General features: G+C 34.7%; 7 protein-coding genes across 7 annotated transcripts; all 7 read left to right on the top strand.

The window, feature by feature from the left end:
* The first annotated feature begins 11,791 nt into the window (after window positions 1-11,791).
* On the top strand, window positions 11,792-12,371 carry LOC131803386 (uncharacterized). The gene is made up of 2 exons (XM_059124631.1): window positions 11,792-11,942; window positions 12,021-12,371. Exons 1-2 carry the CDS (start codon window positions 11,828-11,830, stop codon window positions 12,221-12,223), a joined length of 318 nt encoding a protein of 105 aa, XP_058980614.1. The 5' UTR covers window positions 11,792-11,827; the 3' UTR covers window positions 12,224-12,371.
* A 4,610-nt stretch (window positions 12,372-16,981) lies between these two features.
* Window positions 16,982-22,302, top strand: LOC131803385 (uncharacterized). Its single transcript, XM_059124630.1, has 4 exons — window positions 16,982-17,396; window positions 17,450-17,550; window positions 17,621-17,777; window positions 22,073-22,302. The coding sequence occupies exons 1-4, from the start codon at window positions 17,258-17,260 to the stop codon at window positions 22,219-22,221; spliced, it is 546 nt and encodes a 181-aa protein (XP_058980613.1). The 5' UTR covers window positions 16,982-17,257; the 3' UTR covers window positions 22,222-22,302.
* A 14,758-nt stretch (window positions 22,303-37,060) lies between these two features.
* On the top strand, window positions 37,061-42,420 carry LOC101889666 (uncharacterized). The gene is made up of 5 exons (XM_005191833.4): window positions 37,061-37,350; window positions 41,664-41,729; window positions 41,808-41,908; window positions 41,979-42,135; window positions 42,200-42,420. Exons 1-5 carry the CDS (start codon window positions 37,215-37,217, stop codon window positions 42,337-42,339), a joined length of 600 nt encoding a protein of 199 aa, XP_005191890.1. The 5' UTR covers window positions 37,061-37,214; the 3' UTR covers window positions 42,340-42,420.
* A 6,077-nt stretch (window positions 42,421-48,497) lies between these two features.
* On the top strand, window positions 48,498-53,682 carry LOC101889506 (uncharacterized). Its single transcript, XM_059124625.1, has 4 exons — window positions 48,498-48,699; window positions 48,774-48,874; window positions 49,059-49,215; window positions 53,442-53,682. Exons 1-4 carry the CDS (start codon window positions 48,573-48,575, stop codon window positions 53,570-53,572), a joined length of 516 nt encoding a protein of 171 aa, XP_058980608.1. The 5' UTR covers window positions 48,498-48,572; the 3' UTR covers window positions 53,573-53,682.
* Window positions 53,683-53,854: 172 nt separating this feature from the next.
* Window positions 53,855-58,949, top strand: LOC131803381 (uncharacterized). Its single transcript, XM_059124619.1, has 4 exons — window positions 53,855-53,981; window positions 54,056-54,156; window positions 54,340-54,496; window positions 58,709-58,949. Exons 1-4 carry the CDS (start codon window positions 53,855-53,857, stop codon window positions 58,837-58,839), a joined length of 516 nt encoding a protein of 171 aa, XP_058980602.1. The 3' UTR covers window positions 58,840-58,949.
* A 434-nt stretch (window positions 58,950-59,383) lies between these two features.
* Window positions 59,384-60,101, top strand: LOC131804436 (acanthoscurrin-2-like). Its single transcript, XM_059127295.1, has 2 exons — window positions 59,384-59,465; window positions 59,584-60,101. Exons 1-2 carry the CDS (start codon window positions 59,384-59,386, stop codon window positions 60,099-60,101), a joined length of 600 nt encoding a protein of 199 aa, XP_058983278.1.
* A 469-nt stretch (window positions 60,102-60,570) lies between these two features.
* Window positions 60,571-63,640, top strand: LOC105261970 (uncharacterized). The gene is made up of 4 exons (XM_011295182.3): window positions 60,571-60,862; window positions 60,926-61,026; window positions 62,833-62,989; window positions 63,500-63,640. Exons 1-4 carry the CDS (start codon window positions 60,724-60,726, stop codon window positions 63,622-63,624), a joined length of 522 nt encoding a protein of 173 aa, XP_011293484.1. The 5' UTR covers window positions 60,571-60,723; the 3' UTR covers window positions 63,625-63,640.
* The last annotated feature ends 8,449 nt before the right edge of the window (window positions 63,641-72,089 follow it).

Raw genomic sequence — 72,089 nt, 5'->3', positions numbered from 1 at the left:
TTTTAAAAATACCGAATATAGCCGTTATGTTGGGGTCTATACGACGTGGATATACATAGGCATTGTTTGTCATAAGCCATTACCATATTCAAATTCGAAACTGGAAGTAAACGGTGACTAATGTAGCTAAAATAATCAAAATATCGTATATAAGGAGGTGCCATTAAATTGGAGCTGTGCGAAGACCTGGTCCTGCATAGACAATTTTCTGTCACAGGCTGTAGCATCCATTACGAACTTCAAATATCACATCTCAAACAATTTCGGTGAATAAAGTCGCTAAAATCATCAAAATACCGAATATAGGGAGGTACCGTTATATGGGGGCTATACGAAGACGTGGACCTGCACAGACAATTTTCTGTCTTAGGGTGTAGTATTCATTACGAACTTCAAATACCAATTTTGAAACAATTCCGGTGAATAATGTCGCTAAAATCATCAAAATACCGAATATAGGGAGGTACCGTTATATGGGGGCTATACGAAGGCATGGACTTGCACAGACAATTTTCTATCTTAGGGTGTAGTATCCATTTGGAACTTCAAATACCAAATTTTAAATTACTTCCGGGAAAAAGGTCGCTAAATTAATCAAAATACCGAATATCGGGAGGTACCGTTATATGGAGGCTATACGAAGACATGGTCTTGCACAGACAATTTTCTTGCACAGACAATTTGGAACTTCAAATACCAATTTTGAAACAACTCCGGTGAATAATGTCGCTAAAATCATCAAAATACCGGCTATTTTCTGTCACAGGCTGTAGTACCTACCAGAAACTTCAAATAAGAAATTTCAAAAAATTTCGGTGAAAATTGTACCTAAAATCGTTAAAATATCGAATATTGGGAGGTACCGTTAGATGGGGGCTATGCGAAGACTGAACCTGCACAGACAATTTTCTCTCATAGGCAGTAGCCATTACGAATTCTATATACGAAATTTGAAACAACTCCGAATAATATCCCTAAAATCATCAAAATACCGAATATCGGGGGGTATCATTGTAAGGGTGCGATATCGTGGACCTATATGAACACTTCACTTCCACAGGTTAAAGTGCTCAGAAAGAACTCCTTGTGTTAATTTTAAGACAATTCCATTGATAAATATGGATAAAATCGTCAAAATACCGAATATCATGGGGTACGGTCTTCGAACTTGACTTGCCTGCAGACAAAAGACTGATCTGTGCACAATTTTAGCTTCCTATCTTTTATTCATTATACCCTACAACACTATGTGTTGGGGTATTATAAGTTTGATTGGGCCAGAATTTATGTAACACCTCGAAATATTGGTTTCCCATATAGGAAAGTATATATGGATCTTCCTACCTCGCCGAGCTGAGTCGATCTAGCTATGTATGTCCGTCCGTCCGTCTGTCCGTCTGTCCACGTTAATTTGTAATCACGCTACAGGTCGCAATTATGGTCCGATCTTCACGAAATTTGGAATGTAGGTGGGGTTAAGGTCAGAATAGAATCCTATTTCTTTTGAAGATGATCGCATAATATTTAGGGGTTTAAATGGACTAAAAACTAAAAAAATTCTGCTCTACAGGTCGCAATTATAGACCAATCGACGCGGAGCTAGAGTTTAGGTCGGGGAAAAAGCCTACCAATTTGGGTGGTCATCGGATAATATTTAGCGGATAAAATAGACCATATATTTTGTGTTGAAAAAATTCAAAATTTTTCATTAAACCGCGAATATTTTAAATCCCGGCGAAATCACAAAGCCATGACAAGGTTACTTCTGATCTTTACATTGATGTTAACATCCAACAAATCGGATATATAGCAAAATATGTGCGATATATATGTCTATCAAAGAAGATATGCTTGAAAGATCTCTTATATGTCGAGAACGGCTGAACTGATTTCGACAGTTCTCATTAATTCAAAATGGCCTCTTGGCAGGAAAGAAAAAACGTCTAAAAAATTGCATAAAAATATCTCTCTAAAGATTGATTTTGTAATATTTTTTCAATTTCGTCATATTTTTGGCATATTTTCATTTTGAATTAAACATTTGGTAATATTTCTACAGCTAACAAAACTAAGTAGTTAGGATAGCAGGATATCATATACAGATCGCATTTATTGCCCGATCCTTACGAAATTTTGCATGGGGTTAAGATGAGGGTCAGAATAGAAGCCTACTCTCTTTGGAGATAATCGCCATATATTTAGGGGTTGAAATGGACAAAAAACTGCAAAATTGTCAGCAGGTCGTAATTATCGCCCGATCCTCACGCGAATTTGAATGGAGGTTACCGGACATTGCAAAAGCCAAATAGTTTGGATGGCCATCCAAAAATATTCAATGTGTGAAATAGTTTGCCAACTTTTGCAGACAAAATACGAAAATATCCATTCCAGTGACTTTTTGGAGAACTCACAAATACAGGAAAGACTGACTATTGCGTTAAAGAACATAGTCAAATGTCTGTATCTCATATAGATGCGTTTTAGTCAAAAACCAATAATAAATGTTAATCTTTTGCCACTTCTGAGAGATTATGGGTCTTTGGGAAATATTGGTTCCAGATCTAGGAAGACCATTTACGTGCAACATCTACCTATAAATTGGAAATGAGCAAATTAGTTTAAGTTGCTATTATACGAAAATTAGAGAACGAAACCTGATGGTTTTCTTTTATTATTTGTCACAAATCTTGTGGAATTCTTTCGAATATCTGGCCTATATAAACTGTATCATTTATTATAGTGTTGTAGGGTATTCAGCGGTCGGCCCTGCTCGACTGTAGCCTTTGCTTACTTGTTTTGACTCTAGCGTGATTACATCAGACGAGTAGACGGACGGAAAGGGCTAAATTAATATTCCCTCCATACTACGTATGGTCGTGCAAATTCCCCCCGCATCCACACTTTTGGGCTTATGTCTTCGGCAATATTATAGCTAAAATTACGATCAATATTTTGTTCGGAAATTTTAACTCTCAGGCGAGTCAATCAAAAGTGTATTTTTGGTCCTTTTTTAAAATGCGGTTAAAAACACTATTTAAGCAGGATCGTAGAAGGTCAAAAATTGTGCTCTATTTGTAAATAGCGTTTCTACATAACAAGGACTAAAAATGGAAAACATGATCCAAACGTAAAAAATACTATAAATCGGAGTTATCCTTACATTGGAAATACTTGCCTCCTCTATTTTAGTTACTTTGCGATGTTAGCTTCCATAACGCCGTTGTGGCTCCTAATTTTAGTTCAACTCTACTGAGCTTTTCCTGTTATTGTAGGGAGAATGGGTATCTCAGAACTGGTATATACTATAAAAAGACATTTTTTGAAAGTCTATAGTAAAAAAGACTTCAGAATACCAACATCACAAACGCGAACCAAATTACATTGTTTAAGGTTCTAGGTAATTTTGTTTGTGGTGGTCCGTTTTTTTATTAGATTAAAAAACCAGAAATTTCTATCGTTTGTTTTTAATCAATTGTTGTCCTTATGACCTTTGACGAATATTGAATTGTTTCAAAGTCATTAAGGACACACAATTAGAATAGTTACTATACACATTATTTGTACAAAGAATTCCTCAAACAAAAACCCCACACTTATTTGTAGAAATATGAATAAAGTGGTGAGAACATAAAACATTTGTACATTTTCTATTTGTCAATGTCCTTTCGTGATGTCACAACATACATACCCACCACCACCAATGGAAAAAATGACACAAAGACTGGTCAACCACTTGTGGATTCAAACAAAAGCATAATATAGAACAAATATTTTCTTTGGATTAACAACAAAAACAATTGTTAGAGAGAAGAAGAAGAGAGAAAACAACAACTACGGACAACCTAAAAGTCAAAGTAACAAAAAATGGTCCTTTAGAATTCCAGTTATTTGGCGTCATAGATTTGTTTGGTTGTCGGGACTGTTTGTCCAACAAACCAACAATGGGGGAGTTTGGTTTTGAAATGAAACTAAGAATAACAACAACAACACCGACGAAAAAGGATATAAATATAAAATGTGTTATTTTAGCTGGAGAAGAGTGCGTACGTGCGCACGTGTGTGTGTGTGAGCGTGCGGGAGAGTGTGTGTAGGTCAGGATTCCTTGGAGTGTCAATGGGAGAAATGAAAAAGAGGTCAACAAGCTTCTTCGCTTTTCGATTGGCAAAATTTTTACTTTGGTTGGTGGTTCAGGTTCAGGGGGCTTATTCCACTGATAACATTCTTCTTAGTTAGCATTTTCCATTCGACCGATTGGCGCCATTGATTTATGTACGCGTCGCTGCTTTTGCTGTCTGTTTCTTTATTTTTTGAAAATTTCGTGATTTGAAACGAAGGAATTTTATTTTTCGGAATGCCAGGAATTGTGTTGCTCGCTGTCGCTGATGTAATTCCCGTTTTGGGGAATACCATCGACATTTAGTTGTCAAAAGGACGTGGAACGCGGTGGTTAAACGAATTCCAACAAAAAAATATTTGAATATTGAAAAATAAAACAAGAACTAGTCTAGCTTCCCAACAGGTATAGCTTTTGAGTGATTGGATAAAATTAATATTTATTTGAAAAATTAAATTAAAAAATAAAAATTTATATAAAATTGAAATATGAGAGCATTAGAAAGAACCCTTTTGAGGAAATTTTATATAAGTGAGTACTCTCAATGAGGAGTGGGAAATTGTGAAGTCAATATCATTAGAACTGCATGTGTTTTTTTATTAGAAATCGGATAATAAGCCTTAAAAAAAATTGGAAATATGAAATATTTAACAACGTATCGGGCCCGATGAGAAATCAATATTCGATAGTGAAAAAATATTAAAATGTATTGTAACGAATTAAATTACTGTTTTAGGAAATAAGTAGTTAGTTCGCCTGAATGCCCTCCACCATTTGGAACAAAGGTGAAAATTTTCAAAAAAAAAAAAAAAAAAAAAACAAATAAATAAATAAATATTTTATTAGATAAATATATTTTGACTTCTGTTATGATTATTCAAATTACTGACCCTCTATGGAGTAGATTCCGAAGGAATGGAATAATAATGTACATTTCGTATCGGACCAAAATAAATATGATATAAATATTTCGACGTGCTAGGTTTGGAATATGTGTAATGTAGTCGACCCAAGTATTCCATGTTCATACCTCAGTATTTTATTAATATTCAAGTATTTAAGTATTGAAAATTGTGCTCCTTTGTGGGCGAGGTATCAAAAGGGAATCGCAGATATATATCATCTTCACAACCGATCTTGTGATTGCAAAAATGTTTGTCTTGAACCCTATGTGGGGATGTACCAGAAGAAATGATCAGATCTCTACCATCTTTATAACATATATTGTGCTGATGGAAATATATTGTACCAAGTCTGAATGGAATCGGATCTTAATATCGCGTTTTAAGAGCATCTTGGATATTTAAAATTTTGACCTTTTGTGGTGGCGTATCGGAAGGAGTGGGAATAGACATACCAACTTCAAATCCGATTTAGTGCTAGTAGAAATAATAGGATTTGTGAAATACAAAGATATTTGGATGCAAATTTCAGATTTTATAATTGTTCTGTTTATTCAAAACTTTGACCATTTGTGGTGGAGGTACCAGAAGGAATGGTCCGATCGCTACAATCTTTATAACAGAACTTGTGTTGATCGAAATATTGATATGTGCCAAGTCTGAATGAAATCGGATATTAATTTGGCATTTTATGAGCTTCATGGGTATTCCAAATTTCGACCCTTTGTGGGGGAGGTACCAGAAGGAGTTAACCGATATATTCCATATTAACACCAGTAGTGGAATTCTCTAACTCATTTTTTGAGTTACCGACAAAAGTCAGTAAAATGAAAACGCTTATAATTTCGGTAATTAACGAAATTTATCGGTAAGTTAGCGACGAAATCAAAGTAGTCGCTAAGACCTACCGATAGATACCAGTGTTTTCAACCTTTACTTATTTTTTATATCAAAATTCTGGGGGAGGTACTTGATGAAGTGGACCGATATTGTCCATTTTCGCACCCGAACTAGCACTAACGTAAATATTAATACTTGCAAAATTGGAGCAAAATCGGATTATGGTTTCTCTTTCTATGCTGATAATATTTTTTTGAAAATTTTAACCTTTTGTGGCGGAGGTACCAGAAGGTGTGAGCCGAAATCAGGCTGTTACATCACATTTTATAAGAGTTATAATTATTCAAAATTTTGACTCTTGTTGGGGGAGGTACTTGATGGAGTAGACCGATATTGTCCATTTTTTGCACCTGTCCTAGCACTGATAGAAATATTATATTTTGCAAAGTTGGAGCAATATCGGATCATCCTTTCTCTTTCTGTGCAATAAAATATTTTCTTTGAAAATTTCAACATTTTGTGGGGGAGATACCAGAAGGAGTGGACCGATATCAGTCACATGTTGTGGTACCTATTACGAGATGCAAATACCAGATTTGAAACAATGTCGGTGAATAATGTCGCTAAAATCATGAAAATACCAAATATAGGGATATACCGATATATGGTTTCTATACGAAGACCTGAACCTGAATAGACAATTTTCTGTCATAGACTGTAGTGCCCATTGAGAACTTCAAATACGAAATTTGAAACAATTCCAGTGAATAATGTCGCTGAAATTATCAAGACATCGGACTTATATAGTCCATTTTCAACACGTTTGAGTAAAATTTCGTTAACCAACTTCAATTCGTTTTTAAGCTAGAGTGATATCCACAGACGGACGTTAAATCGACATAGAATTTTATGCTTATCATAGATTTTATGCTTATGTACTCTATGCGTATATATACTTTGCGGGGTATAATCGGCTAAAGCTAGAATCAATCAATTTTATAAGAGAGTCAACCTTGGACGCAGGCGTGTGACAAATTTGGACTAAAAATATACAAAAACCAGTAAAGACAGTCTTAAAGTCGGGCGGGCCGACTTTATGATACCCAACACCACTTTGCTAATTTAGTAGAGCTCCACATAACAAACGTTTTAATGGGTGAACTCAACATACACGCAATAATTATGATCATAATTATAATTATAACGGACAATATATGCCGAAGCATTTTATATCTTTTAAATTCGGACTTGTATTGCCCGTTTGGTGCACAATTAATTTGAAATCGCATAAAGATATATATGGGAGCTATATCCAAATCGGAACCGATTTCAATAAAATTTGGCAAAGATATTTCTGAGTTGTATTTGATATATTTCCCTGAATATCTTTGTTACGGAGTGCATATTACGGCTGTGGGTAACAAATATAACAAATCGAATGAACAGTTTATATGGAAGCTATAGCTATATGTGAACCGATCTTCACCAAATTTGACATACTAGCTTCTAGACTCAATTCGACAAATTTAGACGTTTGGTGCACAATAAAACGTAAATCGGTCGAAGTTTAATAAAGGAGCTATATCCAAATCTGAATCGATTATCTCCAATTTCAATAGGGTTCGTCCTAGGGCCAAACAAATGAATTGTGCAAAATTTCATCTGGATATGGCAATAAATGCGAACTGTACTTTGTTTAAAAAATACATGGACAGACGGACGGACATGCATAAATCGACTCAGAATGTGATTCTATGCAAATCATCAAATGGAACTATGGGTCTATCTCGTTTCCTTTTGCCTGTTACAAACAACTGCACAAAGACATAATACCCTGACCACCTTGTGGTGTAGGGTATAAATAATAAAATATACTAAAAATTGAGAACTTGTATTGGATAAACGGAATAAGGTAGAATTCTGAAATTTGGAATGAGAGTCACTGAGGGAGTACAGGTAAGATGCACCAAAGGGATTTTAGGTTACGAAAAGTTCTAAAATATGAAAGATGTTATGTGAACGGATAGAGCTAAAATCTTGAAATTTAGTATGAAAATCAATATTCGGAAGCATGTTTGAAATATGAAGATGGTTTTGGAAATGTGCACTAGGGTACTGTACTAAAAAGTACAAAATTCGAAACAATTTGGCTTATTGTGAATCGAAGAAGCTAGAATTTTTAAATTTTGTATTGGGGTCCCAGTTGGGTGCACGTTTGTGAGTTGGCTTTGGAAATGTGTACTGCAAGTGCACGAAAAGTACTAAATTTGGTACTATTCGGTATTGGGTGAACAGGTAGTCCTTGAAATTAAAAAATTTTTAATTAATTTTTATACCCTACAACACTATGTGTTGGGGGTATTATAAGTTTGATTGGGCCAACAATTATGTAACACCTCGAAATATTGGTTTCCCACATAGGAAAGTGTATATGGATCTTCCTATCTGGCAGAGATGAGTCGATCTAGCTATGTATGTCCGTCCGTTCGTCTGTCCATGTTAATTTGTAATCAAGCTACAGGTCGCAATTGTGAACCGATCCTCACGAAATTGAAAATGGAGGTGGGGTTATGGTCAGAATAGAACCATATTATTTTTAGAGTTGATCGCATGATATTTAGAGGTTAAAATGGACCAAAAACAGAAAAATTTCCTGATTTTTCAGTTGCTCTATAGGCTACAATTATGAACCAATCGACGCGAAAATTTATATGGAGTTAGAGTTTAGGAGTGGACAGAAACCTTCCAATTTGGAAGCAGCTAAAATAGACCCTAACTTTTATGTAAGAAAATAGGGAAAATTTCCACTAAACCGCGAATTTTTTGAACCCCAGCCATATCACAAATATATTAAAAGATCACTTCTGACCGTTACAGTGACGCTAATAGCCAAGAAATCGGATATATAGCAAAAGAGGTACAACATATATGTAAAAGAATTGATTTTATTTATTCTGCTTATAAATCAAGAACCGCTGGGCCGATTTTCACAATTCCCATCAATTCGGAATGGTCTTTTGTCAGAAAAGCAAAAAGTCTAAGAAAATCGCGGAAAAATATACCAATAAAAAAGTGAATATTTTTTGTTCCATTTTTTTCAATTCTTGTCATATTTTTTATCGCATGCGATTTTTTCAATTTGACTTGCAATTTTGAATTGTAAATTTTCTAAATATTTACACCCTTCAACACTACGTTTTGAGGGTATTATATGCATGTGGCAATTATCGTCCGATCCTCACGAAATTTGGCATGGGGGTGGAGGTAGGGTCAGAATTAAAGCCTATTGTTCTTAAGATGTACATCTAGAGCGTCAAATGGACTAAAAAAAATATTTTTTTTCTAATTTTGTAGTCGCTCTATAGGTCACATTTTAAACTAATCGACACGGAATCTCTCATCGGAAGAGAGTTAAGGACAGGGAAGAAGTGTAGTATATTGGATGACCATTGGATTACATTTAGCTGTAAAATGGACCACAACTTTCACAACTTTTGCCAAATTCTACGGGCCAAAAAACTAAGGGTAACCTCTGGGCGGGGCTCTTTGAGATTATTTCAAAAACGATATCTTCCAAAATGGATGGAGGGGAGTTCGAACATATTGTAGTGTTGTAGGGTATCACATGGTCGGCCCCGTACGACAATAGCCTTTGCTTACTTGTTATTATTTGGGGTTGGTTTCGGAAATTTGTACTATAATTGTACGAGAAGTACCATATTTGGTATTAGGTGAAGGGATAGCGCTGGAATCTCGAAATTTGATATGGATGTCACTGTTGATGTCTGTGGTTGTGAGAAGAAGCTGGTTTTGGATATGCGTACTATAATTGTATTAAATTTGGGAATGAGGATGCTGAAATCCTAAAATTTGATATTAAGATCACTGCTGGTATCTGAGGTTGAAATATGAAGATTGTTTCGAAAATCTGTACTATAATTGTTTGAAAAGTAAGCTGGCTTTGGAAATGCCATGGAAATTGTACTAAATTTGGTGAAAAATAAAATTTAGATGAAATCACAGGGCTGAAATCCTGAAATTGGAAATTTAAGGTTACTCTTGATTATTATTATTTTAGAGAGAAATTATTTTAAACATGTGTAATTTGACTGTACACATGTTTACTGACTGAAATGAAAGTAAATTTGGTATTGGGTGAAGGGTAAAGGGATAGAGTTGAAATCCCAAAATTTGATATGGATGTCGTCGTTTTAACATGCAGGTGTTGATGGAAATTCTGAAATTTGGTATAGAGGTCACTGTTGTTGTATAGTAAGGAGAGAAGTAGGGGGTTTTGGACATGCGCAGTATAACTGTACGAAATGTGTGGTAGTCAATTTGGGATTGGGTCTCAGGATAGGGCTGGAATTTTGAAATTTGATATCATGGTAATTGTTGGTATATACTTTTGACAGAAGCAGGTGGATTCGGCAAATATTGCAAAATAAACTCGGGATAAAGCCATTGAAATTCCAAAAAGTACAAGAACTTACACCCCAACAGAAAAATAATAGACTCAAAAGAGCTAAAGAGTTTCTGCGCTTAGCCGAATTTAGTTATCTCCGATGTCCAATAGTTTGTAAACAAACAAAATTACCGTGTTTACTTGTCAAAGAGGTCAGCAGGAAATGTGCACCTTCGGTTGACAACCAGAACTCAAGCGCTGGTCATGGTGATAGTGTGGGCCGCCATAACAGCCGATTGTCGCTCTCAGCTCGTATTAATCTACCATGGCGACAGAACAAATGTCGAATATTATCGCGAAAATATTCTTGCGAAAATAGCCTTGGGCACGCATACATTTTGGCCGCAGACCTTGGACATTCCAACAGCACTCAGCACCATCGCACTCAGCACGCGCCACCCAAGATTGGTTACAAAATGAGGTTCCTCGCTTCATTTCCAGCGCACAATGGCCGCCAAAATCTCCGGATACCAATCCGTTGGACTATTGTGTCTGGAGTATTTTAGATCACCTCAAGCAAGCGCTTCGCCGGGAATGGGCCAAAATAACGCAGAGCAATATTCGGGCAGCGTGTGACGGTTTCATTGGCCGTTTGAAGGCCATAATTCATGCCAAAGGTTACCAATTCAAACAAATCTAAACTTATTCTAAAATTTGATGCTATTTCTGACAGTTTTATACCCTCCACCATAGTATGGAGCCTATATTAAGTTTGTCATTCCGTTTGTAAATATACATTTTAAACCTCACAAAGTATATATATTCTTGATCAGCATAAAATTCTATGTCGACTTAGCGATCAATCAAAAATCAATTTCGGAACAGTTGGTCACGAACACAACACAATTCGAAATTCCGAAATTGTAATTCCAACGGACATCACATATGTAGTCGTCATTTGTATTTATGCCTTTGGGTCAAAATATGAGGAGGCACACAATTCCCAATATAAGAAAAAATATTATAAAGACAAGGTGCGGTTATAAAATTTTCCGAATCACAAAACCAGCTACGCCCTACTATAGCCCCTATTTATTAATATTGTTTACGTCCATTATATGTTATTGTTTTATTTAATGTTCGTTATATTTCAGAATTTAAACCATGACTGCGGTGAAAATGAGAAGAACGATTGCTAGCTGGATTAATTTGATTATAGGATGGTTTCACTTTTTGTTTTCGATTGCGCTGTCCATGGGTCTGCTGTACTATTTGATATTCTATTATGAGAGACCACATGATAATCGTATGTTGTAATATTCCAAAAAAATATATAAACCAAATATAAATCTCACTTACCTCCTTCAGCAAAAATTGCCGCATTTGGACTACCGGTGCTTTTGGCTATATTTTTATTCAGTTTCTCCAGTTTTATCTTCGATATACTTCTGATAGCTGGTATTCTTGCTGTAAGTAGACATTACCAAAATTTATAAATGTTATAAAATTGATTCCTATTTTCAGAGACGAGTTAATTTAATATCCGCCTTTGTTATTGGCAACTATATGGTCTTGGGTTTCCTGATGTCTTGCGCTGTGTTCTTCTTTGCCGAGGATTATGTACACAAGGATACAACAGTGGGAAATTTAATAAATCCTCTAATGCATGGCTTGACATTGGGTAATTAATGCTACATTCTTTCGTTATAATTCCGTATTTTAAGAATATATTGCGCATTTTCTCACAAATCCATTGCAGTTACCATGATTTATTTATTCTACCCCGTCTATCTGTTGGTCCAACAGACACGCCTACCACCCTCCAATGATCATGAAATTTTGGATGAGACTGATGTTTTAGCCCGACCTGATGCATCTTCGAAAACTACGAAACCTGTTAAACACACCAAACCCTCTAAGCCTGCCCGAACGAATGGTAATGCTGAGCCAGTCAATTGTTAGAATTTGAAAATTTAAATTTCAAATCAAAAATTGTTAAAACGAACCAACCAACGAATAGTTTTTTATTAACTTTTGTGAAACGAATGCTTTTATTGTTATTGTTAGGGCTGCAAATAAGCCAAAAACTACGACCAAAACAATTATTTATATATAAATATTAAACACAAAAAAAAAAAAATAAAAAAAACAAAGCAAACATATTTTTGAAGAAAATTTATTAAATAAATGTAATTGTTGACAAAATTTTGAAATACCATATACATATGTTAATATTTTATTTAATGTTGGAAAATTGAAATCATTGTAGAATCAAGTAGGTAAAGTTATGCAATCATATGTTTACAATTTTTACATTTTTTATACCTACACCACAAGGTGGTCAGGGTATTATGTCTTTGTGCATTTGTTTGTAACAGGCAAAAGGAAACGAGATAGACCCATAGGACGAACCCTATTGAACTTGGAGATAATCGGTCAAAATTTAGATATAGCTCCCATATATATCTTCGTCCGATTTGCCTTTTATTGGGCACCAAACGTGTAATATTAGCCCGAATAGTATGGAATTTTGCATATACAACCAAATTGCATATACAACCAATTTGATCGAAATCGGTTCAGATGTAGCTATAGCTACCATATATATTGTTCATACGATTTGTTATTTTTGTCCTCCGCAGCCGTAATATGCACTCTGTAACAACAATATTTGAGGAATATATCAAATGCTGTTCAAAAATACATTTGCTAAATTTTATCGAGATCGGTTCAGATTTGGATATAGCTCCCATATATAACTTCGTCCGATTTACCTTTTTTTGTGCACCAAAGGTCTAATATATTGGATGGAATTTGGCACTTACGACCGAATTGAGTCTAGAAGCTAATATGTCAAATTTGGTGAAAATCGGTTCAGATATAGCTATAGCACGTATATACTGTTCATCCGAATTGTTATATTCGTTCCCCACAGCCGTAATATGCACTCCGTAACAACGATATTCAGGAAAATACAGCTCAGAAATATCTTTGTGAAATTTTATCGAGATCGGTTCTGATTTAGATATTGCTCCCATATATATCTTTATTCGATTTCCAGTGAATTGTGCACAAAATGGGTAATACAAGTCCGAATTTAAAAGATACAAATGCTTCGGCATATTCAGTCCTTTGAACTTTATTTTATAATCATAGCGTGTATGAACTTTTAATTGTTATGCGGAGCTCTACTAAATTAGCAAAGTGGTGTAGGGTATCATAAAGTCGGTCCCGCCCGACTTTAAGACTTTCTTTACTGGTTTTTAATTTTATTGAATGAAAGCAAAAAATTCGGAAATAGCATCAAATTTTAAAATAATTCTTAATTTGTTCGATTTGGTCAAATTAGGCACGATTTATGGCCTTCAAGCGGCCAATGAAACCGTCACACGCTGCCCGAATATTGCTCCACGGTATTTAGGTCCATTCCCGGCGAAGCGCTTACTTGAGGTGATCGACACTTTGGTATTTTTTAGTGCCAACCTTGCTTTCCACAATACTCCAGACACAATAGTCCAACGGATTGGAATCCGGAGATCTTGGTGGTCATTGTGCGCTGGAAATGAAGCGAGGAACCTCATTTTGTAACCATTCTTGGGTGGCGCGTGCTGAGTTCGATATTGCTGAGTCCTGTTGGAATGTCCAAGGCATTTATTCTGATGCCACGGTCGATTAATACGAGCGGAGAGCGACCATTGGCTGTTATGGCGGCCCACACCATCACCATAGCTAGCGCTTGAGTTCCGGTGGCCAACCGAAGGTGCACATTTTCAGCTGACCTCATAGGCAAGTTAACACGATCATTTTGTTTGTTTATAAACTGCTGGACAACGAATGTTTTCTCATCGGAGAATACCAAATTCGGCGGTGGTGACTACCACTTTCGGCTAAGCGAAGCAAATCTTCAGCTCATTCGAGTTTATTATACCCTACAACACTATGTGTTGGGGGTATTATAAGTTTGATTGGGCCAAAAATTATGTAACACCTCGAAATATTGATTTCCCACATAGGAAAGTATATATGGATCTTCCTATCTCGCCGAGCTGAGTCGATCTAGCTATGTATGTCCGTCCGTCCGTCTGTCCGTCTGTCCGTCTGTCCATGTTAATTTGTAATCACTCTACAGGTCGCAATTATGGCCCGATCTTCACGAAACTTAAAATGTAGGTGGGGTTAAGGTCAGAATAGAACCCTATTTCTTTTGGAGAGGATTGTATAATATTTAGGGGTTGAAATGGACCAAAAACTGAAAAATTTGCTGATTTTGCAGTTGCTCTACAGGTCACAATTATAGACCAATCGACGCGGAATTTCGCATGTAGCTAGAGTTTAGGGCGGGGAAGAAGCCTACCAATTTGGGTGGTCATTGGATAATATTTAGCGGGTAAAATAGACCATATCTTTTTTGTTGAAAAAAATTCAACATTTTTCATTAAACCGCGAATATTTTAAATCCCGGCGAAATCACAAAGACATGACAAGGTTACTTCTGATCTTTACATTGATGTTAAGATCCAACAAATCGGATATATAGCAAAATATGTGCGATATATATGTCTATCAAAAAAGATATGCTTTAAAGATCTCATATATTTCGAGAACGGCTGAACTGATTTCGACAGTTCTCATTAATTCAGAATGGCCTCTTGGCAGGAAAGAAAAAACGTCTAAAAAAATCGCATAAAAATATCTCTGTAAAGATGAAAATATTGATTTTGTAATATTTTCTCATATTTTTTCAATTTTGTCATATTTTTGGCATATTTTCATTTTGAATTAAACATTTGGTAATATTTCTACAGCTAACAAAACTAAGTAGTTGAGATATCAGGATATCATATACAGATCGCATTAATGGCCCGATCCTTACGAAATTTTGCATGGGGATAAAATGAGGGTCAGAATAGAAGCCTACTCTTTTTGGAGATGATCGCCATATATTTGGGGGTTGAAATGGACCGAAACTGCAAAATTGTCAGCAGGTCGTAATTATCGCCCGGTCCTCACGCACATTTGAATGGGGGTTACCGGACATTGCAAAAGCCAAGCAGTTTTGGATGGCCATCCAAAAATATTCAATGTGTGAAGAAGTTTGCCAACTTTTGTAGACAAAATAGGGAAATGTCCATTCCAGTGACTTTTTGGAGAATTCACAAATACAGGAAAGACGCCCTTCTGACTATTTCGTTTACGCTGATTTCGTTGAAGAATATAGTCAAATGTCTGTATCTCATATAGATGCGTTTCAGTCAAAAACCAATAATAAATGTTAATCTTTTGCCATTTCTGAGAGATTATAGGTCTTTGGGAAATATTGGTTCCAGATCTAGAAAGACCATTTACGTGCAACATCTAACAATAAATTGGAAATAAACAAATTATTTTAAGTTGCTTTTATTCGAAAATTAGAGAACGAAACGTGATGGTTTTCTTTTATTATTTGTCACAATATCTTGTGGAATTCTTTCGAGTATCTCGCCTATATAAACTGTATCGTTTATTATAGTGTTGTAGGGTATTTAACGGTCGGCCCCGCTCGACTGTAGCCTTTGCTTACTTGTTTTCTTTCGAGTTTATTTTCTTTCAGTTGCGGTGTAAGTTCTTGCACTTTTTGGAATATCAATGGCTTTACCCCGAGCTCATTTTTCAATATTTTCCGAATGGAATAATGCGATATATTCAGCTCACGAGCCATTTTATGGCCACTGCGACGCGGGTCGCTTCTTTACTTTTCGAGTCATTTCTGCTGATGTTGCGGTTATTCCTTCCACTTCCTTGACGTCGGGCTACGCTACCAGCGTCACGGTAACGAGCGATGGTATGAGACACAAAAGATTTATTCTCATATAAATGCTGGAGTGCTCTAACGATAGCCACTTGTGGTTTTCCAGCCAAATATAAAGTAATCACACTATCCCGCTTGAATTCGATCATGAATATTTTTTTTTTTTCTGGAAAATTCTCACCAAAATGATATTGTACGCTTGTAGACAATATAATCAGCTGTCATTGGAATAATTTTAATAGCTGTCGGACAAGTGGCTTAGAAATGACAGCATTTTGAAGTTGGTTGCAGTTTTTTCTCGCCCTGTCTAATAATAATTCTCAAAATCCCCAAAAATTGACTATATTGAGATTTTATCAGAGAGACAGACTTGCGATAGATGCTAAACACGCATATTTTATGGCAATCTAAAGTACTCAATTCAATCTGAATGACAAGGTTAACAAACCCTAAACTTAATGGCGATACAGCATAAATAACTATAACAAACATAAGATCTCTGTACCTCTGTGGTGTTATGTTGGCAAAACAACTTAAAAAAAAATCAACTTAAGAACATTTACTATTCCTAAACTTTCCTATTTCATTGAAAAGTTAGTCATTCGACTTTCCATAAAAGTTCTCATAATTAATAATAATATAATTTATGCTAAATGAGGAAAACGCTCGTATCTATAGCGCTTGTGGTTCCCAATGCCACACACATTTTCAATGTCATTGCGTTTGAAAATTTCAAACAAATAATGAAACTAAAACTATTAAAGTAACTTGATACGAAAGTTGAATTGCGTTCTAGGACATAGCAAACCACAACAACAATTATAAATTATTCCGCTCTTCGCTCCGTTCTGTATGAAGTCATGTCGTTTTGTTAAAACTTATTAGTCTACATTCATACTCACACGCATAACCGAGAGTAAAGGTCCTTTGAAAATGAAACCAAACAAAAAAATATATTGTAACGATGTCACAGATTCGGAGGATGACTCCGTTTGTTTTTGTGTATTCCAATAGCTGGCGCCAAAGGATTATTTGATTGTCTGCTGCTCTCTGAACTTGTTGTGCAGACACAGACATGGACACAGACACAGACGATAGCATCCTTTCATTGCGGCATAGAAGAAAAAACTATTTTAGTCTTTACCAAGAGCGGCTGGTGTTAACAGTTTACGAGTTGAAAATATTTTGTAAAGAAATAAAATTTAAAAATGTGTTGCCCAAATATGAGAACGCTTAGCCTTATTGTTGGCTGGATACATTTAATATTGGCTGTTATTTTAGCCATTTCCACGTTGATATATCTGTGCACCTATAACAATCAAACCTATGAGGATACCATTATCGAAGGTAAGTATCGTGGAATTTAATATTACATATATTTTGAATATTTCCTTTTGCAGAGAAAATTTCCAATACCGGCCTACCCACGTTGGTATTTCTTTTCTTATTTAGTGTGGCCAGTGTAATATTTGATGTAATGCTGCTGAAAGGAATTTCAGAGGTAGTTCGGGACAAATTTATTTATTTTTAAATTGATTAATTTAATTTATTTTATTATTTTCATATCCCAGGAACGACACAAGCTGATGTCACCATTTGTTTTTGGCAATTATGTGGCCTTGGGAATCCAAACATGCCTAACAGTTTACAATGTTTTTAAAGACCTCATTGATTCAGCAACGTTTGGGGATTTAATGATTCACTTGATATTGAATTCGGTGACCTTGGGTAAGTAAAACGCAACAGTGTGAAATTATTTTTCTTTTAGTGATATTGAAGATTTGTAGTACAAATTTATAACTCTTAGCAAATATTTATGGGTCAAAATGTACTACAACAAACAAGTTAAACCAGTAGGAAATGTCACTAGTCGGGTGGGCCGACTATATGATATACATATTTAGTAGAGCTCCCGTAACAAAGGAATTTATTTGAAGTAAATTACACCACATATCATCATATGACTTTAGAGCAGTCATAATTTGTTTTCAGAGGGAACTAATGTTTGGGAGGCATATCCAATTCTGAATCGGTTCTTACTACATTTGACGGAGATATTTTTTTATCCTTTATACTAAATAACATTGCTGTCGAGCATGCATGATATCACTTCGAGAAATATTATATTAAAAAACAAGTAAGCGAAGGATATAGCCGTGCGGGGTCGACCATGTGATACCCTACAACACTATAATTTTTTAGAAGCCCCCTTATATCCAAACCCCTTTTGGAAGATTTCGCTTTTGAAATTATGACGTAGAGCATTGCCCAGATATTACCCTTAGCTTTTTAAACAGGGGCATTTGCCCAATATTTACGCAACGCGTTGTGTTGTTAGTTGTTGTGGTCCATTTTACAGCTAAGTATAATCCAATGGACACCCAAAATGCTAAACTTCCTCCTGTCCTTAATTTTCTTCGCAGGTAAAATTCCATGTCGGTTTGTTTCAATTGCGTGATCAGGAAAATGTTTCAATTTTTGGTTCATTTGAACCCCTAAATAGTTTGCGATCACCAAAAACAATAGCCATATATTCTGACCATAACCCCAGCTCCATTTTCAATTTCGTGAGGATCGGCCCATAATTGCGACCTGTAGCGTAATTACAAATTAACATTGACAAACAGAGAGACGGACGAACGGATATACATAGTTAGATCGACTCAGCTCGACGAGATAGGAAGATCCATGTATACTTTCCTATGTGGAAAACCAATATTTCGAGGTGTTACATAACTTTTGGCCCAATAAAGCTTATAATACTGTAGTGCTGTAGGGTATAAATATATATTCCACCAAATGAAAACGTACGTCCTGAAATTCAATCCATTTGGGCTGATATTAGCAATGAACCTGGAATAGGATTAAAGATATATATGGGAGCTATATTCCAATCTTAGCAGATTTCGATAAAATTTGGCAAAGGTATTTCCGAGCTTTACAAGATATCTGGTACCAAATATCGTTCTTGTGGAGTGCATATTACGAATGTGAGGGATTTATAATAGAGCTATATTCAAATCTGAATAGATCTGGATACAATTTGCCATATATCTGATATCTGGTACCAAATATCATTCTTGTGGGGTACAATATTTGTTTGCCCTAAGGACAAACCCTATTGAAATTGGTGTGAATCGGCTCAAATTTAGATATAGTTCACATATATTTTCAACCGATTTTGGGTTAAATCTGCACCACATTGCTAATATCAATCCGAATGACCTTAATTTTGGCACATTCGACCGAATTCATCGTAGAAACAAATACTTCAAACTTGGCGAAAATCGGTTCAGAAATAGCTATAGCTCTCATATATATGTTTCATTCGATTTTATTCTGCAGTCGCTCACATGCGTAATATGCACTACACAAGAATGATATTTGGTACCAAATATCAGGTACAGCCCAAAAAAGATTTGGATATATTTCTTATATACGATTATCCGATTTCAGGTTTATTGGGCACCAAATGCCTAATGTCAGCCCAAACTTAGTGAAATGTGGCACTTTCGACCAAATTCCTTTTAGTACTTTAAGTTGGTGAAAATCAGTTCAGATATACCTATAGCTCTCATATATATGTTTCATTCGATTTGGTGATGAAGACGTTTAAATGCGTAATATGCAATCCACAACAATGATATTTGATACCAGACATCAGATACAGCTCGAAAATACCTCTGTGAAATGTTATCGAGATCGGTTCAGATTTTTATTTATCTTTGATATACATCTTAATCCGATTTTACGGTTACTGTCCACCATGTATGTAATATCAGCCCAAATTGGTGGAACTAATTCCGGTGTATCTATTGTTCTAATAAATATTTTTTTAATATAATTCTTATCGAAGCTTTAATAATTACAATTCAAGATAGAAGGAAAAATAAAGAAAAAACAATGAACTGTTAAAAGCACTTTAGAAATCTGATTTGGTGGGGGACTCTTCTCACCGAATCGACCTTAAAATGCGTTTTCGTAATCAGGACAAAATTCTCCACATGGTACTGCGTTGCTTTTTTGGTGTACCCTGCACCAAATAGTGCTAATGGTATTATGTCTTTGTAACATGGAAAAGGAAGCGAGATAGACCCATAGTTACATTTGAGGATCATCACAGAATCACTTTTTCAGTCAATTTATATATGTCAGCCCGTCCGTCCGTCCGTCCATGTATTCTTGTGAACAAAATTCAAGTCACATTTATTATCCGATGGAGATGAAATTTTGCAAACAATATTTGAAATTGGATCAGATTTCGATATAACTCCCATATATCTTCAACCGATATCGGGTTTATTGTGCACCAAATGGCCAATATCTGTCAAAAAGTCCTGAATTTTGGTACATCCGACCGAATTCAGCCTAGAAGCAAGTACATCAAATTTGGAGAAAATCTGTTCAGATAAAGCTATAGCTCCCATATAAATGTTTCATCCGATTTGTTGTGTGTTTGAGTCCCTCACAACAATGATATTTGGTTCCAGCTATCTTATGGAGCTCGGAAATATCTTTGCCAAATTTTATCTAGATCGGCTAAGATTTGGATATAGCTCCCATATAAATCTTTAATCCGATTTCAGGTTTATTGTGCAAATAATGGTTATATCATTCCAAATGGAGTGAATTTCAGGACATACGTTTTCATTTGGTGGAATATATATTTATACCCTACAGCACTATGTGTTGGGTGTATTATAAGTTTTATTGGGCCAAAAGTTATGTAACACCTCGAAATATTGGTTTCCCACATAGGAAAGTATACATAGATCTTTCTATCTCGTCGAGCTGAGTCGATCTAACTATGTATGTCCGTGCGTCCGTCTCTCTTTTTGTCAATGTTAATTTGTAATTACGCTCCAGGTCGTAATTAATCGACCATATTTTTATACCCTCCACCATATCATGGGGTATATTAAGTTTGTCATTCCGTTTGAAACACCTCGAAATATACATTTCAGACCCCACCAAGTATATATATTCTTGATCAGCATAAAATTCTATGTCGAATTAGAGATATCTGTCCGTCATCCGAAATCACGCTAGCTGAAGTAGAAATGAAATAGATTGATAAAATTGTACTCAAATGTATATTATCTCTGCAGGACTTCTGAAAATGGGCCATGTAGGTCCACGTTTTGATATAGCCTCCATATAAGGGTACCACCCGATATTCGGCAATTTTAGCGACATTATTCACCGGAACTAATTCAAATTTGGTATTTGAAGTTCGAAAAGGATACTACAGCCTAAGGCAGAAAATTGTCGGTACAGGTCCACGTCTTCCTATAGTCCCCATATAAAGGTACCTCCCGATATTCGATATTTTGATGATTTTAGCGACATTATTAACCGGAATTGTTTCAAATTACGTGTTTGAAATTCGTAATGGATGCTGCAGCCTAAGGCAAAAAATTGTCTGTGCAGGTTCATATTTTGGTATAGCCCCCATATAAGAGAATCTCCGTATATTGAAGATTCTACCTACATTATTCACAGTTTTTTTTTTATGTTTCGCATTTGAAGATTGTAAAGGCTTATAACAAAGGTTGTCTATGCAGGTCAACGTCGTCGTTTAGACCCTAATAGAGTTTTAATGGATTCTATTGTTTTTTTTTTCTCTTTTTTTTTTGAAAATTGCCAAATTCTTTCAAATGGTATTCAAAGTTCGGCCCGGCCGAACTTACAGCTTTTTCTCTTGTTTTAATATAATCCTTCTCCCAGGGATATTATGCACTCTATAGCAAACTATAACAGCTATAAGGCCAAATGTTGATACTACTTGAAATAAATTGTTTTCTTACGGGAGCTCTACTAAATATGAAGAGAGGTGTAAGGTATCATATAGCCCCCGCCCGACTTTTTACCTTTCCTTACAAGTTTTTCCTTACCCAGTTTACAATACAAACTGATTTTTAAGACAATTATGTATAAGGATACATTTTATTATTTTCAATTTCAACTCATTGAAATGGTATGGCATGGCAATTTTGATCTATATTCTACCGTAATCTTTTTAGGTATTATGATATTTTTCTTCTACCCCATCTACCAAGTCTATCAGCAGATACGCTGGAACAGTGAAAATCCCGTGCAGCCACAATATGACAACGCCGAAGCTGGAGTGAAGCCGATCGAGTCGGCAAACAATGGCATTTATGTTAATTAAATATTTAATTTTTATTAACTCGTTCAATAATGTTTGTCTACAATTTACTTTTTTTTCTATAAATAATTGTTATTTATTAAAACATATATATCACAAATAGTATTTATATATTATTAAAATTCCAATGAAAACGATTAAATGTACTATATGTTGAGGTCATCTAAGGTTTCTTTGAAATTTTACCAAAAATATATATACGTATATGAAATAATACAAAACAAGTGGAAAGTTACCCAAATATTAATTTGATTTTATAAATGTTTAATCCAATATGAGTATATATAAATTTGTTAAATAAAAATATATTGACAATAATTATACACATCACAAAAAGTTGTTTTGCCTGTTGCAGAGATTATAATGATTTAAAAAGTTATTTGTGTTAAAGTGGTTTTGGAATAAATCTCAATGAATTACATATAATTTAAGGACAATGTCCATAAAAATTTTATTTGATTTGAAGAGCGATTATATAACTAAATTTTGAGATTACACACTTAGTTAAGTTTAGCCTCGTTTTAATCTATATTTCTAAAATAGTTCTGAAATAATTGACTGACTGATCGAAAATCAAAGCCAAAACCAACGGCTAAACCTAGAATCTTGAAATCATGTCAATGCGTGTGATAAGGCTGGGGTTTTGGAAATTCGTGCTAAAAGGATATGAAAATTACTAAAATGTACTAAAAATTTTATACTTTGTATTGGACAAACCGAATGAGCTCCAATTCTGTAATTTGGAATGGGGGTCACTGATGGAGTATAGGATAGATGTCCCAAAGAGTTTTTGGAAATTTAAACTATAAGTTACGAGGAGTTCTAAAATGATACTAAACTTTTAAAATGGTACCATTTGGTATTATGTAAACAGATAAAAACTTGGTATTTAGTATGAGAATCAAGGTTCAAAAGTAAATTTAATATATGAATGTTGTTTTGGAATTTTATACTAATTTCTTGAACTGTACAAAATGTTACTAAATTTGAAACAATTTGGTTTAGTGAAACGGATGAAACTGAAATTTTGTATTGGGGAGCCTGGGGTTTTGGGAATGTGCACAAGAAAAACAGGGTTGCCCATATTCGACGGACCCATCTGGCAACGCCATAACTTTTGACAGAGATGTCACATCGCTTAATGACATACCGCGTTTGAAGCGTCGGTCCAAGCAGATTTTTACTAGGAACCAATACACCCTACGCGAGCGCTCTGAAATAGTTGAAATTTACAAGAAGTCAATTGTGAAAACTCAACGTGCTTTTAAAACATTAAAAAATGTGAGAAGTGCGCCTCCTAAGAACACCATTAAGCGTGTATACGAAAAATTTTCGACTGTTAAGGCTCTTTCTAATCCGAAGAGGCCATATAAAAGTCGACCAAGGCGATCGGCCGAGAATATCGCTGCCGTACGAGCCAGTGTTGAGAGGTCCCCAACAACATCCCAAAAACGCAGTTCTCAGCAGTTGGGCATGGCTCGGTCCACTTTACAACGGATTGTTCGCATTGATTTGCATTTGTTCCCGTACAAAATTCAATTGACGCAAAGAATGTTGCCTGCGGACAAGCCTCGTCGATTGGAATGGGCCCAAAGGTCCGTCGAATATGGGCAACCCTGTACACGAAATGTACTAAACAGTACCGTATTTTTTAAATTGGGTGAACAGAAAGTGTAATGCAAAATTAGTAGTGTGTACTTTAAGTGTACGAAAAGTACTGAATGGTACTATACTTGGTACTGGGTGAAAGGATGGACTAGAATCCCAAAAAAAAACATTAAATTGAATTCGAAAATTCGATCTTTGTTAAGAGAAGGAGATGGTTTTGGAGTATAACTGTACAAAAAGTAAGGAAATACATGTTGGATTGGGTCTTAGGATAAAGCTGGAATTCTGAAATGTGATATGGAGACCACTGCAAACATTTTGTAAAAAAAAAACAAGTCAAAAAGCTGTAAGTTCGGCCGGGCCGAACTTTACCCTCCACCATTTGAAACAAATTTGGCAATTTAAAAAAAAAAAAATCCGTTAAAAATTCTGTTTAAATTTTAAAAATACGGAATGTAGCCGTTATATTAAGGTCTATACGACGACGTGGATCTGCATAGGCAACTTTTGTCACAAGTCATTACAATATTCAAATGCGAAACTTGAAAAAAATCGGTGAATAATATAGCTAAAATCATCAAAATACCGAATATAGGGAGGTACTATACCAAAACGAGGACCTACACAGACACTTTTCTGTCATAGTAGTATCCATTACGAACTTCAAATGCCAAATTTGAAACAATTCCGATGAATAATGTCACTAAAATTATCAAAATACCGAATATTGGGAGGTACCGTTATATGGGGCTGTACGAAGACGTAGACCTGTTTAGACATTTTTCTGTCATAGGCTGTAGTATGCATTACGGACTTTAAATACCAAATTTGAAACAATTCTAGTGAAAAATGTCGCAACAATCATCAAAACACCGAATATCTAGGGTAACCGTTGTATGGGAGCAATACCAAAACGTGGTACGATATAATTTTCAATACCAACCATCCTAGGAACAACAGAAACTACTGAGCCAAGTTTTAAAGCTCTGCGTCTCATAATGTTTGCAGACGGACAGATAAAAAGACGGACATTGTTAAATCGACTTAGAATTTTATGCTGATCATGAATATACATATTTTATGGTTTCTACGACGAATATTGAGGCATGTTACAAACGGATCAGAGTTAATAAACCACCTTTTCAAGAAGGAGGGTATAAAAATACAAATTTCATATTGAGTGACGGGAGAACATGCTATTTAGATAAAACTTATTTGCGAAAATTGACATTATCATCACTCCCCATCTAATAATAGCTTTGGTAAAATGAATACCCTCCACCTTTTGGAACGAATTTGGCAATTTTCAAAAAAATAAAATCCGTTGAAAACTATGTTAAAATCTTAAAAATACCAAATTAGGGTCTTAACGATGACATGGACCTGTATAGGCAACTTTTGTCATAAGCCATTACAATATTAAAATGCTAAACTTAAAAAAAAACGTCGGTGAATAATGTAGCTAAAATCTTCAATATACGGAGATACTATTATATGGGGGCTATACCAAAATGTGGACCTGCACAGACAATTTTCTGCATTAGGCTGCAGTATCCATTACGAACTTCAAATACCAAATTTAAAACCATTCCGGTGAATAATGTCGCTAAAATCATCAAAATGTCGCATATCGGGAGGTACTGTTATATGGGGGCTATACGAAGGCGTGGACCTACATGGCCTATTTGCATGTATGTCCTGCAGACATAATACGCATTTGAGTAAAATTTTATCAACCTACTTCATTTCATTCCAAAGCTAGAGTGATTTCCACAGACGGATAGACAAAGCTAAATCGACATAGAATTTTATGCTGATCAAATATCTCAAATATATATTTCGAGGTGTTACAAACGGAATACCAAACTAAATATACCTTTCATACTATGGTGGAGGGTATAAAAATAGGAGTATCCGAAACATGGAACATCGAAACATCTGGATAAAATTTAGGTTAGGTTCAAAATGGACTACGTTTGCCCTCTCCTTCGTGTACCTCTTCCACAAAGTGTCAACATTTTGAATAATAATCCTCGTAATATGTGAAATCAAATTTAGCACACCCCACACAGAAACACCCTATAACATTCACATCTTTATTTGTTCCATTTGCAGCCTAAAATTGTGAAAACCATTAAAATATCTATGCATGAATAAAGAATGAGTCATAGCCGGCTTTTTTGTTATCTTTTAAAAAAGTCAATGAACGAATATAAACATTAAAACCTCTAGCAAGAGTATTCTCTCTGTGTCACTTAAATAGCACAAGGCATATTGCCGTTGTCACTTCTCTTCGAAGAAAATGTAAATTTTGTTAGTATTACAACAGAGAGTATTCAAAGAGAATACAAATTGAAAATAACAATGGAGAAAACTGAAAATCCAACATAATGTGGTATGGTATTATTGGGCGAGTATTCAAACTATTGTGGAATACGCAATAGAAATGTGGGTGGCCCCCCTGTGACATCATGTACTAAAACAGTGGGGGAATTTAAATAAACCAAATTGAACGGAAGTAAATGTCAACGAAATTTAAAAATAAATTAAAGTTTTAATTGAAAAATTTTGAAAGAAATGAAATGCTGCTACGGAAATTAATTTATTTTGGGTTAAATTAATTAACCGCAAATTTTTTACTTCAATTCATAGCGTAGGAACCTATTTGTGTGTTAAGAATTATGTAGTTTTATGAAAAGCAAAACAAATTTTAAAGATCACCTCAAAAAACTTTCAAAAACTTTCATTAATAACACTATCAGCCTGTTACACGATATCGAAAGAACACGTTCGCACAACTTTTACACGACAAACAGCTGATTTCCGTTCCACTAAAATCCATCAGAATGAAAATTTGCACGAAAATCAAAGCGAACGAAAACGTAAGCGTTTCAGTGTAATTTTGCGTTCCACTATCTTTTTTCTTTCGTACGCATGCGAACACAAATGTCAAAATCAGTCACTTGTGTGTTTGCTGTCGAATGATAAAAATTAAGGAAAATTGTTTTAACATAAACATTGCGTGATTGAAAACGGAAAGAAAAATGTAAGTAAAAATAATAAGCTGCGGGCACTAGTTGAGTATATGGAGGAGAATCCTGAGTTCGCCAGAGGAGTGCCAATTTTTGGAAGCAGCAGGCAATCCCTTGAAGACCACTGGAAGAAATTAGTTTTTAAATTAAAAACCATGGGTCCTCCACAAACCTAGAAAAATTCATTTTTTATTATTTCAAAAATGTAAAAATACAATCATACTTACTGGTTGTTAGGTACTTCATAAAAAATAGGGCTACAGAAATATTCATTTTTTTTTTTTTTTTTTTAAGAACACAAATAGTTTGAACACAATCCCTAGAAATTTTATTTTGTTTGTTTATTTACAATTTGTTTGTTTACAACTGAACTGTCAGTTGAGGCAGAGCCACTGCTGCTTTTTCGCGTTTAAATTAGACATTTGGCGCTTTTTTGCCTTATTTCGCGATTAATTTTTCCAAAAAATATTTAGCAACACTGAATCACGTAAGGCTATGCGAAAGAAAGAGCGAAAGTTAGTGGAACGCATTTTTATACGAAAGTGAGTGAGTAGCCTTCGTTCGCACAAATTTTCTTTCGAGATCGTGGAACAGGCTGTATATTTTACTCCATTTATTTTAGGATCCTTTACGTACGTGGATTCCGCTGAATCCCCTTTTGATTTTATATGCATTTAAAATTGTTATACGAATATTTTTGTTGGTTTAAAAAAATGTAAATGAAACAAATTAAAAAATTTAAAATAAGTTATTATAATACTTTAATGCGTAAACAAACAACTAGCTCGGTCTACCAACGCGTGAACATGCCAGGTACATCTGACCATGAGAAAAGCAGAAATATGCCAAATCTAGTCCGCATACACGTAAGGTTTGTCCTTCGGATTTATTAATTTCATAGCAAATGCCAAACGTGCAGAATACTATCAGCTTTGGAAATTGAGTGGTATTTCTGTTGCAATAAGTGTATTCGAGGTAGCAACATACCGCCCCATTATAATCGTATCCTCAATTAAATTGTTGTGTATTTTTTTACTGTTAGCGGTGTGGATCAATGCTTCTTTATAAAATCATATCCCAATCTGAACCAATTTCAATATAATTTGAAAAATTTACTTTTTCACCAAATTCCGTCACTCCTTCCAATTTCATTAAAATTGGAGGTACATACCGTGTTTGGTGATCAACCAAATTTTAACCGATTTAAATATAATTTGACATATTTATTTTCTGATCAAATCCTGTCACACATTTCAAATTTCATTGGAATAGAAAATACATATCGTGTTTGGTGCATCATATAAACGAAATCGGTCGAATATATATATGGGAGCTCTATCCAAATATGTACCGATTCAAAAATAGTTTGGCTAGTTTACGGACATACGTATCGTGTTTGGTGCATCAGATATGTGAAATCGGAAATCAAATACATGAAATCGGCCGAAAATATATAATAAACCGATTTTAATAAAATTTGGAAAATTTTTTTTTTGTTCCAAACTCCGTTACACATTCCAAATTTGGAAACTGTATTTGTAATCGACCAAATATTATAAACTAGCTGGCCCGGTCCGCGTTGCCGGCCCGTAGTTTTAGTCTTTAATGCAAATTTTGCATAGCATAATATTTCACAAATGTAGCTCATAAAGGTGAACAAATTTTAATATAAATATTGATTCGACTAAATAGAAATAAATAACTATGGAAGGAGGGCAAAATAATTTCTGAATAGTCAAAGTTAATTACGCTTTTACACCCATTACCATAGCACCTCAAATTGCGCATTAGAGTCCCCAAAAAGTCTATGTTCTTGTTCATGGTAAAATTCAATAACGATTAAACAATACCCGCGTTGTTATCCGCCAATCGGTAAACATCACTATAGATCGGCGGGCCTGGGGACTATATGGTGACTGTACCAAAATATTTACGTATGTTGACATTTTTCTGTAAGATGGTTCTCTACTCACAAAGTAGCCTAAATACAGCAAATAATGGCCAAATCAGTTGAAAAACGTGGCCAAGACCACGGTCACAGCTGTCAGGTCAGGGATACATTTATATAAGGGTTATACCAAAACGTGGCCCAACCAATATTCTCTTGGGGGTTACAAATTCAATAGAAAACAACATTTTTTTTTCTGACCACCAATTAGATGTGAAAGTGGACTTGGGAATACGCCAATGTGGGGACTTTACTTAAATAAATTCCTATGTGGCAATTATCTGTATGATGGTTCCCTACCCCAGAGTAGCATAAATACAACCTTTAGCCAAGTCAATTAATGAATGTGGTCAAGACCAAAATGGGCCCTACTCTGAAAATTTCAAACTTTATGCGAAGAGGTTCTCTACCTCCTTAGAAACAAAAATGCCATATAATGGCTAAAATATTAAAAAAGTGACCAAGACACCAAAAATAGCTTAAATCATACGATGGTTATATAAATATGAAATCGGGTTGTCCCTTATCCGTGAGTTATGATCGATATCATGACCTATCTTGAATGTTTGGGAAGAATTTCTGGAAGGATAGAAATCTTTATCTTACTAAAAGTCCCATTCGCTCTACTATTTTCCACCCTTTATATTTGGTATTTTTCTGATTGTACATTGGACGGATTATTGTGACAGGAAAGAAGTAGTTCCACGCTTTGAAATGATCCCCATTAGGCTTTTTCGGCAATTTTTGTTTGTTCAAATGTGTTCGCATCTTCCAGCTGAACCACGATGTCGGCCCTGGAGTTGAAAGGTAGATGTCAGTTGACATCGTATTTCCCACTTATTTCATTTTTTGGTGAAAATTTGTATATAGTGAAAAATTATTCTTTATTTTGTTCGCAAAAAATTTACTGAATTCAATTAGATAATACAAATTAAAAAAAAAATTGACAAAAGAAGAATAACACATTGAAAATTCTTCAACTTGTTCGCTGATTTTTTTACAGCAAATGTTTAAAGATCCTTATATAGTTTGTCAATAGAATGTACTTCTATTTTAAAATTCGATTCCATTAAATTATTTCGACATCATCTATTCCGTTTCGCCACCACATAATTCGGTACTACGCTTCCATGTAACTCGCCATCAATTTCATTTCTCAAGAAATCAAGTCAATTAAATAAATTGGTATTAATATTTGAATTCAAAAAAAAAATATATATATAAAAAACACTACAAATGTACATTAGAAAAAAGTAAGTAAAAATGGAAAAAAATCATGCAAAATAAAACATTACTATTGTACATTTCAAAAGTCAAAATGAAAATGTTAAAATATCACATTTTTACGCGATTTTTTTGGATATTATCCTTTTCGGAGAGGAGAAAATTCCGAATTTGTTTGAATCGTTAAAATCAGTCCAGCGGTTCTTAAGTTATAAGCGTAGTAACTAACACAACTTTCTTTTATATATATAGATATTTTTGAGGTACCTCCGATTCTGATGCCATATCCCCAGTTCCAAGTGGAATTTTAGAAATTATATAGGGTAAGTGCTCCTAAGTTCGGTATGTCCCAGCTGTTTTGAAATTTAAACTTAAATAACTAAGATTAGGAATGACTAAATAATGAAATAATTGCAAAAAAACGTCAACAGTGTTCTCTGCTCTCTTTCTGTAAAAAACAATGAGCTCCGATCATTTATTACGAGATAATAACGGTTTTCGTCAGTGAGTGTCTTCCAACGTGTGTGATAGTACTTGTTTGTAAAGAAAAAAATAGTGGTGGCGTCAACTTAATAATCGGTTTAAGTAAAATAAATTTAATACTTTTGGAATCAGAAATATTTTATGATAGTAAATAACAGTCTAAAGATCATTTTATAACTTAAAACATACAAATCAAGCATTTTTCTGTTATATTATATTATTATTTTATTATATTATATTATTTAATGCCGACATTAGGAACAGATAAAAAGAGATTTGCCAGTAGTCGGCAGGGGGTGCCGATTACTAGAAAAATATCATTTTTGACTAATTTCACCAAAACTTGAGAAAAGTATTAAAAAATAATCCAAAAACTACTCAAATAAGAAAATATTTTTAAGTTGGCAGATGCTTTTATTACTGCTTTTTGACCAACTTTTCTAAATTAAGTAGGCTTTATAAATCAGCTATTTGAAGCTTTAGATAGCGGTGGCGTTTTTAAAAAAATTGGCTATCTTAAGGAAAGAGATCAATTCACAAATTCTAAAAATATGAAAGGTACTTTTTTCTTTTTTTATTTAATGTCATTTTTATTTTAATTGAAAATCCATACTTTACTGAAAGTAACAGTACTATTATTGATTTTCTACCAATGGTTGGTTTAGAATGATAATTAAATAAAACACTATTTAAAAACGAAATTAATTTCAAATTCTGGATTAAACTTTGAATTAGTAATATAGCATTGCTTTATGCTATCTATATCTATAAATGAGGACAATGTTGGTATGTTTGTTTGTAATTTATGGACTCGAAAACCGCTGAACAGATTTTCCTGAAAATTTGCATGTATACTGCAACATCGCCTGAAAGTAACATAGACTATATACATTATTGAAATTCCACTTGGAACTGGAGATATAGCATCAGAATCGGAGGCACCCCCCTAAAATTTAGATTTTGTATGCACATATCTATTGATCGATTACAGATACAGTCTCCAAATTTGGGATGCGTAACGGAATTTAGAACAAAAATAAATTTGCAATCGGTTCAGATTTGAATATAGCTCCCATATATATTTCCGGCCGATTTCAAGCATTTGATGCACCAAACACGCTATGTATCCCAAATTTCAATAAAATTTTAAACTTGTGATGGATTTTATCTAAAAAATTGATTTCCCAAATTATATTGAAATCGGCTCAGATTTAGATATAGCTTCCATATATTTTCGACCGATTTCGTTAATTTGATGCCTCAAACACGATATGTATGTTCGATTCCAAAGAAATTTGGAATATGTAACGGGATATTGATTAGCTCTCATATATATTTTTCGCCGATTTCACATATTTGATGCACCCAAAGCGAGAGAGACGAAATCTGGCACCAGAAAAAAAATTGCCAGATTATATTGAAATCGGTTGAGGTTTGGGTATAGCTAACATATATATTTCGGCCGACTTCATATATGTTATGCCATGTATGGTGCCAGATTTTGTCTCTTTCGCTTTGGGTGCATCAAATATGTGAAATCGGCTGTATATATATATATATACTAGCTGGCCCGGTCCGCGTTGCCGGCCCGTAGTTTTAGTCTTTAATGCAAATTTTGCATAGCATAATATTTCACAAATGTAGCTCATAAAGGTGAACAAATTTTAATATAAATATTGATTCGACTAAATAGAAATAAATAACTATGGAAGGAGGGCAAAATAATTTCTGAATAGTCAAAGTTAATTACGCTTTTACACCCATTACCATAGCACCTCAAATTGCGCATTAGAGTCCCCAAAAAGTCTATGTTCTTGTTCATGGTAAAATTCAATAACGATTAAACAATACCCGCGTTGTTATCCGCCAATCGGTAAACATCACTATAGATCGGCGGGCCTGGGGACTATATGGTGACTGTACCAAAATATTTACGTATGTTGACATTTTTCTGTAAGATGGTTCTCTACTCACAAAGTAGCCTAAATACAGCAAATAATGGCCAAATCAGTTGAAAAACGTGGCCAAGACCACGGTCACAGCTGTCAGGTCAGGGATACATTTATATAAGGGTTATACCAAAACGTGGCCCAACCAATATTCTCTTGGGGGTTACAAATTCAATAGAAAACAACATTTTTTTTCTGACCACCAATTAGATGTGAAAGTGGACTTGGGAATACGCCAATGTGGGGACTTTACTTAAATAAATTCCTATGTGGCAATTATCTGTATGATGGTTCCCTACCCCAGAGTAGCATAAATACAACCTTTAGCCAAGTCAATTAATGAATGTGGTCAAGACCAAAATGGGCCCTACTCTGAAAATTTCAAACTTTATGCGAAGAGGTTCTCTACCTCCTTAGAAACAAAAATGCCATATAATGGCTAAAATATTAAAAAAGTGACCAAGACACCAAAAATAGCTTAAATCATACGATGGTTATATAAATATGAAATCGGGTTGTCCCTTATCCGTGAGTTATGATCGATATCATGACCTATCTTGAATGTTTGGGAAGAATTTCTGGAAGGATAGAAATCTTTATCTTACTAAAAGTCCCATTCGCTCTACTATTTTCCACCCTTTATATTTGGTATTTTTCTGATTGTACATTGGACGGATTATTGTGACAGGAAAGAAGTAGTTCCACGCTTTGAAATGATCCCCATTAGGCTTTTTCGGCAATTTTTGTTTGTTCAAATGTGTTCGCATCTTCCAGCTGAACCACGATGTCGGCCCTGGAGTTGAAAGGTAGATGTCAGTTGACATCGTATTTCCCACTTATTTCATTTTTTGGTGAAAATTTGTATATAGTGAAAAATTATTCTTTATTTTGTTCGCAAAAAATTTACTGAATTCAATTAGATAATACAAATTGAAAAAAAAATTGACAAAAGAAGAATAACACATTGAAAATTCTTCAACTTGTTCGCTGATTTTTTTACAGCAAATGTTTAAAGATCCTTATATAGTTTGTCAATAGAATGTACTTCTATTTTAAAATTCGATTCCATTAAATTATTTCGACATCATCTATTCCGTTTCGTCACCACATAATTCGGTACTACGCTTCCATGTAACTCGCCATCAATTTCATTTCTCAAGAAATCAAGTCAATTAAATAAATTGGTATTAATATTTGAATTCAAAAAAAAAATATATATATAAAAAACACTACAAATGTACATTAGAAAAAAGTAAGTAAAAATGGAAAAAAATCATGCAAAATAAAACATTACTATTGTACATTTCAAAAGTCAAAATGAAAATGTTAAAATATCACATTTTTACGCGATTTTTTTGGATATTATCCTTTTCGGAGAGGAGAAAATTCCGAATTTGTTTGAATCGTTAAAATCAGTCCAGCGGTTCTTAAGTTATAAGCGTAGTAACTAACACAACTTTCTTTTATATATATAGATATATTCGTAAATAAAATTTTGAATGCATATTAAATCAAAAGGGGTAGCGAAGCGCTCCGGGTTCAGCTAGTTCTATATAATATAGGTTTTTAACACTCAATTAAAGCCTATGGCTGAAAAGTAAGATCAGCCTATTCAAATTATCTAAAACCGACGGTGGGTGATTATCTATTATAGTTTTTGCCATGAATGTTTATTTCTGTTTAGAAATTACTATGGAGTTATTTTACTTATAATAAAAATTGTGCCGCTTACATATTTCAGATCTGTGTTCTTATAGGCTTTAAAAAATATGCATTAAAGACTAAAAGTACGGGCCGGAAACGCGGACCGCGCCAGCTAGTTGTAAATAACTTTAAGACATTTTTGTACAAGTTTTCGTTCTTCAATGAGGAATGGTATTTAAAGCAACTAACATTACAACATTTTCATTATATTATTTCCACGTGCTATAGAATCAAGTTTTGGAACCGGCCGAAAGCTTCTTAAGGTAAGGTCACATTGAGCAAATATTTGACACAAATATGTTTTATCATATTTTCCCAAAAAAATGTTGTTTTCATACAGAGTAGATTTTGTGTTCACATTGCTCACATTTATTTGACAAATTTTGTTTTTATTCTGTACGCACTGTACGCATTCGTGTGGTTGGTTTAATGTCCAATAAAGTAAACTGAGTGCGAAACTTTGTCACAATCGCATTAATTGTTTGCTCACTTGGTCGATTATGTAGACCATAAATCGGACATAAAGCGCGAAACACATTTCGAACCGAACACTGATTTTGGTAATAAAATTCAATGATTTCCAAGCGTTGCTCGTTAGTAAGTCTATTCATGATGAAATGTCAAAGCATACTGAGCATCTTTCTCTTTGACACCATGTCTGAAATCCCACGTGATCTGTCAAATACTAATGCATGAAAATCCTAACCTCAAAAAAATCACCCTTTATAATGAAGCATGGACATTTTTATACCCCATATCGAGTGTTCAGAGATTTTTCAAAAAGTACTGGTACAAAAATACAATTTTACTTGTATTGCTCCGGAACCGGTTCCAACAGCCCCATCATACGACCCATTTTGTTAACCTCTAAACTCGCCTTATGCCACGAATACTTACAATTACTTTCTGAATCAATTTCTATTAATAGGTTTAAAATTGTGTCTTTCGTCTGAGCCTCTATATTTCGTCCTACAAACTTCATGACATTAAAAAATCTCCATTTAGGTGGTTCAATTGCGCCTTGTCCCGACTTTGTTTTGGACCTGGCCTGTATCGTCAAGTTTGTCCACTTTGCGGTGAGATCTGCAGGGGTATATTTATCATCAAATTGTTCGGAAATGTGCCGCCATGCGTTGTCGCGGAGTATTTTGTTGTGGTATCCATCACATCCCGCATTCCACAGACAATTTTGTTCCTCCACTAGAGCAATGAGTTTAAAAATATCTTCCTCTGCCCACTCCTTTGCAACCTTTGGCTTTCCCCGAGATTTCTTCTGCTGCACTTCATATTCCATTTCCATTTTATTTATTCGTTTTTTTAGAATTACTTCTCACTTTAACTTTCAATTATTCCTTTTTGTAGGTAAACGTTTATCTGCACAGCTGTTTTACATGTCAATGTTGTCAATGTCGTATTTGAAATAAAAACGCTTTTAGCGATCAACGTCTCTTGGGATTTTAATATGCAACTTTTCAGTGGTAAATCGAATAATTTTGGTTTTAATTGGTAACATTCCATTTGTAATTCGAGAAATAATTTGTAATTCAAATTATTGCGTTTATAATTCGAATATGTCTAGTTGAATTGAATTTCAATCCAGTTGTAAATTGAGAATTCTATTTGTAATTCGAATAATTCCATTTGCAGTTCGAATAAAACTAAATAGAATTGCAGTTGGAATTCTCAATTTAAAAAAGGAAATTATTTGAATTACAGACATATTTCTCAACTTACAAATAAAATGTTACGAATTAAAACTAAAATAATTCGCTTTACAACTGAATGTATGTTGTTTTTATCTGCAATGCATTTGCGGTATTAATATAATAATATAATGTGTAAATATCAAATTGCTTGAGAAAAGTGATTCTCAGATTTAAATATAAAAAGCTGACAACAGTGATGCAACAGCTGTTATTTCTCACTGTTTTCTCATACAAAACCATTGCAAGGTCAATAAATATTTACTCTAAATAGAGGAAAATATTTGATTACAGGTGTTCACATTGTGGCCACATTGATCAAAATTTTCTTTGCAGGCAAATAACTTTGTTTTCTCGAAATCAGCTGTTTTTGTGTTTGCCCTACAAAAATATTTTGTGGTCAGATTGTGGCAAAGAAATATTTGAACTTTTTCGTCAAATATTTGCCCAATGTGACCTTACCTTTAGAAGAATTATCAATTTTGAGGGTGCGAAGAATATGTGGCGACATAAATCACTTTTAACACCTTTCTATGACGGAGTTCGATAGTTTTCATTCTTTGTATTGATTGGTTGTTTGGTTAACTATTTTTGTTAAACGCTTAAATTGGTCATCGGACATTTATTCAAAGAAGACCCAAAAGTACGTGCGAACATAATGACAAATAGCAAATTCTTAAATCATTATGCGATTGCTCGAACACTGACCATGATTATTAAAGTTTTATAATCTATATATATTTTTTTATTTAAAATTTAAAGTTGAGATATTTATTTCAAGAAAATAAAACAAAATAGTAAGACGAGACATATTGACGTCAAATTTTCAAATCCAAACCTTTTCGATTCAATAATGTGTTCATATCTACATATTTACAGGCGACAACACCCATACACACATCTTGCCGGTAGTAATAATAAAATTCAACTCGCGCCCAATATCATCATTTATAGCTACAAAACACTTTTAATTAGAAATTATGATTAAGGCCCAACTATGACTAAATAAAAACATTAAAAAAATAAAGAAAATGTTGTTTGTGGATTGTGGCATCCCCAAATATGGCGCCCAACTAACACGTCATATTTATTGCTGGAAGAATTTTTTCGTTTTAAATTTTTAACAATTGAATTTTTTTCTCTTGCTCAAAGAGACATGCCAGTTAGTCTGTTAACAATGGTGATCGATGGTGTTTGAATGAAGCTAAAGACAATAATTGAATTTAAAACGAAAAGAAGAACACAATTTTCAACTCGCTTGACAAGTAGTACAAACCGCCGAGAAAAAAGTGAAAAGAAAGACAAATAAAGCAATTTTAAAAATATTTTTGTAAAAATATATAAAATGGGATTTTGGAATGTAAAGTTGTTTGGCACAGCAGTTGCTGGTCTCATAACTGCTTTCTGCACGGCTGGTATTTTGAGATGGGGAGTTCTAGTCTATAAATGTAACGAATCCAAATCCTGGCAAACATTCTCAGGTAAGTGATTTCATGATGAATCGATGACCCAATTTGAATTATTTGTTGGAAAGATTAAGTGTATGTACTGCAGAGATGGTCAATTTTAAGGTATTTTAGGTTTTTAACTGTCGAAAAGTTGTAAGCGTCGAAAACGTCATATACCTGTATAAAACGTCATAAAATTCTATTGTATTGTGATATCCCACATAATACATCCCAAGTTGGTTGATAAACTCTTATAAACTTATTAATTGGAGAGGCGGCTGAGTATCACACTCGCGTTAAAAAAATAAATTGTTAAAATTATAAACCAAAATGTGTTATTTAAATAAATGTTAACAAGAAACTGAGTTTTGTTTTTATAACTGACAATATTTTGAAAATTGAAAATTTTTAACATCGACGCCTGAAATCTTAAATATGAAGCGATATTTTTTTGCAATTTTTTTTTTTTTTCATTTGATATTTGTCACCTTTGTTAAAGTTTTCATTTCAGATTTTTATAGAACAAGAATTCAGCACCTGTATATTGTTGTTGCAAATTAGCCAGGCATAAGACTATTTATTGTTTGTCGCTCTAGTTTTACTCCCTGCTACCAAACAAAAGGCTGTATGGAGCAATTTCTCAGATGACAGATATACGAGAATTAACTATTATGCTTGATTAATATTCGTCACCGTGTGTCTGCCAAAAACTTATATTATTTGTCAAGACTTACGATTTTGTTGACGTATGTATGTTACGTCGAAACAAGTATACGTCACGGTTTCTGACACACCATCTACGATACACTATAAGCTCATATTTGGAGTGGTATTATCAATGAATTTTAGTACAATATTTTCATTGGCGATGCAGATAGCCACTCATACCTTAAATTAATTAAAGTATCGGTCACAATTATAGTTTCAATCGGGTAGCAATAAACAGACCTCAATTAAAGATCGAATCCAAAAAACTCCGATTAAAAACAGTAAAGGAAGGTACTTAATCGGGCTGACCGACTTTATGATACACTACACCACTATGCATATGTAGTAGAGCTACCCGTAATAAATAAACGTTTATATATGGAATTTATGTGAATCAGATCAAAACAACCGAATGGTTTTTGAATGCTTATTATGGCTTAAGGCCTCTTACAATTTGAAGTCGAATGGAACATACAAATGGAAGACATATTCTACTCTGAATCGATTTTCGCTACATTTGAAGGGGACATTTGTGTCTGAACCGATTTTCACCATAATCCATCGTATTTGAGCTGATATTAGACTTTTTAAGCACAGTAAATGTGAAATCGGCTGAAGATATATGGAAGTTATATCCAAATCTGAACTAATTTTTGTAAAGTTAAGCCGAGATATTTTTATGCTGTATCCGATAGCTGGTACCACATATCGTAGTTGTAGAGTGCATTTTAGGGGTTTGGGTATATTAACTTTGTCAATCCGTTTGTTACACCTCGAAATATACACTTTAGACCCTACAAAGTATGCGAATTCTTGATCAGCATACAATTCTATGTCGATTTAGCGATGTCCGTCTGTCTGTGGAAATCACCCTGGCTTCCGAAAGAAACGAAGTAGGTTCATAAAATTTTACTCAAATGTATATTATGTGTGCAGGACTTTTGGTATTGAAAATGGGCCATGTAGGCCCACGTCTTCGTATAGCCCGCTATTCGGAGTTTTAATGACTTTAGCGACTTTATTCATCGGAATTGTATCAAATTTGGTACTTGAAGTTCTGTGCAGCTCCACGTCTCCTGATTTTCGGTATTTTGATGATTTTAGCGATATTATTCACCGAAATTGTTATAAAGTGATGTTTGAAGCGCCTTATGAATTCTACAGCCTATGACAGAAATTAGTCTGTGTAGGTTCACGTTTTGGTATAGCTCCCATATAATAGTACCTCCCTTTATTCGGTATTTTGATGATTTTATCGACATTATTCACCGGAATTGTGTCAAATTTGGATTTTGAAGTTCGTATTGGATGCTACAGCCTATGACAGAAAATTGTCTGTGCAGGTCCAAGTCTTCGTATAGCCCCCATATAACGGTAACTCCCTATATTCGGCATTTTGATGATTTTAGCTATATTATTCACCGACTTTCTTAAGTTTCGCATTTGAATATTGTGATGGCTTATGACAAAATTATGCAGGTCCATGTTCAATAGAAAACTCAATATTAAATTTGAGGACTCCAGCCCCATTCCCTCAACCAATACCAAATTTAGTACCAACTAGTACTTTTTGTACAAGTATAGATTGCTTTTTCAAACCATCGTCAAATCTAAGTAATCTAAATATCAAATTACGCTATTTTATTTCTATCCCTTCTTCCAATACTAAATATAGTACCATTCAGTACTTTTTTTTTACAATTATAGTATACATTTACGAAACTACTCCCATATGTCTAGAGTACACATGAACAGTGACCCTAATGCCTAATTTAAGATTCGAAGCACTATCTGTTCACCCAATACTACATTGTACCAAATATAGTTCTATTGAGTACTTTTCGCGCACATGTAGCACACGTTCCCAAAATCCCCTTTTTATTACAAACCTACCATCAACAGCTACTCCAATACAAAATTTCAAAATTTCGGCTTTATCCGTTCATCCTAAACCACACTGTTCCAAATTTAGTACCATTTAGTACAGTTCGCACACTTAGTACACCTTTCCGAACCGTCTTCGTATATCAATCTTACTTTCCAGCATTGATTCTCATGCCAAATTTCACTTAAGAACTTTTCGTAACTTTAAAGTTCGAATTTCCATAAAACCAATACAAAGTATTAATTTTTTTGTACACTATTGAATTTTCAAAGAGGCTGCCTTATGACATGCCTATGCCCCAAGGCTGACCCTCACGCTATATTCTAATTCCAGTTTTGGAAAATCGTACTACATGTGAGGGAAATATGGTATGTGATGGCTGAATGTATAAATATTACCATACCTCAATTTTAAGTCGTGAGAAATGTTTAAAGTTTTAAACACCATTTACAGTCATTAACACTACAGGGTAAGATGAAAAAACTGCAACCAACTTCAGACTGCTGTCATTACTAAGCCACTCGTCCGACAGCTGTTAATATCATTCCAGTGGCAGCTCATTATATTGTATTGTAGAATTTTCCACAAGCGTGGGAGTTCAAGCGTGATAGTGTGATTTATTTATATTTGGCTGGAAAACCTCAAGTGGCTATCGTTAGAGCACTCCAGAATTTAAATGTGCATAAATCTTTTGTGTCTCGTACCATCGCTCGTTACCATGATACTGGTAGCTTAGCCCGACGTCGAGGAATTGATCGAAACCCGCGTCGCAGTGGGCGAATATGGCTCGTGAGCTGAACATATCACAATATTCCATTCGGCAAATATTGAAAAATGAGATCGATCGAAAAATGAGTTGCTTCGGTTGGCCGAAAGTGGTGAACTGCCGAATTTGGTTTTCTCCCGTAAGAAGCAGCATCGGCAGTTTGTAAACAAACAAAACGATCGTGTTTACTTGCCAAAGAGGTCAGCTAAAAATGTGCACCTTCGGTTGGCCACCAGAACTCAAGAGGGCATTGTGATAACAGCCGATGGTCGCTCTCCGCTCGTGTTAATCGACCGCGGCAGAATAAATGCGGAATATTATCGCGAAATATTCTGGAGGGTGTATAAAAGCCTTGGACACGGAAAGATCTTAGCCGTAGATCTTCGACATTCCCACAGGATTCAGCACCATCGCATTCAACACGTACCACCCAAGAATAGTTACAAAATGAGGTTCCTCGCTTCATTTCCAGAGCAAAATAGCCACCAAAATCTCCGGATACAAACCGTCGGACTATTGTGTCTGAAGTATTTTGGAAAGCAATGTTGGCACTAAAAAATACCAAATTATCGATCACCTCAAGCAAGCGCTTCGCCGGAAATGGGTCTTTTGGCCGCAGAGCAACATTTACTGGCCGTTTGAAGGCCATAATTCGTGACAAGGTGAACAATTCGAACAATGTAAATTTACTCTAAAATTTGATGCTATTTCCGACATTTTTTGCTTTCATTCAATAACATTTAAAAAAAATTTAAAAATTATGACGTTTGAATTTGTTCCAGTTTTTTTTATCTCACCCTGTACTCTGAGAGTTAACGAAACAAAACTCATATAAATTACTTTTCAAAGTATGACCTTTAGAAATCGTCTACACCAAAATCAAATTTGGGCATAAATTTCCGCCCATTTACTTCATCTAGCTCATCTAAGAGGAATAGTTTTTTTAGTTTGTAGTTGTAATCTTAAAATTTAATTTTGTATTTACAGACTGGGTTTTTAACGTTTACAATATAGCTCTGGGTGGTGGATGGTTTATTAATCGAAGAAAAAATGGTAAGCTCAAGATTCTCTTAATTTCATCATAATGATTACTCAATTTGATTTTAATAAACTAACTTGTTCAAATTTCAGAAGATAATTCGGAATTAATAGCCCCACTCTCCTTTGCATTTGCTTTGTTAACTTCAATTGGTTTGATTGCTTCGCTGATGTTTATTTGTGGATTGCGTCGGGTAAGTAGTGGTGGACAATCACACATACGCAATTTTAAAAATTATTACCATATTTCTCATCTACGTTTAGAATCGCCTGAAATTAGTAGCTCCATTAGTCTACTTGACTGCTGCCGGCATAGTTTTCACAGCCATCACAGCTTTGTGCTCGTATACCGCGAATTTAATGATTGTCCCAACTGTTGTCCATGCTGCTTTAGAATTTCTAATACATTGTGTGATCATAGGTAATTATTCGAAAATTTTTAATCGGAATGTATAATAATTAAATTTTTTGTTCCATATTTTTAGGCTTGGAAATAATTGTATTCTCACCTTTGTATTTGGTATATCGACAAATGCGTATTCCCAATCTACACCACGATCATTATTTGTTGAGAACGAATGAGCCTGTTTTGAAATCGACATCGGTCTACCGTGGATCCATTTAAGCTAGTTTTATTTCTAACATTATTGTAGAATTAAAATTTAGTGTAAAATTATATTTTTCATTGAAAATATATAAACGAATTTTGAACTATTGTACAAGAAAACCAGCATTGAATGGTAACGCATAATATCTAATAACGCAGAAAAAATATTAAACTTTTAATACGCCACTCCACCATTTTGGAGGAACTTTAAAAATTTCCAAAAAAAATCCATCGAAAAAACCGATCAAAAGAAAACCCGCTTATAGGGGCTTTACGAAGTAATTATTCTCATAGCCAGTAGTACCCATTACGAACTTGAAATACGGAATTTGAAACAATTCCGGCAAAAAAATCAGTAATATCGTCAAAACCCCAAATAACGGAAGGTGACGTTATATGTGGGCTAAATGAAGACGTGGGCCTACATAGGACCGTAGGTGGTAGCACCCATTAAAAGCTACAAATACGAAATTTGAAACAATTCCATTGAAAAATGAGGCTAACATTGTGAAAAAATCGAATATCGGGAATCATCAAAATACGTATTTTTTTGTCATGGGCTGTAATGCCCATTACGAACTTTAACACGAAATTTGAAACAATTCCGTTAAAAAATGTGGCTAAAATAATGAAAATACCAAATATAGGGGGTTCCGTTGTATGGGGATATACGATATCGTAGACCAATACAGTCCATCATCGAACTTGGGGATCGTAGTTTTCGAAGCTTCCTACCTTAATTCGTTTTGCCTCTATGTAGCGTAGTTACAAAAGACGGACGGACAGGGCTAAATTAGAATTTTACGCTGATCATGAATATATATACTTTGTTATGTCTATTATTATTATTTCGTTGAGTTACAAACGGAATGACGAACATATTACACCCTCCATACTATGTATGGCGGAGGGTATACAAAATGAGGGAGGGGACTACAGAAAACAAATTATTTATTGATTTGTTACTAGCTGGCCCGGTCCGCGTTGCCGGCCCGTACTTTTGGTCTTTAATGCATATTTTTATACCCTACAACACTAATTTTGATTGGGCCAAAAATTATGTAACACCTCGAAATATTCGTTTCCCACATAGGAAAGTATATATGGATCTTCCTATCTCGCTGAGATGAGTCGATCTAGCTTTGTATGTCCGTCTATCCATGTTAATTTGTAATCAAGCTACAGATCGCAATTATGAACCGATCCTCACGAAATTGAAATTGGAAGTGGGGTTATGGTCAAAATAGAACCCTATTGTTTTTGGTGATCATTGCACGATATTTAGGGGTCGAAATGGACCAATATATATGAGCTACAATTATGAACCAATCGAAGCGAGAATTTACATGGAGTTAGAGATTAGGAACGGGCAGAATTATTAATAATTAGCGAGTAAAATAGACGCTAACTTTTATGTAAGAAAATAGAAAAATGTTCACTAAACCGCGAATATTTTCAATCCCAGCCAAATCACAAATACATTAAAAGATCACTTCTGACCATTACTGTGATGCTAATAGCCAAGAAATCGGATATGTAGCAAAATAGGTACAATATATATGTAAAATAATTGAATTGAATTTATTCTGCTTATAAATCAAGAACCGCTGGGCCGATTTTCACAATTCCCATCAATTCGGAATGGTCTCTTGCCAGAAAACGATAAATTATAAGAAAATAGCGGAAAAATATACCAATAAAAAAATGAATATCTTTTCTCGAATTTTGTCGAATTTTTGTCATATTTTTTATCGCTTGTGATTTTTTTCAATTTGACTTACAATTTTGAATTGTAAATTTTCTAAATTTTTACACCATCCAACACTACATTTTGAGGGTATTATATGCATATCGCAATTATCGTCCGATCCTCACGAAATTTTACATGGGGGTAGGGTTAGGGTCAGAATTAAAGCCTATTGTTCTTAAGATGTACATTTAGAGGTGCAAATGGACTAAAAAAATTATTTTTTCTATTTTTGTAGTCGCTTCATAGGCCACAATTGAAAACTAATCCACACGGAATTTCGCATCAGAAGAGAGTTAAGGACAGGGAAGAAGTCTAGCATTTCGATGACCATTGGATAATATATAGCTGTAAAATGGACCACAACTTTCGTGTGAAATTGCTTTGAATACTTACAAAGCTACGGAGTGCGTAAATATTGGCCAAATTCTCCGGGCCAAGAAATTAAGGGTAACCTCTGGGCGGGGCTCTTTGGCATTATTTCAAAAACGAAATCTTCCTAAATGGATTTGGATATAAGGGGACTTCGAACATATTGTAGTGTTGTAGGGTATCACATGGTCGACCCCCGCACGAATATAGCCTTTGCTTACTTGCCTTTTTTTAAATTCGAGAAATTTCTAAACTAATATCGATAATTAGTTTTCTTTGGTTCGGAGTAGTATTATTAATGACCGTCTATCTATAAGAACCGTATAGGTCCATACATTTTTTAAGGATCGATTTTTAAACCCAACAACACTGTGTTGGGGGTATTATAAGTTTGATTGTTCCAAAAATTATATAACACCTCAAAGTATTGATCTAAGACATAGGAAACTATATATGTATCTTACTATATCGTCGAGCTAAGTCGATCTAGCTATGAATGTCCTTTCGTCCTGTTTTGGGGGTATTATAATTTTAATTGGCCCAAAAATAATATAACAACTGGAAATATTGGTCTAAGACATAGAAAACTATATATGTATTTTTCTATCTCGTAGAGTTAAGTCGAACAAGCTATGTATGTCCATCCGGCCGTCTGTCCATGTTAATTTGTAATCACGCTGCAGGTCAATATTATTGCCAATCCTCTCGATATTGAGCACGAAGGTGGGGTTAGTGACAGTTGTTTTCGGAGATTATCGCAAAATACATGCTCTACATGCTCTACGAGGCCACAAATATAGACCAATCGAATCAAATCGGAATTTTGCTCGGGTTAGAGTTTAGACGCTTTCCAATTTGTACGGTCATCGGACAATATTTAGCAGATAAAATAGATCATAACTTAAAACGGTTAAATAGACCATAACTTATTAAAAATATACGTAAATTTCCAAAAAAAACCGCGAATATTTTTAATCCCAACGAAATCGCAGTAACATTAAAAGGTCACAACTAACCATTACAGTGATGCTGATAGCGAAGATATCGGATATATAAAATCTACAGGGTGAGATGAAAAAATTGCAACCAACTTCAGACAGCTGTCATTTCTAAGCCACTCGTCCGACAGCTGTTAAAATTATTCCAGTAACAGCTCATTATATTGTTTACAAGCGAACAAAATCATTTTGGTAAGAATTTTCCAGAAAAAAAGTTATTCGTGATGGAATTCAAGCGTGATAGTGTTTCTTTATATTTGGCTGGAATACCACAAGTGGCTATTGTTCGAGCACTCCAGCATTTAAATGTGAATAAATCTTTTGCGTCTCGTAACATCGCTCGTTACCGGTTACCGTGATACTGGTAGCGTAGCCCGACGTCAATGAAGTGGACAGAAGAAAACAGCAACATCAGAAAAATGGCTCGTGAGCTGAACATATCGCAATATTCCATTCCGCAAATATTGAAAAATGAGCTCGGGATAAAGCCATTAAAATTGCAAAAAGTGCAAGAACTTACACCTCAACAGAACGAAAATAGACTTAAAAGAGCTAAAGAGTTGCTTGTCTTGCCCGAAAGTGTTTGGTTTTCTCCAATTAGAAAACATTTGTTGTCCAGCAGTTGTAAACAAACAAAATGATCGTGTTTACTAGCCAAAGAGGTCAGCTGAAAATGTGCACCTTCGGTTGGCCACCAGAACTCAAGCACCGGCCATTGTGATGGTGTGGGCTGCCATAACAGCCGATGGTCGCTCTCCGCTCCTATTAATCGACCGTGGCATCAGAATAAATGCCGAATGTTATCGCGAAAATATTCTGGAGGGTGTATTAAAGCCTTGGGCATGCAAACATTTTGGCCTCTGACCTTGGACATTCTCTTGAACAGGACTCTGCACGCGCCACCCATGGTTACAAAATGAGGTTTCTCGCTTCATTTCCAGCGCACAATAGCCACCAAAATCTCCGGATAGCAATCCGTTGGACTATTGTGTCTGGAGTGGTTCGGAAAGCAAAGTTGGCACTAAAAAATATCAAAGTTTCGTTCACCTCAAGCAAGTGCTTCGCCGGGAATGGGCCAAAGTACCACAAAGCAGCATTCGGGCAGAGTGTGACGGTTTCATATGCCGTTTGAAGGCTATAATTCGCGCCAAAGGTGACCAATTCGAACAAATCTAAAATTATTTTAAAATTTGATGCTGTTTCCGACATTTTTTGCTTTCATTTAATAAAATTTAAGAAAAAAATGTAAAATTTATGGCGTTTGACTTTGTTGCAGTTTTTTCATCTCACCCTGTATGATATTCAAAGTAGGTAGAATATTTGGAAAAGGCTCTATTTTTGAATACTTTGAGGGTCAGAGTCATATATGTCAACTGAAAAGACTTGTACTTTTATATATTTTGACATGCCTTAAATATTAGATTTTGTAAGACAATTGATTTCCCAATGATTTAAGTTTTCACATGACGAAGGTTACAAAGTCTGGCCGTTTTCATTAACCCATAGCTGGCCAATAATCTATTTCATACGTTTAAAGCATTCTGAGATATTTCAAACTAACTTAAGAAATCAGAATGTTTGAAATTGAACATCGACCACTATCTTACTTGTTCCTAAAGGCTTCATAAGACCTCGTGTCCCCTCTCATTGATATTTCAGGTTTGTCTCGAGATAAATAGTGATAGATAGGGCATATATTAGCCCCTGGCAGACAAGTAATGTATTATTTTTATACCCTCCACCATAGTATGGAGGGTATATTAAGTTTGTCACTCCGTTTGTAACACCTCGACATATACATTTTAGACCCCACAAAGTATATATGTTCTTGATTAGCATACAATTCTATGACTTTGGAAATTACTCTAGCTTCCGAACGAATTATGTCAGCAGAACTTTTGGTACTGAAAATGGACCATGTAGGTATAGCCCCCATATAACGGTATCTCCCGATATTCGATACTTTGTTTATTTTAGCGACATTATTCACCGGAATTCTTTCCAGTTTGGTATTTGATGTTCATAGTGGGTGCTACAGCCTATGAGATTGTCTGTGGGGGTCCACGTCTTCGTATAGCCCCCATATAACGGTAACTCCCGATATATGGCATTTTGATGATTTTAGCGGCATTATTTACCGGAATTGTTTCAAATTTGGTATTTAAAGTTCGTAATGGATACTACAGCCTAAGACAGAAAATTGTCTATGCAGGTCCATGTCTTCGTATAGCCCCCATATAACGGTACCTTCCGATATTCAGTATTTTCATGATTTTAGCTACATAATTCACCGTTTTTTGTTAAGATTCGCATTTGAATATTGTAATGGCTTATGAAAAAGTTACCTTTGCAGGTCCATGTCGCCGTATAGGCACTAACATAACAGCTACATTCGGTATTTTTAAGATTTTAAAAGAATTTTTAACGGTTTTTATTGTTTTTGAGAATTGCTAAATTCGTTGCAAATTGCCGAAAAGCCGAACTTACAGCTTTTTTACTTGTTTAATAACCATTAATTATGTATGGTAAAGTGGATGTAATTTCAGTTAATTTATGAATTGCAAATTGTTTACAATTTCTTTTTGTCGAAGCCATGGATTTTTTGCATAGTTTTCAAACTTTCGTGGTTTAACCTATAGGAGAAAGAGGGTGTGTTGTTATTATCAGAATGCGCATCTAATTTCAATAAATTTATCTTTAACATTGTCTTTTGCAAAAAAAAAGCAAACAACGAATACGACAAATATTTTTGGCAGTTAATGTTGGTTAAAGGAGTGGTAAAGAACAAAGGACATAGAGAGAAAACATATAAAAAATAATCAACATCTCACACCCACTGCGAGCAGGGCTGGTCACAAAGCTTTAAGGAGCCTCGGTGTGTGTTTGATTTGTTTCCTTGTTATAGTTGTTAATTCAAGGGGCCCTCAGATACGCAAAATGAAAATTCCAATACGCCAAACTTTTTTCTCCTCCATTTTGTATCATCGTTATTAAGATATTTTATAGCGCCATGGTTAAATTTAATAGAAATCAAAGTTTAGTCTGTTTGTGGATTTGGCTAAAAACGGTTGTCGTCATTGCGTTGAGAATCAAGGAAAATTAGAGCGGAAAATAAAAGGAAAACCTTGTCAACAATGAATCGCAAATTACGTTTTTGGAATGCCCGGGTTTTGAGTTATTTTGTGGCCTCCCTGAGCGGTGTAGCTTTTTTGGTGGCTGGCATATTAATTTTATTAAATCGTTGGCAAAACAAAAAAGGAGGTTGGTGATGTTTTTCTAATTTCCTGAAAAATGTGATACCCTAATTTAATTCTGTATGTTTTTTTTTTCTCCAGAGATGACCGACAGATCTATGCTGCAGGCAATATTTGCTATACACATATTTAGTGCTGTGGCATTTTGTTTATCCTTGGTTTTCCTGAAGGGACTATACCAGGTGAGTGCTTTGTTTTTATGAGCACAAAAATCGAATGCTTCTTCTCACATATTATTAGAATATATTATGTTTCATCTTTCAACCCTGCATAGGAAGATGAAGCATTCGATTTTTGTTTATCCTAAGTTCACCTGGGTGGAAAATGAAAATTCCCAATTTTCCTTAATTGTATTTTTTTTTTCAGAATCGTATTGCTCTGATGAGACCCTATGTGTATCTACTCTCGGCTTGCCTATTGTTTGCTTTCATAACCATTATTTGCATTTACACGGCCGATTTGGTGAAGGAGCCAGCATATTTCAATGCCATATTATTTAACTTCTATTACTGCTTGGGATTAGGTATGTAATAAATAACTAAATAGAACAGCTTATATTTAAAACGTGTCCATTCATGCCACCAAAGTTCGAATAAAATAATAAGGTTTGTGTAATTTGCGTCATTTAACATGGTATTTCAACTAATATTTTTATACCTTCCATCATAGCATGGTGGGCATGTTAAGTTTGTAACACTTCGAGTTATACATTTTCGAACCCCACAAAGTATTCCTAATCAGCATAAAATTCTATTTCGATTTACCGATGTCCATCCATCAGTCTGCCAGTCTGTGGACATCAATCTAGCTCCCTAATAAAATGAAGTTGTTTGATAAAATCGTAGACAGATGTGTTTCGTTTGCAGGACTTTTGGTATAAGCCCCACGTTTTGCTATAAGCCCCATATAACAGCACGGACAAATTTAAGTTTTTGTTTTGGGTATTTCTATCGGAATTTAAAATTGAATTTGTTGTAAATTGGGAATATGTGCTTCCAGTATGTAGTAACACCCTTGCAGAGAACTATACAAATAGGTATAAGTTTTGGTATTGACATCATATAACACCAGATATTCGGTATTTTGAAGATTTTTTTAATAGTTTCACCGGAATTGTGGTATTTGCAATTCCTTTGACAGAAAATTTCCCATAAATAGAGACGTCTGCAGTCACGTCAAGTTCGAAGACAAGCCATATCGTCCAACATTTTCGATATTTTCACGATTTTAGCAACACTTTCTAAGTGAATAGTTTAAAATTCGGTATTTTCTAATGGGTTCTACCTCATGTGGGACACTATTGTCCATAACTAACTTTTTTAACAGAATTATCTTAAACTTGGTGGTTTTTGGTTCACTATAGCCTCCATATGACAAGTATTTAGTATTTTTATACCCTCTACCATACACAGTATGGAGGGTATATTAAGTTCGTCATTCCGTTTGTAACTCATCGAAATAATCATTTTAGACCCAACAAAGTATATATATTCTTGATTAGAGTAACATTCTAAGACGATTTAGCCCTGTCCGTCCGTCTGTCACGCTACAGTCTAAACGAATTAAGATAGGAAGCTAAAATTATCGGTCCAAGATATCGTATAGCCCCCATATAACGATACCCTAAATATTCGGTATTTTGATGATTTTACCCACATTTTTCAACGGAATTGTCTGAAAATGTGGGTACTTTATCCCTTGGAAAAGAATTATCTATATAGGTTCACGATATCGTGTATTCCCCATATAACGGTACCCACCGATATTCGGTATTTTGATTATTTTAGCCACATTTTTTAACGGAATTGTCTGAAATTTTACACAAGGAGTTCTATGTGAGTACTTTACTCCCTTAAGGAGAGTTGTCTATATAGATCCACGATATCGTATATCCCCCAAATAACGGTACCCTCCGATATTCGGTATTTTGATAATTTCAGCCACATTTTTCATTGAATTGTCTGAAATTCCACACAAGGGGTTCTTTGTGAGCACTTTACCCCCTGACAGAGAGTTCTCTATATAGGTTAACGATATCGTATAGCCCCCATATAACGGTACTCCAGATATTCGGTATTTTGATGATTTTAGCTATATTTTCCAATTGTATTGTCTGAAAATCCACAAAAGGAGTTCTTTGTGAGCACTTTAATCCCTGAAAGGGATTTGTCGATATAGGTCCACAATATCGTATATCCCCCATATAACGGTACCCCCGATATTCGGGATTTTCATTATTTTAGCCACATTTCCCAATAGAATTATCTGAAAATCCACACAAGGAGTTTCTTGAGAGTACTTTACCCCCAGACATAGGTTTGTCTACATAGGTCCACATTATCGTATACCCCCCCCCCCCCCCCATAAAGCGGCACCTTCCGATGTTAGGTATTTTTAAGATTTTAACAGAATTTTCAATGGATTTTATTTTTTTGAAAATTTTCTAATTCGTTCCAAATGGTGGAGGGTATTCAAAATTCGGCCCGGTCGAACTTACTAATTTTTTACTTGATTTTATTTTTAAATGTAAGTGTTTCCTATTTAGTATTTGATTTTCTCCAAACTACGTATTTACGTACGTAAATATTCCGTGTAGATCCACGGTTGTCTTTTTTAAATTTTTAGCCAAATTTTCTAACAGAATTGTTTCGTATAGTGATCTCTTCCTGTGTATTTCTATATAGGTCAAAATCTTTCTGTTGCTAATATCTTTTATATGTTCGACATTTTTATGATTTAACGCACATGTTTATGTAAGTTCTGAAATTTGGATGGTACGTTTTTAATTTCAGAAGCGACGCATAAACCTCGAACACAAGAATTTCGTCATTTATAAACGAATTTTTATAACAGTTACTTTCCAAATGTTCAGGGTAAAATTCTAAATCGACGCTATTTTTCGAAAGAATTGAGATAGAAGACTAAAATTTCCCACACATTTGTATTTTGTAGGGAGACTAAATTCGTAAATGGCCATGTCGGTCCACGTTTTCGTACCTTCTTATACTCGGTATTTTAACGATATAGATCGGTATTTTAACGATTTTAATCACATTTTCTAACGGAATTGTTTAAAATTCGGTACTTAGGTTTCGTAATGCGTTCTAAATTCTGTGACAGTTCATTCAACTTCGAACATTTGGTAGTTTTGTAAGTTTAGCAACATTTTTAAAAGTTATTTTTTAATTTGTTATCTGACACTTTGACCAACAGGTACCATCGACCTTACGGCATTTTTAAGACTTTGACTAACCAATTTCACTAGCAAAAATTGAAGTGGACCCAATATTCAATTTTATTTGTAATAGTTTTTTTACCTCAAAATTCAGCGAAACTTAACTTACTTGTTATACCCTCCATAATATATGTAGTAGGGAGGGTATATTAAGTTCGTCATTCCACTTGTACCTCATCGAAATAATAATTTTTAGAAGAATTAGGAAGCTTACATTTTGCACCTGTCAGTCTTTTGTGTGCAGGCAGGTCATGTTCGAAGTTGGGCTATATCGGTCCAATATATCGTATAGCACTCATATAACGGTATCCCCCCCCCCCCCCCCCCCATATTCGGTATTTTGATGATTTTAGCCACATTTTTCAATGGAATTGTCTGAAATTCTACACAATTCTCCACAATATCGTATATACCCCACATAACGATACCTCCCGATATTCGATATTTTGAAGATTTCAGCTACATTTTTCAATGGAATGGTCTCAAAATTCGCACATTCTGAGAACTTTTTCCCCCTTGGAAGAGAATTGTCTACATAGGTCCACGATATCGTGTACCTCCCACATAACGGTATTTTGATGTTTTTAGCGGCATTTTTGACCGGATTTTTTTCAAATTTCGTATTTGAAGCTTGTAATGAGTACAACAATCAATGACCGATAATTGTCTATGTAGGTCGACGTTATCATTTAGCCCTTTATTCGGTATTTTGATGATTTTAGCGACATTTTTGACCGGAATTGTTTCAAATTTCGTATTAAAAGTTTGAAGCTCGTAATGAGTACTACTATGACGAAAAACTGTGTATGAACATTCACTTCTTCGTATAGCTCCTATTTATCGGTTTTCATTTAAGTGCTATTTTTGGATTTTTTATTTGACGTAGAAAAATGTGGCTAAAATAATCAAAATACCGAATATTGGGAGGTGCCGTTATATGTGGGATATACGAAAACTTGGACCTATACATGCAATGTTCCGCCACTATAGCAAAAACCCAATAAGAAATTCAAATATCAAATTTTATGCGAATCCGTGGATAATGGACAAAAATCATCAAAATACCGAATATCGGGATGTACCGTTATATGGGACCTAGAAAACGTGGAAATATACATGCAATGTTCCTTCACCGGAGCTAGAACCCATTATGATCTACAAATACCAATTTTTCGATAAATCCGTGGAAAAATGTGGCAAAAATCATGAAAATACCCTATATCGGGAGGTACCGTTATATGGGGCTATACGATAATATGGATCTATACATACAATGTTCCGCCACCGGAGCTAGAGCCCATTATGATCTACAAATACCAATTTTTATACAAATCCGTGGAAAAAATGAATACAATGTTGCGTCACCAGAATGATAAAAATTTCCAGCCCTTTAAATCCCTACGAAAAATATCAGATATTATGGACTCTTCTGAAATAATAAAATCCAGAAAATTTTAAATTAATTTATTATAATAACTCTAAATTATTGTTTTAATTTCTTTTACATATTCTAGGCCTTCTCATCTTATTTCTATTGCCAATATTTTTGGTTTACCGGCAAATGTCGAAATCAATCGAAATAATCGAGAAGTTGGATGAAGCCACTGTTGCAGAAATCAAGCCAACTATAACAACACTATATTAATGGGAGGTGACAACAAGCTATAGCTATATTGGAAAATACCGAACATTACTGTTTAAAAACCATTCATCAATTATAATAATATATTTAAATTATTTCAGATATATAATCAATAAAGCAATAACAATGTTTTTATGAAAAAAATGAATTTTATGTGGCCAATTTTTCGAAAACAAGGGTAATTTTTATGTTGGAAACAGAAGAAAGTTGCTCATCAAAATGCTCACTGTCTCATCAAAAATGTATTGAATTCAATTTTTCTATTACCTAAAAACCTTGTCAACAATGAATCGCAAATTACGTTTTTGGAATGCCCGGGTTTTGAGTTATTTTGTGGCCTCCCTGAGCGGTGTAGCTTTTTTGGTGGCTGGCATATTAATTTTATTAAATCGTTGGCAAAACAAAAAAGGAGGTTGGTGATGTTTTTCTAATTTCCTGAAAAATGTGATACCCTAATTTAATTCTGTATGTTTTTTTTTTCTCCAGAGATGACCGACAGATCTATGCTGCAGGCAATATTTGCTATACACATATTTAGTGCTGTGGCATTTTGTTTATCCTTGGTTTTCCTGAAGGGACTATACCAGGTGAGTGCTTTGTTTTTATGAGCACAAAAATCGAATGCTTCTTCTCACATATTATTAGAATATATTATGTTTCATCTTTCAACCCTGCATAGGAAGATGAAGCATTCGATTTTTGTTTATCCTAAGTTCACCTGGGTGGAAAATGAAAATTCCCAATTTTCCTTAATTGTATTTTTTTTTCAGAATCGTATTGCTCTGATGAGACCCTATGTGTATCTACTCTCGGCTTGCCTATTGTTTGCTTTCATAACCATTATTTGCATTTACACGGCCGATTTGGTGAAGGAGCCAGCATATTTCAATGCCATATTATTTAACTTCTATTACTGCTTGGGATTAGGTATGTAATAAATAACTAAATAGAACAGCTTATATTTAAAACGTGTCCATTCATGCCACCAAAGTTCGAATAAAATAATAAGGTTTGTGTAATTTGCGTCATTTAACATGGTATTTCAACTAATATTTTTATACCTTCCATCATAGCATGGTGGGCATGTTAAGTTTGTAACACTTCGAGTTATACATTTTCGAACCCCACAAAGTATTCCTAATCAGCATAAAATTCTATTTCGATTTACCGATGTCCATCCATCAGTCTGCCAGTCTGTGGACATCAATCTAGCTCCCTAATAAAATGAAGTTGTTTGATAAAATCGTAGACAGATGTGTTTCGTTTGCAGGACTTTTGGTATAAGCCCCACGTTTTGCTATAAGCCCCATATAACAGCACGGACAAATTTAAGTTTTTGTTTTGGGTATTTCTATCGGAATTTAAAATTGAATTTGTTGTAAATTGGGAATATGTGCTTCCAGTATGTAGTAACACCCTTGCAGAGAACTATACAAATAGGTATAAGTTTTGGTATTGACATCATATAACACCAGATATTCGGTATTTTGAAGATTTTTTTAATAGTTTCACCGGAATTGTGGTATTTGCAATTCCTTTGACAGAAAATTTCCCATAAATAGAGACGTCTGCAGTCACGTCAAGTTCGAAGACAAGCCATATCGTCCAACATTTTCGATATTTTCACGATTTTAGCAACACTTTCTAAGTGAATAGTTTAAAATTCGGTATTTTCTAATGGGTTCTACCTCATGTGGGACACTATTGTCCATAACTAACTTTTTTAACAGAATTATCTTAAACTTGGTGGTTTTTGGTTCACTATAGCCTCCATATGACAAGTATTTAGTATTTTTATACCCTCTACCATACACAGTATGGAGGGTATATTAAGTTCGTCATTCCGTTTGTAACTCATCGAAATAATCATTTTAGACCCAACAAAGTATATATATTCTTGATTAGAGTAACATTCTAAGACGATTTAGCCCTGTCCGTCCGTCTGTCACGCTACAGTCTAAACGAATTAAGATAGGAAGCTAAAATTATCGGTCCAAGATATCGTATAGCCCCCATATAACGATACCCTAAATATTCGGTATTTTGATGATTTTACCCACATTTTTCAACGGAATTGTCTGAAAATGTGGGTACTTTATCCCTTGGAAAAGAATTATCTATATAGGTTCACGATATCGTGTATTCCCCATATAACGGTACCCACCGATATTCGGTATTTTGATTATTTTAGCCACATTTTTTAACGGAATTGTCTGAAATTTTACACAAGGAGTTCTATGTGAGTACTTTACTCCCTTAAGGAGAGTTGTCTATATAGATCCACGATATCGTATATCCCCCATATAACGGTACCCTCCGATATTCGGTATTTTGATAATTTCAGCCACATTTTTCATTGAATTGTCTGAAATTCCACACAAGGGGTTCTTTGTGAGCACTTTACCCCCTGACAGAGAGTTCTCTATATAGGTTAACGATATCGTATAGCCCCCATATAACGGTACTCCAGATATTCGGTATTTTGATGATTTTAGCTATATTTTCCAATTGTATTGTCTGAAAATCCACAAAAGGAGTTCTTTGTGAGCACTTTAATCCCTGAAAGGGATTTGTCGATATAGGTCCACAATATCGTATATCCCCCATATAACGGTACCCCCGATATTCGGGATTTTCATTATTTTAGCCACATTTCCCAATAGAATTATCTGAAAATCCACACAAGGAGTTTCTTGAGAGTACTTTACCCCCAGACATAGGTTTGTCTACATAGGTCCACATTATCGTATACCCCCCCCCCATAAAGCGGCACCTTCCGATGTTAGGTATTTTTAAGATTTTAACAGAATTTTCAATGGTTTTTATTTTTTTGAAAATTTTCTAATTCGTTCCAAATGGTGGAGGGTATTCAAAATTCGGCCCGGTCGAACTTACTAATTTTTTACTTGATTTTATTTTTAAATGTAAGTGTTTCCTATTTAGTATTTGATTTTCTCCAAACTACGTATTTACGTACGTAAATATTCCGTGTAGATCCACGGTTGTCTTTTTTAAATTTTTAGCCAAATTTTCTAACAGAATTGTTTCGTATAGTGATCTCTTCCTGTGTATTTCTATATAGGTCAAAATCTTTCTGTTGCTAATATCTTTTATATGTTCGACATTTTTATGATTTAACGCACATGTTTATGTAAGTTCTGAAATTTGGATGGTACGTTTTTAATTTCAGAAGCGACGCATAAACCTCGAACACAAGAATTTCGTCATTTATAAACGAATTTTTATAACAGTTACTTTCCAAATGTTCAGGGTAAAATTCTAAATCGACGCTATTTTTCGAAAGAATTGAGATAGAAGACTAAAATTTCCCACACATTTGTATTTTGTAGGGAGACTAAATTCGTAAATGGCCATGTCGGTCCACGTTTTCGTACCTTCTTATACTCGGTATTTTAACGATATAGATCGGTATTTTAACGATTTTAATCACATTTTCTAACGGAATTGTTTAAAATTCGGTACTTAGGTTTCGTAATGCGTTCTAAATTCTGTGACAGTTCATTCAACTTCGAACATTTGGTAGTTTTGTAAGTTTAGCAACATTTTTAAAAGTTATTTTTTAATTTGTTATCTGACACTTTGACCAACAGGTACCATCGACCTTACGGCATTTTTAAGACTTTGACTAACCAATTTCACTAGCAAAAATTGAAGTGGACCCAATATTCAATTTTATTTGTAATAGTTTTTTTACCTCAAAATTCAGCGAAACTTAACTTACTTGTTATACCCTCCATAATATATGTAGTAGGGAGGGTATATTAAGTTCGTCATTCCACTTGTACCTCATCGAAATAATAATTTTTAGAAGAATTAGGAAGCTTACATTTTGCACCTGTCAGTCTTTTGTGTGCAGGCAGGTCATGTTCGAAGTTGGGCTATATCGGTCCAATATATCGTATAGCACTCATATAACGGTATCCCCCCCCCCATATTCGGTATTTTGATGATTTTAGCCACATTTTTCAATGGAATTGTCTGAAATTCTACACAATTCTCCACAATATCGTATATACCCCACATAACGATACCTCCCGATATTCGATATTTTGAAGATTTCAGCTACATTTTTCAATGGAATGGTCTCAAAATTCGCACATTCTGAGAACTTTTTCCCCCTTGGAAGAGAATTGTCTACATAGGTCCACGATATCGTGTACCTCCCACATAACGGTATTTTGATGTTTTTAGCGGCATTTTTGACCGGATTTTTTTCAAATTTCGTATTTGAAGCTTGTAATGAGTACAACAATCAATGACCGATAATTGTCTATGTAGGTCGACGTTATCATTTAGCCCTTTATTCGGTATTTTGATGATTTTAGCGACATTTTTGACCGGAATTGTTTCAAATTTCGTATTAAAAGTTTGAAGCTCGTAATGAGTACTACTATGACGAAAAACTGTGTATGAACATTCACTTCTTCGTATAGCTCCTATTTATCGGTTTTCATTTAAGTGCTATTTTTGGATTTTTTATTTGACGTAGAAAAATGTGGCTAAAATAATCAAAATACCGAATATTGGGAGGTGCCGTTATATGTGGGATATACGAAAACTTGGACCTATACATGCAATGTTCCGCCACTATAGCAAAAACCCAATAAGAAATTCAAATATCAAATTTTATGCGAATCCGTGGATAATGGACAAAAATCATCAAAATACCGAATATCGGGATGTACCGTTATATGGGACCTAGAAAACGTGGAAATATACATGCAATGTTCCTTCACCGGAGCTAGAACCCATTATGATCTACAAATACCAATTTTTCGATAAATCCGTGGAAAAATGTGGCAAAAATCATGAAAATACCCTATATCGGGAGGTACCGTTATATGGGGCTATACGATAATATGGATCTATACATACAATGTTCCGCCACCGGAGCTAGAGCCCATTATGATCTACAAATACCAATTTTTATACAAATCCGTGGAAAAAAATGAATACAATGTTGCGTCACCAGAATGATAAAAATTTCCAGCCCTTTAAATCCCTACGAAAAATATCAGATATTATGGACTCTTCTGAAATAATAAAATCCAGAAAATTTTAAATTAATTTATTATAATAACTCTAAATTATTGTTTTAATTTCTTTTACATATTCTAGGCCTTCTCATCTTATTTCTATTGCCAATATTTTTGGTTTACCGGCAAATGTCGAAATCAATCGAAATAATCGAGAAGTTGGATGAAGCCACTGTTGCAGAAATCAAGCCAACTATAACAACACTATATTAATGGGAGGTGACAACAAGCTATAGCTATATTGGAAAATACCGAACATTACTGTTTAAAAACCATTCATCAATTATAATAATATATTTAAATTATTTCAGATATATAATCAATAAAGCAATAACAATGTTTTTATGAAAAAAATGAATTTTATGTGGCCAATTTTTCGAAAACAAGGGTAATTTTTATGTTGGAAACAGAAGAAAGTTGCTCATCAAAATGCTCACTGTCTCATCAAAAATGTATTGAATTCAATTTTTCTATTACCTAACTTTTTGGTGTGTACAAATCTGCATTTTTATGAACGCACATTTAACAGGAAATTTACATATTCGAAAAAAAATCTCGTTCTACTTCATTGATGTCTATCGGACACGCGTTCTTTGGATTACCAAACGGCTTATGGCCATTGCACGAGAACTCGTGTGATTCCGCTGTTAATATAATTCCATTGTTGGGTGGGTATTGGAATTTCCATTTCTTGTTCTCAATCATCCACAAATCACAGCCTCGGATTGATGTGCAATGCTGACTAGGCATAGTTGAAATGAAATCCAGTTCCTGTTTTGGCAAAAGTTGGTCCAAATTCAAGTCTCTTGAGGTAGCAACAAAGAATTGCATAAATAAGAGTGAGCAAGTGTCTTGACGACTACTTAGTTTGGGAATAACATTCGGGGAACACACGTTTCTGAAATTTTGAAATGTTGAAAAAAACATTTTTGGTGATATTTTTATTTGCCCACATAGCTTGGGCCCATCAGGAGACTGCTGCAACTTTAGATGATGAAATTGATCCAAATACATATTCCATGGCCGTGGTGGAACATGGAGATTTTACTGGAGTACGACCTCCTAGGGCGATCTTGAAACTGGCAGCGTTGGGTGCCCTAGCTGGAGGGGCTGCTCTAGTTGGAGGTGCAGCTTTGGCAGGTGGTGCTGCTTTGGGTGTTGGAGCTGCAGCTGTGGGCGCCGGAGTAGCAGGAGCCGCTATTGGCTCACTGAGTCGTGGTATTGGTGGTGGAGGCTTCGGTGGCGGCGGTTATGGGGGTTATGGCGGTGGTGGTTACGGAGGCTATGGTGGCTATGGAGGAGGACATGGAGGCTATGGTGGTTATGGCGGTGGTCATGGAGGCTATGGCGGTGGCCATGGAGGCTATGGTGGCAGCTATTCTGGAGTCTATGCAGGATCATATTCTGGTTCATATGGCGGTAACTATGGTGGCTGGGGTGGCAATGGAGGAGGATGGGGAGGCTATTGGAGATAATCATTACTTTTTAATTATTTATTTAATAAATGTTATTGTTGTTTTAAATTAATTAATTGCAACGTGTGCTTAGTTAATTTTTTTTCTAATTAGCAAATGCAAATCAGAGGTGAGCAACAAAAGCTTTCGATAAAGCAAGATTGGATTTGGTTAAGCGAACTAGCAAAAATATTACTTTACAAAAACAACACAAAAAGCATTAAAGTTTTATTTCGGAAAACCTCATTAATATGTCAGTTTAGTTTTTTTATGGAAACCCTTATCACTAAGTCACAATGATTAAAAATTTGTTATATTTAAAAGAATAATTTTGATTTATTAGCTCTTTGCATATTTTCATAAATAATTAAACTTTAATTAAGACTTAGTCCAAATATTAAAAATGTATAATAAAATAATTTGAATACGAAATGTTTTTACACACCTTTAATATGAGTGTGTTAAGTTACAGGTGCGGCCGGCAAAAAAAGCAGAATATCTCCCTGCCATTTCATATTTCAACACAAATTTTAGCATTTTTCGTTGTCCAGCCATTTCTAGCCATATTAAAGTTAGTAAATCAGTTGGCAAATGAAATTACTTGGCGGAGGTTGTTTACAAAATCCAGCTCACTCAAAAGAATATGGAATATTGTTCATTGTTTAATTTGGAAAATCTGAGCATTCTTGTCGCCAGCATCAATGCCTTGGTCTATTTGGTGCTATTGATGTATGACGTGATATTCTTGAATGAAGAATATAAGAAGTCAGCTCACAGCAGTGGTGAGAGTTAATGAGTTAAAGACCAACTACTCATAACAATCAAATTGTTTGGCAATATTTTAGATTTCAGTGGAAAATACGCTGTTCATTCCGAAATTATCCTTCTATTGGTATTCGGTATTGGACTATGTTCATCGGTGTTATACCTCAAAGGTATGCGGCAGGTAAGTTAATAATTTTGTTTTGAATATTACAATACTACTTTTTGTCACTACCATCCTCCACCTAGAAAAGGAGGGTATATAACTTTGTCATTTCATTTGTAACATCCCTAAATATTCGTCGTAGACCCCATAAAGTATATATATTGATGATCAGCATAAAATTCCAAGCCAACTTAACAAAGTCCGTCTGTCAATCTCTCTGTCTGCTGAAATCATGAAACAGCCCACATTATTTGACGTAGAGCTTCAAAAGTTGGCAGAACAAATTGTGTCAGATATGGTTGGTATTGAAAATGAGATATATCGGTCAACACTTCGTTATAGCCCCCATATAGCGGTACCTCCCAATATTCGTTGATTTGATGATTTTGCCAAATTTTTCAACGAATTTGTCTAAAAATTGGTATTTGTCATAATGGGTTCTAGCTTCGGTAGCGAAATATTGTACAACCCCCACATAACGGTACTTCCCGATATTCGATATTTTGATTATTTTAGCGACATTATTCACCGGAATTATTTCAAATTTGGTATTTGAAGTTCTTAATGGATACTACAGTCTATGACAGAAAATTGTTCGTGCAAGTCCACGCCTTCGTATAGCCCCCATATAATGGTACCTCCCTATATTCGGTATTTTGATGATTTTTGCGACAATATTTATCGGAATTGTTTCAAATTTGGTATTTGAAGTTCGTATTGGATACTACAGTCTATGGCAGAAAATTGCTCGTGCAGGTCCACGCCTTCGTATAGCCCACAAATAGCGGTACCTCCCGATATTCGTTATTTTGATGATTTTAGGGACTTTATTAACCGGAATTGTTTCAAATTTGGTATTTGAAGTTCGTATCGCATGCTACAGTCTATGGCAGAAAATTGTCTGTGCAGGACCACGCCTTCGTATAGCCCTCATACAATGGTACCTTCATATATTCGGTATTTTGATGATTTTAGCTACATTATTCACCGTTTTTTTTAAGTTTCGCATTTGAATATTGTAATGGCTTATGACAAAAATTGCCTATGCAGGTCCACGTCGTCGTATAGACTCTATTATAACGGCTATATTCGGTATTTTTAATATTTTAACAGAATTTTTAATGGATTTTATTTTTTTGAAAATTGCCAAATCCGTTCCAAATTATGGAGGGTATACAACTTTTTTACTTCTTTTACTGAAATTAACCGAAATGCGAAGCTTGACATGCATGGCATGTGATTTCAACAAGACGTTCAATGGACTTATTGAAAGGAAATTATGGCCGATTAATTGGTGGTTTAGACAGTGCGATTATTCGACTTTTGGCTGCTTTTGTGGGGATATATCAAAGCTCATATCTATACTGACGAGCCCGCTTCAATTGAGGTATTAAAAACCACCATTGAATCATTTATTCTTGAGATACCAGCCAAAGGTTATGCCAAAATTGGGCTTAGCGGATGGACAATTTAAGGCGCAGCAGCGGTTGACATTTGCATCAAATAATCTTAATAAGGATTAAGCCTGACCATTTCGCAACAACAAAATACTATACTGTCCGAACAAAGAAGCCAACACTGTTCTATAATCTTAAAACATTGAATTATATGGACCGTACAAAAAACCGTATATTGCGACTTAAAAGAATCAATTAAAAATCACCATTTAAGTTATGCTAGCTGTGCTCCCATTTCGAATGTTGGGCAATATTTAATATTGAAAGAATATTTAGCCATATCATGAAGCATTGATGTTATTTTTCGAAAATACATGTCAATATTTACTAACTACAATTTTTATTTACTCATTTCCATTTTTATTAGAAACACCCTGGCTTAATGAAACCCCTCCTCTATATGACAACTATTTGCATCGGCTTTGCAAGCGTTTCATTCCTTTGTTTCTACTGTGCAGCACTTGTGGGGAGTTTGGAGTACCTCAATGTCATCATTATGGGCTTTAGTTATTTTTTGGCCATAGGTAAAACTGAATCAAATTTCGAATAATACAAAATAATCAGGCTTAATTTCATTAATGTTGTTTTTATAAAAAGAAAGTTTTTTTGTAGAGAAAATTGGTAATGTTTAGCAAGGGGTATGGCAGGAAATACCCAGGTTTCGGAAGCCACAAGAATTTTAGATTAACTTAATTCTATGGTTCTTCTTGTATTGAGCTTATGATTTCGCAACTTGGGTAGAAAAAGTTTTCTATCATAGGAGTTAATTTAAAATAGCTCCTGGGGAGAATAACCCCAGACAAAAAGCAAGGAAACTGATCAGAATTGGTGGGTCTTTCCAAAACATAGGTATTCCCTGCCTTACCCCCCGGTAAACATAACCATCTTTGCCCACTAATAAACCAACGTTGTTTTTATAAAAAACAACAATAATGGGATTAAACCAGACTATTTTGCAACAACAAAATAGTACGGTATCCGAACAAGCATGTCAACACAGTTTTACAAAATAATAATATTATATTTATTTCCAGGTATTTTCGTCTTATTTTCCACACCATTATTTCAGATATATCAACGAATGTGTCAACGAGCAATTTATCCATTTAATCGGACCATTCGGCATCCGGAGAAACCAGTAGAACAATTAAACCAATAAAGCTTAAATTTGATGAGTCACATGAGTTTAGCGATAAGTTGCTGACTTTGTAATATGATTTTCCTTGGCAACATGTCGCATATCTAACAAGAAAACAGTATGACATTTATATCGATAAGTACATATGATTGAAAAATTTCAAAGTACATAAAAGTTCTTTGTACAGCTTTTAATAAGAATTCTAAAATTCTAACTTTGCCCAACTTCTCTAGAAAATGTGACTGAAACTTTAATAATAATCATGAAAACACTTTGTAAACAGGTTTGTGATATATCAAAAATTCAATTTTTTCAATAACTACAGGGAAAATCCAGCTGATTATGCATGTAGAGCTAAAAAAGACACGTGTGTCGGCGTGTTGAAACTTAAATTGAAAGTAACCAAAACAGAGCGTGAAGTTCCCCCTCTTCCACACTTTTGGAAAATTCCTCGGAATCCATTCACTGTGTGGACCTGGGCAATATTGGATATAAAAATATGAGGAACAGTTTTGCTGAAAATTTTAATCCTTAAGTGGGGTCATAGTAAGTCAAAATATTTTTTAAAATTGTTTGTCATATAATTCTACTATAAGTCCTAGAAGATCACAAAAGTGTAAATATTGCTTCGACGCCAGGAATTCAACTTCAGGGTGTGTGAAAATTCTGCAACCAACTTCAGCTGTTAAAATCATTCCAGTGGCATCTCACAATATTGTCTACAAGCGTATAAAAGCATTTTGGTAAGAATTTTCCAGAAAGAAAGTTATTCGTGATGGAGTTCAAGCGTGATAGCGTGATTTCTTTATATTTGGCTGGAAAGCCATAAGTGGCTGTCGTTAGAGCACTCCAGCATTTAAATGTGAATAAATCTTTTGTGTTTCGTACCATCGCTCGTTACCGTGATACTGATAGCGTACTCGGACGTCAAGAAAGTGGACGGAAGAAAACAGCAACATCAGCAGAAATGGTTCGAAAATTAAAGAAGCCACTTGATCGAAGCCCGCGTCGCAGTGGAATATCGCAATATTCCATTCGGCAAATATTGAAAAATAAGCTCGGGGTAAAGCCATTGAAATTCCAAAAAGTGCAAGAACTTACACCGCAACCGAAAGAAAATAGACTCAAAAGAGCTAAAGAGTTGCTTCGCTTGGCTGAAAGTGGTGAACTGCCGAATTTAGTTTTCTCCGATGAGAAAACATTCGTTGTCCAGATTGTAAACAAACAAAATGATCGTGTTTACTTGCCAAAGAGCAACATTCGGGCAGCGTGTGACGATTTGACGGCCATAATTCGTGCCAAAGGTGACCAATTCGAACAAATCTAAACTTATTCTAAAATTTGATGCTATTTCCGACATTTTTTGCTTTTATTCAATAAAATTAAAAAAATGTAAAATTTATGGCGTTTGACTTTGTTGCAGGTTTTTTATCTGACCCTGTATGTATTAAAACACACATTTTTTTTGGTCCAATAAGGCATCATTTTAGAAGGATGACGTTGAAGATAAAAAAATATTCTCCATCAAATTTTAATATATCAATGTTGCCAAAAAAAAACTCGGACTTTTTTCGAGTTGACGCATGATAGTAACATAATATTTGGTTTTAGGCGAATAGAGTTATCCTTACAAAGGGGAGTGTTCCAAAAAGTGGAGCGATATGGCCCAAAGATCTATCCTTAATATTGTGAAATATATATAGGGGTTTCTTTGTATATGGTCAAAACTATATAAGAACGTTAGCAACATTTAACCTAAGATCCTAATATTCAAAAACAGGGCCACTTAACATTTTCCATAACTAAAACTGACTATTGTTGGTCAAACTATGAGAAATTCAGCAATAAAATGAGAAAAAGTGATTAATTTTTTTGGGAAACAAACATTGTTTGTTAACAAAAATTCACTCAATTTTTTTTAATGGTATGTATTACGTATACAAACTTCATTTGTTCAGAGACTTGCAATGACAACCCTAAATTGTGTTTTTAATATATATGAATTCCTGGCGTTAAAATAAGATTCAGACCCTTGACATCTAGAGTTTTATGACAAATAATTTTATTGTATATTTTGTACTACTACGATTCCATTCAGTAATATTGTCAAAGACTCTATACACCTAAAATGTAAAGATTTCAAGAAATCTTCATCCAAAATTTTCAAAAAATTTGGGTGTGGACTTGCACTCTCTTCTATTTAACTCTAGTTTCATAACCTCCTAAGATAATGTGTCCGCCAGCTGGCACGATAAGGGAGTATCAGATTTGATCTAAACTTGGTAAATTGTAATATTATTTTAAAGCTAAGTGAACTCGATCGTAGATGGACAATATCAGTCCAATACAATATCTGATCCTCCCCCTCAAAAGGTCAACATTTTTACAGAAAATAATTTTACGTATAGAACAAGAAAAAAAATGCAAATCCCAATATTTGTGTTAGTGCTATGCCAGGTTCCAAAATGGCCAATATTTGTTTAATCAATCATGTACCTCCTCACAGACCATTAACATCTTGAATAATTATAAAATGCGAAATAAGCATCTGATTCTCTCCTATATTTTTACCAACACAAGATCTAGTGTAAAGATGAAAGCATCTAAAATATGATGTTATTTCCGACATTTTTGCTTTCATTCAATAAAATTTAAAAACAAGTAAGCAAAGGCTATAGTCGTGCGGGACCGACCATGTGACCTAACAACACTACAATATGTTCGAAGTGCCTTTATATGCAAATCCATTTTGGAAGGTTTCGTTTTTGAAATAATGGTTTTTGACCTGGAGAATTTGGCCAATATTTACGCGCTCCGTAGTATTGTGAAGTATTCAAATCAATTGCACACGAAAGTTGTGGTCCAGCTAAATATAATCCAATGGTCATCCAAAATGCTAGATTTCTGCTCTGTCATCAACTCTCTTCCGACGCGAAATTCCGTGTCGATTAGTTTTCAATTGTGGCCTATATAACGACTACAAAATTAGAAAAATTTAAATTTTTTAGCCATTTAAACCTCTAAATGCTAAGAACAATAGGCTTCAATTCCGACCCACACCCATGCAAAATTCCGTGAGGATCGGACGATAATTGCGACATACATATAATACCCTCAAAACGTAGTGTTGGGGGGTGTAAAAATTTAGAAATTTTAAAATTCAAAATTGTAAGTCAAATTGAAAAAATCGCATGCGATAAAACAATATGACAAAAATGGAAAAAAATGAAACAAAAGATATTCACTTTTTTATTGGTATATTATCCCGCGATTTTCTTAGATTTTATCCTTTTCTGGCAGGAGACCATTCCGAATTGATGTGAATTGTTAAAATCGGCCCAGCGGTTCTTGATTTATAAATAGAATAAATAAGATCAATTCTTTTACATACGTATTGTACCTATTTTGCTATATATCCAATTTCTTGGCTTTTAGCATCACTGTGATGGTCAGAAGTGATCTTTTTATGTATTTGTGATTTGGCTGGGATTAAAAATATTCGCGGTTTAGTGGAAATTTTTCTATTTTCTAACATAAAAGTTGGGGTCTATTTTACCCGCTAATTATTGTCCGATGGCCGCTCAAATTGGTAGGTTTCTGCCCAGTCCCAAACTCTAACTCCATGGTTTGGTCCATTTCAACCCCTTAATATCGTGCGATCTTCACCAAAATAGGGTTCTATTCTGACCCTAACCCCACCTCCATGTTCAATTTCGTGAGGATCGGTTCATAATTGCGATCTGTAGCTTGATTACAAATTAACATGGACAGACGGACATACATAGCTAGATCGACTCAGCTCGGCGAGCTAGGAAGACCTATATATACTTTCCTATGTGGGAAACCAATGTTTCGAGATGTTACATTATTTTTGGCCCAATCAAACTTATAATACCCCCAACACATAGTGTTGTAGGGTATAAAAAATAAAGTTTTGCAGTTTTTTTTATCTCATCCTGTATATCCAACCATCCCTTCTGGTACCTCCCCCACAACGGGTCAAAATTTTGAATAATAATATCTCTCATAACTTGCGAAAAAAAGGCAGTGATTCTTTCCAAACTTGGTATATTGAAATATTTCTCTAAACCAGAGATCTGATATGGTACCTCACCCACAAAAGGTTAACATTTTGATTAACAGCTGCAGTCATAACATTGGAAATAAATGTAAAATTTTCTTTAAAAGAGGCACATTACAATATTTTTATCAGTCAATCAGCCTTGGTCCATTATATCTGCAACCTCACGCAGACACGAAATGGGCAATATTGGCCTACTGCTTAAGAACCTCCCCCATAAAAGGGTCAACAGTTTGAATAATGATAATCATTGCATGAGGGTATAAATCTTTTGGCAAAACCAACTAATCCTTTTTTATTTGTTTTGTTGCACAATGTAATCAACAGATATGGCTAAAACTAAAAATGTGACATTGTGACCCGTTGCGGGTTTTAAGCGTTTTGAACACATTATCGATCCTAAAGCTGATATTTTGGAATCTCTGCGTTTTCAAATAATTTCTACAAGAAATAAAGGTTCTAAATTTTTTGGACACGTTTTCGAAATTTCAAACATGTATGTGTAATAAAAGTCTTTTATTCGATAAACATATACTCTATCTTCATACGTTTGGAAAATGTATCCCGATTCCCCACTGTGCCTAGGTTAGATATTTCCGGCAAAAGAAAAATAATTACTGTCTGGCATGTAGGTATAAGGAAAGAAATATAACAATAATTCCATTGAAGTAAAAAACAGATATTGATTCCTTTTTTGTAAGAATGCTATGCAGAACTATTTGAACCAGAAGATATACCAGAAGCGCACCACATAGACCGCAAACATTACTATATGGATTTCAAAAATACTAATTTGGTCCATTTTAAGCCACAAGTTTTTTACATAGACATGAGGCTGAGGATTTATAAATTTGTTGGAAAATATAATGCACAAACTTAGGACGAATCCACTTCTAATGACTAAATCCAGATCTTTAGACATGATTGTGGCACGTTTGCCAAAATTCACCGGCTCTTGTCTAACTCATCGATGGCCTTGAACTGTGTTGTTGTCGGTCCATTTCTTTATTGGATCACGCACATTGAAATGCCGAGTCGGTGTGAGTGTTTGTGTGTGCGTCTGCGTTTAGCAACCTCAAATGACTTCATAGTAGCCAAAATGACGACTCTTAAATATTTGGCGATACGAACAACAACAAACATACATATTCAGTCACACAACTTGTTGACTGAACGACAAACACAAAAGATTGTTTCCACCACATTTGCCCAAGCAGCAGAGATTGCGAATTTAAAATTTGTGAATTGCGAATATTGTGTACGAAAGAAAGAGAGAATGACAAAAACAATAGTATTCCATCAAAAAAAAAAAAAAAAAAAAAAAAAAAAACGCGGAAGAGAGATTAGAACAAAACAAAACAAAAAACAACAACTAAACAAGTAAAAAGCTGTAAGTTCGGCCGGCCGAACTTTGAATACCCTCCACCATTTAAAACGAATTTGGAAATTCTGAAAAACCGAATGTGGCTGTTATTTTAGATTCTTTACGACGACATGGACATGCATAGGTAACTTTTGTCATAAGCCATCACAATATTCAAATGCGAGACTTTAAAAAAGGTGAATAATGTAGCTAAATTCATCAAAATACCGAATATCTGGAGGTACCGTTATATGTGGGAAGACGTAGACCAGACAATATTCTGGCTTAGGCTGTAGTATCCATTACGAACTTCAAATATGAAATTGAAACAATTCCGGTGAATAATGTTGCTGAAATTATCAAAATACCGAATATCGGGAGTTACCGTCACATGAGGGCTATACGAAAACGTGGACCCGAACAGATAATGTCCTGTCAAGGCTGTAGCATCCATTAGGAACATCAAATACCAAATTTGAAACAATTCCGGTGAATAGTATCGCTAAACTCCTTAAAATACCGAATATCCGGAGGTACCGTTATATGGGGGCTATACCAAAACGTAGACCTGCCTACTAAATTTTATCAATCTACTGCATTTCGTTCGGAAGCTAGAGTGATTTCCACAGACGGACATCGTTAAATCGACATAGAATTTGTGCTGATCAAGAATATATATACTTTGTGGGGTCTAAAATGTATATTTCGAGGTGTTACAAACGGAATAACAAACTTAGTATACCCTCCGTAATATGGTGGAGGGTATAAAAAGAAATATTGATTTCCCACATAGGAAAGTATATATGGGTCTTCCTAGCTCGCCGAGCTGAGTCGATCTAGCTATGTATGTCCGTCCGTTCGTCTGTCCGTCTGTCCATGTTAATTTGTAATCAAGCTACAGGTCGCAATTATGAACCGATCCTCACGAAATTGAAAATGGAGGTGGGTTTAGGGTCAGAATAGAACCCTTTTTTTCTGGTTTTGCAGTTTATCTATAGGTCACAATTATGAACCAATCGACGCGAAAATTTACATGGAGTTAGAGTTTGGGACTGGGCAGAAACCTACCAATTTGAGCGGCCTTTGAACAATAATTAGCGGGTAAAATAGACCCTAACATTTATGTTAGAAAATAGGAAAAAAATTCAACTAAACCGCGAATATTTTTAATCCTAGCCAAATCACAAGTACATTAAAAGATCACTTCTGACCATTACAGTGATGCTAAAAGCCAAGAAATCGGATATATAGCAAAATAGGTACAATACATATGTAAAAGAATTGATCTTATTTATTCTGCTTATAAATCAAGAACCGCTGGGCCGAATTTCGCAATTCCCATCAATTCGGAAAGGTCTCTTGCCAGAACGGTCTCTTGCCAGAAAAGGATAAAATCGGTATAATATACCAATAAAAAAAGTTATATCTTTTGTTTCATTTTTTTCCATTTTTGTCATATTTTTCATCGCATGCTAATTTTATACCCTACAACACTATGTGTTGGGGGTATTATAAGTTTGATTGGGCCAAAAATTATGTAACACCTCGAAATATTGATTACCCACAAAGGAAAGTATATATGGATCTTCCTATCTCGCCGAGCTGAGTTGATCTAGCTATGTATGTCCGTCCGTCCGTCTGTCCGTCTGTCCATGTTAATTTGTAATCACTCTACAGGTCGCAATTATAGTCCGATCCTTACGAAGGTGGCGTTAGGGTCAGAATAGAAGCCTATTTCTTTTGGAGATGATCGCCAAATGTTTAGGGGTTGAAATGGACCAAATACTGAAAAATGTCGGATTTTGCAGTAGCTATACAGGTCGCAATTATAGACCAATCGACGCATGTAGCTAGAGTTTAGGGCGGGGAAGAAGCCTACCAATTTGAGTGGTCATCGGATAATATTTAGCGGGTAAAATAGACCATATCTTTTGTGTTGAAAAAATTCAAAATTTTTTCATTAAACCGTGAATATTTTAAATCCCGGCGAAATCACAAAGCCATGACAAGGTTACTTCTGACCTTTACATTGATGTTAACATCCAACAAATCGGATATATAGCAAAATATGTGCGATATATATGTCTATCAAAGAAGATATGCTCGAGAACGGCTGAACTGATTCGACAGTTCTCATTAATTCAGAATGACCTCTTGGCAGGAAAGAAAAAACATCTAAAAAAATCGCATAAAAATATCTCTCTAAAGATGAATATATTGATTTTGTAACATTTTCTCATATTTTTTTCAATTTTGGCATATTTTCATTTTGAATTAAATATTTGGTAATATTTCTACAGCTAACAAAACTAAGTAGTTAGGATATCAGGATATCATATACAGATCGCATTTATGGCCCGATCCTTACTAAATTTTGCATGGGGATAAGATGAGGGTCAGAATAAAAGCCTACTCTTTTTGGAGATGATCGCCATATATTTAGGGGTTGAAACGGACCAAAAAACTGCAAAATTGTCGGTAGGTCGTAATTATCGCCCGATCCTCACGCACATTTGAATGGGGGTTACCGCACATTGCAAAAGCAGTTTCTGATGGCCATCCAAAAATATTCAAAGTGTAAAGGAGTTTTCCAACTTTTGTAGACCAAATACGAAAATGTCCATTCCAGTGACTTTTTGGAGAATTCACAAATACAGGAAAGACGCACTTCTGACTATTTCGTTAACGCTGATTTCGTTGAAGATTATAGTCAAATGTCTGTATCTCATATAGATGCGTTTCAATCAAAAACCAATAATAAATGTTAACCTTTTGCCACTTCTGAGAGATTATAGGTCTTTGGGAAATATTGGTTCCACATCTAGGAAGACCATTTACGTGCAACATCTACAAATAAATTGGAAATGAGCAAATTAGTTTAAGTTGCTATTATTCGAAAATTAGAGAACGAAACCTGATGGTTTTCTTTTATTATTTGTCACAATATCTTGTGGAATTCTGTCGAGTATTTCGCCTAATAAACTGTATGGTTTATTATAGTGTTGTAGAGTATTGAACGGTTGGCCCCGCTCGACTGTACCC

The sequence above is a fragment of the Musca domestica genome, unplaced genomic scaffold, assembly GCF_030504385.1.
Source record: "Musca domestica strain aabys unplaced genomic scaffold, Musca_domestica.polishedcontigs.V.1.1 10, whole genome shotgun sequence".
Taxonomy (NCBI): domain Eukaryota; kingdom Metazoa; phylum Arthropoda; class Insecta; order Diptera; family Muscidae; genus Musca; species Musca domestica.
Note: the sequence above shows the minus strand (reverse complement) of the source record. Positions and strands in the feature narration are given on the sequence as shown.

Excerpts from the sequence above, each read along its gene's own strand:
- LOC131803386 (XM_059124631.1), top strand. The coding sequence starts at position 11,828 with ATGGTCTTGGGTTTCCTGATGTCTTGCGCTGTGTTCTTCTTTGCCGAG. Across the intron at positions 11,943-12,020 it reads AATGCATGGCTTGACATTGG|TTACCATGATTTATTTATTC; the intron begins GTAATTAATGCT and ends AATCCATTGCAG.
- LOC105261970 (XM_011295182.3), top strand. The coding sequence starts at position 60,724 with ATGGAATATTGTTCATTGTTTAATTTGGAAAATCTGAGCATTCTTGTC. Across the intron at positions 61,027-62,832 it reads ACCTCAAAGGTATGCGGCAG|AAACACCCTGGCTTAATGAA; the intron begins GTAAGTTAATAA and ends CATTTTTATTAG. Across the intron at positions 62,990-63,499 it reads TAGTTATTTTTTGGCCATAG|GTATTTTCGTCTTATTTTCC; the intron begins GTAAAACTGAAT and ends ATTTATTTCCAG.
- LOC131803381 (XM_059124619.1), top strand. The coding sequence starts at position 53,855 with ATGAATCGCAAATTACGTTTTTGGAATGCCCGGGTTTTGAGTTATTTT. Across the intron at positions 54,157-54,339 it reads TCCTGAAGGGACTATACCAG|AATCGTATTGCTCTGATGAG; the intron begins GTGAGTGCTTTG and ends TTTTTTTTTCAG. Across the intron at positions 54,497-58,708 it reads CTATTACTGCTTGGGATTAG|GCCTTCTCATCTTATTTCTA; the intron begins GTATGTAATAAA and ends TACATATTCTAG.
- LOC131803385 (XM_059124630.1), top strand. The coding sequence starts at position 17,258 with ATGTGTTGCCCAAATATGAGAACGCTTAGCCTTATTGTTGGCTGGATA. Across the intron at positions 17,551-17,620 it reads TGCTGAAAGGAATTTCAGAG|GAACGACACAAGCTGATGTC; the intron begins GTAGTTCGGGAC and ends TTCATATCCCAG. Across the intron at positions 17,778-22,072 it reads ATTGAATTCGGTGACCTTGG|GTATTATGATATTTTTCTTC; the intron begins GTAAGTAAAACG and ends TAATCTTTTTAG.
- LOC101889506 (XM_059124625.1), top strand. The coding sequence starts at position 48,573 with ATGAATCGCAAATTACGTTTTTGGAATGCCCGGGTTTTGAGTTATTTT. Across the intron at positions 48,700-48,773 it reads TTGGCAAAACAAAAAAGGAG|AGATGACCGACAGATCTATG; the intron begins GTTGGTGATGTT and ends TTTTTTCTCCAG. Across the intron at positions 49,216-53,441 it reads CTATTACTGCTTGGGATTAG|GCCTTCTCATCTTATTTCTA; the intron begins GTATGTAATAAA and ends TACATATTCTAG.
- LOC131804436 (XM_059127295.1), top strand. The coding sequence starts at position 59,384 with ATGAAATCCAGTTCCTGTTTTGGCAAAAGTTGGTCCAAATTCAAGTCT. Across the intron at positions 59,466-59,583 it reads AAAGAATTGCATAAATAAGA|CTTGGGCCCATCAGGAGACT; the intron begins GTGAGCAAGTGT and ends TTGCCCACATAG.
- LOC101889666 (XM_005191833.4), top strand. The coding sequence starts at position 37,215 with ATGGGATTTTGGAATGTAAAGTTGTTTGGCACAGCAGTTGCTGGTCTC. Across the intron at positions 41,909-41,978 it reads TTATTTGTGGATTGCGTCGG|AATCGCCTGAAATTAGTAGC; the intron begins GTAAGTAGTGGT and ends ATCTACGTTTAG. Across the intron at positions 42,136-42,199 it reads AATACATTGTGTGATCATAG|GCTTGGAAATAATTGTATTC; the intron begins GTAATTATTCGA and ends CCATATTTTTAG.